This window comes from Quercus robur, chromosome 4, assembly GCF_932294415.1.
Source record: "Quercus robur chromosome 4, dhQueRobu3.1, whole genome shotgun sequence".
NCBI lineage: Eukaryota > Viridiplantae > Streptophyta > Magnoliopsida > Fagales > Fagaceae > Quercus > Quercus robur.
In genome coordinates, this window is record NC_065537.1 from 41,351,690 (window position 1) to 41,415,400 (window position 63,711).

Genomic DNA, 63,711 nt, shown 5'->3' on the forward strand with positions numbered 1-63,711 from the left:
GAGGGATATAAATATTGTTTCTTATGATTAGGGTTTGGTTGTATTGTTTTAGAGAGAAAAAGTGTATTGCTGAATCTTGTATGATTTCCCTAAAAATACTTAAATCATTGCGACTCCGTGGATGTGGGCAAATTGTCGAACTACATAATTTCTTATATTGTGTGATTGCCTTGGTGTGTGTGTGTGTGTGTGTGTGTTTGTTATTTTTCTTCTGTTTTTCGTATCTCAAAAATCTGGAAATTTGAGTGTATTCCCAATAATTCTGTGGATATAGGCGGTCCGGCCAAAAAATGTAACCCCAGTGTTCTTTCTTTTCTCTTTACTTTTGCCTTTGCATTTCTTTACATTTTCTCTACAATTATTTTTTTCTTTAAATTTTAACTTGTAGAAATCAATGTTATGAATCCCGTTTCGGGACCCATTTTGGTTTGTCTATTAGAATTGAATATTTTGGTATCGACTTGTTTCAGTGTACTATTTTAGACCATGTTAGAATTACAACAAATAAGTATATATATATATATATATATAATATAAAATAATTAATTCAATATACTTGTTTTTTTAAATCTCAAATAAAATAAGTATATTGATATTAAAAAATTCATTTGTCAAAATTTTTGTAAATAAAGTCAACGTCATGATCAATTAGAAACTAGGAACCTTCTTGAAATTAACCTTTCCCATTTTCCCAAACCCACCCATGTGAACCTCTATCTCTTTCTCACCTAGCCAATTTATTTCCTGCCTCACACACTAATCAATTCTCAATCTTCTCACTCAAAGTTTCAAAAAGTTGGAATGATCTCTCTCTCTCTCTCTCTCAGTTTCTTCTTATTCTTTCTTTCTCTACTACTTCTATTTCATTTCTTTTCTTCATTGTTTGTTTTTTCATCTTGTGATTTTTCTTCTCCGTTTTAAACAAAGACGAAGGCAGTGGATTTTTTTTCCTTCTGAAAAGGCAGTGGCTCAAAGTCTCAGACATCAAAATCAGAGGGTAAAAAAGCCAAAAATTCATACAGGCCGAATATATAATTCCGACCGATATTGACAGAAATGCCCAGAATAGCCCGAAATGGGCCGAAATTCTACCCAAGATGGAATAGGGAGGGGTCACCATTCCAGCTTGCATACCGATATGAGATATTCCAACTAGAATGGAACTGTATTAATAATAATGGTAGAAACCAATGAAGGCTCCACATGCAAGCGAAGGTGATCATAGGACCACATTAACTTACCAAAAAAATTATACTTGAAAAAAGAAATAGTGTGTATATATATATATCAATAACAACTTGTCTTCTAAGATTTGTTGTGAAAATATTGTTGACATAGTATTTCTCAGAAAAATAATTTCCTCCCAACATAATCTTTGACCTTTTAAATAAATAAATAAAAATTAGCTTAAATAAGAGCAAAAATTAGCCAAACAGCAACAAATAAACAAAATACTCAACAAAAATCTCATTCAAAGACAAAAATAAATAAATAAAGACCCTTAATAATTTAGATTTGTAACTCATACAATTCATTTCATAAAAATAATCATTGACTTCATTTTTAGGAATTTTTCCTTTACATTCGTTTGGAAGTTCATAAAGAAATGAAATGTATTTAAATAAAGCAAATGAATGAAAAAGAAATAAATGGAATGAAATTAAGTAATTTTGTTTGGATGTTTTAACATAAAGGAATGGAAATCATTGTTTGATAATAACATAGAAGGGAATGAATGAATCATTTTCTGACAATATAATTATTTGACCCCTATTTTGAAATAAAGAGCTAACTATATAAGGATATTTTGGAAGTTTTTGTAAAAAAATCATTAAATCTAATTTTATTCTCTCCAATTTCTCCTAATTTTGGGGGGAATGAAAATCTTAGGTTTTGAGGTAATAGAGAAGAATAAGTATTCTCTCCTATTAATTTCATTCCCTCCTAGTTAAACTCTCAAATAAGGGAATGAACTTTTATTTCCCTCCACAAAAACTCTCAAACAAGGGAATGAAAGAATATACTAAAATTATTTTTTTCAATTAATTCCATTATTTTCCCTTCTCCCAAACGAGCTATTAAAAAACTAGTGATTCGTTGCTCTACTCTCCTTGGCTTTGCAAAGGCAACAATTCTACTCTTCTCGACAACTCAGCTCGCAGTAGCAACAGGTGTCATCCGTTGCTCTCTCTCTCTCTTTACTTTTTTCTTTTTTATTATCATTTCAAACTCTCTCACTTTATTACTCTCATCTCAGCATTTTCAGTTCTCAATTTATCTCTTATGAATCCATTTTTGCCTTTTCATTTTGTTAGTCGAATGAAATTGTAAAACCTTATATACTTGCATGTTCTCTTTTTTTTCTTTTTCTTTTTTTTTTGGTGATAGCGATATTTTCAAGTTCTCTTTCTATTCAATTTTGTATAATTTAAGTTTCTTAATAACTCCCCTAAAAAAATTTCCTAGAGTCACCAATGGTAGAAACCCAAAAATCCTACAATGATTTTCATCTTTCTCATGGTGTAGGCTAGGAAAATTATTCAAAAGAAAAATCATAATATTATTCTGGGAGAAAGGAAATTACTTGTTGCAAGTAAAGTTGCTGCCACCTTTACAAGTGCCCTTCCATTTCTTAGGTGGTGGACCATAACCTTTATCGCTGAAACTTTCAGACTCAGGCCAAATTCCAGTATCTAGAACACCAATTATTACGTCACTCTCGACAGTAGGATTTCGTTTTGCAGTTTCGGCTAAACCAATGAATTCCCATGATCTTGTTGTTTGAAGTTGGAGAGTTCTACTTGGAAAGACAGATAGCACTTCCTTCTTGCCTGCACATTATTGTCAGTATACTAAGAAATAAGTTATTCCAATAACACTACGTTAAACACTAGAATGATTGGTGTTATTATTCAAAGAAATTCAACTACACAATTGGAGGTGGGAGGGAGAGAGAGAGAGAGAGAACAAAATAAATAATAAATCATTTACTAGCAATTCTTTGTTGCTCTTCATTACTGAGTCTGGCTGCAAATGCATTGAAACTCCTAGTATAGCTTCTAACTATGGACTCAGTGGCGGCACTGCGAGGACAGAATTGAAGAAATGGTCAAAAACTTAAATCTTTCTTCCTCTTTTTTGCTATTTCTTTCTTTTCAAATAAAAAGAGATAAGACCTATATATGTAGAAGTCTTAACAGTAAGATTTGAGAGCATAGTTGATGTAAGGATGCTAGTCCCATAGCACCAAATCATTGCATTTGCATACGGAATAGAATTATGGATTGGCCATTATACAAAACTATATAGTAATTTACCATCCTAAAAGGTGCAGTATTAATGTTATAGATTAAAGGTAAAACTCTATGAACTGTTACCTTTCCCCAAGAATTTCTTCAAGAAGGCTGAGATGGTGAGATGTAGGAGAATACTGACCTTCTGGTAGGGAACCCATGTACACAATGTAAACATCTTTCTCTTTGTCTGTAGCACCACAACAAATGCTGTGGGCGGCGACCAAGAGAATCAAAAGGAAATGGTAAGGGGATATAATGCTAGACATAGCAGTCATTATGCTGGGATTTAAAAAATGAAGAGGTCTGAACTGATATTTATGATATGAATCCATGAGAATTGCCATTCATACGACCGTACTTTCCTTTTGAATAGCCAAACACATTTCTGGCAATGACAATACAGCTCACTAGCCAGGCAATTAAAGAATTTATGGGGCCTCAAATTTTCATATGTTTCCTTTTTTAAATTGGTGCAAAAGAATCTTGATATATAAGTAGCACTAATATCGTCTACATTCACGGTATCAGCAAAGCATAAGGACCATTTGTACTTTATATATAATTTCACATGTTAAGAATATAAAGTGATAGAGAGAAATACTGAATAATCTGTATGTTGATGTATATTCTATTTGTATAACACAATATAATAGAAAGCCTTATATAAGCTAAATATATGTGAAGTACAAGTAATATAAGTATATTACAAATACAGTATACTGAGTTAAGCTTAATAAACTAAGTTATATACTAACACCATATAATCTGTTGTAAAAAATGGTTTACCCATGATTAAAAAAGAAAGAAGATTCATAAAAAAATAAATAAATAAAAAGAAATGATTAAAAAAAAATGAAAGAAGAGAGATAAGAACAATTGAGACATCTAGATCAACACAAAATTATGTAACTCAGCACTTTGTCTTTGTCCATAAGGGTGAGAAGCTATTAATCCATATATAAGAAATTAAAGTTGCATCAGTGTTTATATAGCATAACCCTACCCACTCCATTTCCACTCATTGTGCTTTGCTCAGCTCCTCTATGCCCATAAAAAGGCCCTTTGGTCAATAGCCTAGAAATAAATCTGAGCAAACTCCAACAATCTCAACCTTGACAAATATTCAACTCCTTATATGAATTCTCATTGCTTTGCCTCAAGCTTCAACTAATAGGTGGGAGAATGTCATCAATCAGAATGCACATAATCAATATGCCTTGGGTCTTATGTGCGACAATTTTAAATTGCACTATACATTGCTTTTCATAATACAATATTTGCAAAAAATCCAATTTACATTACTTAAATCTAGCTAACAAATTCGAATGTGTTATAAAAGTGAATCATCATGCTCAGACTTTGTTACAATGGCAACTCTACCTACAATGTTACTGCTGAACAATTTAAATATTCCCACCTACTTTTTGACCCCTTATTACAACCATAGCACCCTTTTCTTTCTTCATTATCCCACTCTCAGACATATACATATGAAACATGTCTTACCTCTCTTAATGTTGTCACCAAATTATTAAACATCTTAATTTTAACTCTTCTTATTCTAATGATTTTTTATGAAGCATCATTACCCATTAGAATATAACCAAAATTAGGGGACACCACACGGGGTGTGGCTTGATAGTAAGAGTTCTCGTTCTGTACTCAGAGAGGAGCGGTTCGAGTGATAATCCCAGCAAGGCCCACGTAGTACATGTGGTATTTACCCATTACCGTCACATGGCATGGAATCGATAAGCCCACACTGGAGACCCCCTTTTTCATTCAGCAAAAAAAAAAAAAAAAAACCACAATTAGCTGACTTGTAAATGTCAAACTAGTCTGGGCAGTTACGTGGAATAAACAAATATATTGAATTTAGAATCCAATAATTGATCAGAACTTCATGAAACTAAAAACAAATCACTGTCAAAGTCTGAGTTAGCTTCCACTACATTGAAGGATTTTGAGGGCCCTTCCTCTTATCTTTCTTTTCCCCCTTTTCCAATATGGACAGACCTGCTTAATATGCCACTTCTTCTAGCATTTGTATTATTGCACAACCTTTTGTTGAATTAGATCTATTATGTTCCCTAGTACAACTATTTTCTTCCCAGGTCTCATTTCCCCAATGCAGTATTTAACCAAGTGTTCATAGGAAACAGAAAGGTGGGTCAAAAGCATCAATGCTTTATCTTCATCATCAAATTTGATATCAATTCATAACAGATAACTAATGAACTAGTTCAGCGTATTGATGTCAGAGCTGGGTCCGCACCCTTGGCCATCTTAAGCTCGGATATTCAATTTATTCATGATGTACTTGGACATGCATTGACTCTCCAATATTAAGCATATCCTTATGGTTGATCCCTCGTACATGACATAGTAGATAACCTTGTTACTTGTTAGTTAGACATATCCAAATTGTACTAACCGCTTTCATTTCAATTTTTTCCCACTCATTGTCCGTTATTTTCTCTGGTTTCCACGTTATCCTAACTGTACCAACAAATCTTTCTCCCTTCTTTACCATAACCCGAAGTTACCAATTCCATTGAACTTAACTACATACGGATGCCTTAACAATAGAAGCATATATCTCCATTGGAATGACCAACCTAAGCTCTAATAACAATTTATGTAAAAAATAGGTTTATGCAAGATTAAAGAAGAGGGATGAGAGAAATCAACATAGACAGCTCACATGGATTGGTAGTGTGCCTACATCCACAAGACCGGGTGGCTTTTTAGTCTATGATATCAGAAATTAGCGTTACATCATTGTCTATGTAACATAACCCTACTCGATACAAGGTTAATATCTAAATAAATACCCTTGTACTGTTACACTCCAATCCACTATGCCATAAGTTAAATTTTTTTTTTTTTTTTTTTAAGTTTGATAATATAGTGTAAATGTTTTTAGACATATGATTTTAATATATATTAGTCTCATTACACGCGCTCCGCACATGTGATGGGGCTCTTTTTTTTATTTTCAAATTAATGTAATTTTTCATTTTAAATTTATTTATTATTAGTGAGGTTACATGGGAAGAAATTTTTAAGAAACTAAAATTTAAGATTTGTAATTGAGTAAACTGCTAGGTTTAGTGTATGCTAGTTGTAAGAACCAGACTTGAGTTCCTAGCCCAGCATGTGGACGGACTTAGGCCTAAGAAGCCCAAAACAATGAATTTGTAGAGAAATGAGTTGGAAAACTAGGCTTTAGTTGATCAAACAACGATCTAGATAGGCTTGATGACAAAAAGATAAAAATGGACAATTATGAAATGAAGAAAGAACGTCCTCAGCGAAATCCGAGGACAATAGTTCTAATATAATGTTCTTAGATATCATTACAAATTTGATTGTGGAATGCTATAGTATTTCTTCTCTCAATTTCTCCCTTCTCTTTCTTGTTTCCTTCTCCTTCTTTTATACTCTCCCCCCCTTTTCACCTCCACCGTCCACTTGTAAACTAGATAGTTAGGGCTGATACTTGTCCCATCAGCCCTTCTCATAAGTCCCCAAGTAGTAGATGTAAGGTTGAAATACACTGTTCAGGTATCACTTCTACATTAATGCGGCCAGGGGATTTAGCTGCAGTGCATTTAATGCGAAGGTAGCAGCTTTCTCCTCAGATATTTTGGAGCTCATTTTTATCTTATATCTCTGCAGTGCTTATCCGCCCCAAATGAATTTCAGGGGTTGTCATCCTTGCTGTCAATCCATTTTCCAAGACCTCGGCCATGTTCAGCCGAGGAAGTTTTCATCTTCAGCACACTCTTCGGAGCCTTTAGGACCAAACCCCACCTTTTTTCATCAGCGCAATTTCCTCTAACGAAGACATCTCCTACTAGGGCAGATCTTCATTCTCAGCTTGGGCCACAAGCCCAATATATGAATAAATAATGAACTTCTGGGCCCAAGGACCCTACACTAGTTTTTAGGGGAAAAAAATGTATCAAACGTGCATGAGATATATTTAAATAGAGAGTGCTAATTTTTAGGAAAAAAGTTTCCCTAGTAGTTTTTTTTTTTAATTTTGTTGAATTATAATTTTAACCCCATTTTTTATTTTTTAATAATAAGGATTATCTAATTAAATTAGGGGTATTTTTAACATTTTTTGAAGTCATAACTAACTTTCTGAATCCTCTTTTTTTTTTTTTTTATAAAATTTCTAAATCCTCTTAATATATAAAGATGATCATTTTAGGATATATATAATCTAATTTTAACCATTAATTTATTATTATAAAATATATATTAAATAAATTATTTTTTATTAATGATTAATGAAGATTAAGTAGATATATGGGTACAGAACAATATATATATATATATATATATACCGCGTAATCCTCCATGATCTTGTTTAGGGATGGCAATTTAGATCCGACCCGCGGATACCCGGTCCGGTCCGACCCTAATGGGCCGGATTTTACCCGGTCCGATAAAGAATAGGGTCGGGTATGGGTTTTAAAAAAAAAAAACCCGAAGCGGGTCCGGGTCGAGTCCGGGTTTTATAAAAAAACCCGAAACCCGACCCGGATAAGACCCGGTTATATATATATAATTACTAAATTACCCTCACTTATATATATATAGTTGAAAACCCTAGATTTTTCTATTCTTCTCCTCATTTCAGCTCCGCCTCTCCCTCTTCATCTCTCAGCTCTCTCACACACACGCCTCCATCACTTTCCTCTCCCACTCTCACTCACTCACTCTCCTCTCCTCTGACCACCACAGCCACAACCAAGCCTCACTCACTCTCCTTTCTTCTCACCACGACAGCCCCAACCAAGCCCAAAAAACCCGTACACTAGCGATGGACATTTCGTACTCAACATTTCCTTCACCCTCTGATCGAAACCCCCACTGTTTTTCAGCGAATTCGAAGCCACCAAACCCCCAAACAACTTGTCGTTGAAGAATATGTGTCGAACTGCTGTACTGTCTCTACAATTCGACCGAGAAAAGAAGCTGAGAAAATGGGTTGGTTTGTTAGATCTTGGATCCGTTTGGGTTGCAAGAAAATAGCCGAGAAAATGTTGTAATTATTTTTATTTAAACATGTATATTCAATGATTTCTATGTTTGTGATTTTGGGATTTTTGTGTTTGTGATTTTGGGTTTGTTAATCGTGATTTTCTGGCTCTGTTTGGTTACCGATTAAGTGTGAGAAAAAAGAGGAATAGTTAGTTTTGATAGATTGCATTTTCAGGAGGAAAAAAGAAGAAAGTGTGATTAGATTTTCGTTAGACTCTGTTTAGGCTTCAATTCTCTTCTTCTTCTTTTCATTTTTTTTTTTTTTTTTGGGTTGGGCCCAAAATCCAAATCTGGTTGGCCTAAAGGGGGCCCGCGAGGCCCGTGGGGCCCGGCGACGGCGGGTCCGGGCCGCGGGCTAAGACCCGTGGGTCGGGTCCGGGTATGGAAAAACCCGGCCCGAACCCGACCCGTTGCCATCCCTAATCTTGTTTGCTACACGAATTATGGAAAACTCATCCACAAGCTCCATAATAACCCATATATTATTGAATTTTGACAATGATCGAATGTAATCATATATAACAAAAATATTTAGTATACTCCAAAAAAAAAAATATATATATATATATATATATATAACAAAGAGAGAAAAATGAGGAAGGCAACCAAACCCATATATTTATTTCATTGATATAAATGATTTAAATAAATTGTGCTTCAAGTAAATGAAAATAATATTTGATGTGAGAGAGAAAATTTTTGAGGGGCTGATATGAGAGATAAATGATCGAGTGTTATGCAAATCAATTTCTTAAAGTAAGAATATTTCATTTTTCGCATCATGTTAGACTTTGAACTATATATATATTGTTAGTAACCAAATTATATTTTTCGCATCATGCATGTTAGTAACCAAATTATATTGTGCTTGTATATTGCCACATTGCCTTAATTGCTTTTAAAAAAATATTTAGAATTTAACTTTTTTTTTCTTTATTTGTCTTAATATTTAAATTTTGAGTTTTTAGCAAAAACTTAGTGCTTGAAATTATGTGAGAGCCCATAGAATAGCTAGAAAAAAAAAAAAAAAAAATCAGTGGAGGGATAGGGGCAATATGAGTATGTGTGTGTGTGTTTTTTCAAGTTTTTTTTGGTTGTTTTTTGGAGTTATTTTAGTTAAAATATTGGTCCACTACTCCAATTCGATCTTTGGATTATAGTAAAATGAGAAAGACGATTTTTTTTTTTTCTTTTTTGTTTCAAGAAAGATGAATTTCAACAAGTTTTAATTTTTTAAATAATACATCATACTTCTCTTCTTATCTTTTCCATATATATCATTTCTTTCATTCTTTTTTTGAATAAATCTATCATATGTATGTAACTTATCTTTTATTTTTTCCATATATATCATACATAGTATCTTTCATTCTATTTTTGAATAAATCTATCATATGTATGTAACTTATCTTTTATTTTTTCCATATGTAGCATAAATATCTTTCATTCTTTTTTTCAATAAATCTATCATATGTATGTAACTTAGGAGTATCTTTTATTTTTTCCATATCTATCATACATATCTTTCATTCTGATTCTCAAAATATATATATATATATATATATATATATGTTTCATTCTTTTTTTGAATAAATCTATTATATGTATGTAACTTATCTTTTATTTTTTCCATATATATCATACATATCTTTCATTTTTTGAATAAATCTATCGTATGTATGTAACTTATCTTTTAACGCGGGGAACTTATCTCCACTTTTTAGCAAAAAAAATTTGTATTATTATCATTTTTAAAATTATTCTTTATGTTAGAATTAAAACATGACATGCTCACATTAGTCGAAGGATTGAGTCTCTTTCCCAATGGGTACAAATTACAAAATCTGACTAAATAAATTAGATTGATAATTTGTGTATTTACCTCTTCTTTTAACGAGATCATTTAAATAGTAGGCCTTTTTTTTCACTTTTTAAAATTTAAGAATCATATGAATGGTAATCTTTTTTGAGAAATATATGAATGGTAATCTAAAATGATAAGTTATTACCCAGTATGATATTTTCCCGTTATGTACCCTTATTTATTTATCTATCTATATTAAGAACAATAGCCATACTGCCATAGTGGTCTAAGATTGGACAAATGACACGTTCCTTGAGAAGGAAAGAGAATTCTCTTTATTTAGCCTTCCACCTTATCAAAACTTAGCATTTATGTCAATGTATTAATGAAAATTGCTACAAACACAACAAATTTCACAACTTATTAAGTTGGTTGAATATAATTGGTGGTGACATCATTCTCGTTTGGACAACCACTATCATTACTTTATAGCACACCATTTGCAAATTATCACATTTACAAGTGTGAAATTTGTTGTCAAAATCTTTGCATACTTAGACTTACTTTGTATCAATTGACATCATTCTTATCTAGTTACCATTATCATCATTTTATGGCACACTAATTATAGATTGTCACCTCAACAAATGTGAAATTTGTTGTCAAATTCTTTGTGTACTTGGACGTACTTACTTTTTGGATGTTCTTTCATTTAACCTTCCACCTAAGAGAAGGTTTTAAGGATTTTTTTTTTTTTTTATTATTTATTTCTATTCATCAATAATTTTATCTCCTTAATATTTAAATTATAATAAAAATTTTAGGCAACCACTTAACATTTTATATATATATATAAATATATATATATATATTAGTATTTTAACTCACACTTATTTTCCAATATGGGATGTAGGTTCTAGTTAGCTCAATTGGTAAAGTCTCAGATGGTTAAATAAGATATCTGTGATTTAATCCTTGCCTACATCAAAAACTTATTGGTGTCTTGATTTGATGATAAAGAACTATCATTAGGAGCGGACGCCATAAGTTGAAACTCTCTAAAAAAAATTCCAATGTGGGATTAATCCACTGTTTTTTCTTTTGAGAATAATAAGTGTTTTAATACACACACACGGGGAGAGAGAAGAAGATCTTAAAGAAACTGACATATCCAAAAGGGCCTAACTCTTGAATACACAACACAGACTTTAAACTTCTTTAACTCACACTCATTTTCCAATGTAGAATTAACCTACTATTTTTTCTTTTGAGAATACTAAGTATCTTAACACACACACACACACGGAAAGAGATGAGAAGATTTTAAAAAAAACTGACAGTAATATATATCCAAAAGGGTCTAACTCTTGGATACACTGCATGGAAAAATAACCCTATATGATTTATTCTCCCTTTTATTTTTCTAAATATGAAATTTAATACTTACTATAGCTATTAATTGGTATTTGTTATGATTGTATTTGTATATAGAACTAGAGATTGTAGCACTATGGACTACGCATTTATTATGATCATGTTATATATGGAACTATATATTCTAGCATTTAAAGAAATATGATATGTTATAATTTTAATGGAGAGTTAATATTTAGAATAGATTTGAAATTTAATGAAAAATAGGATAAAGTACAAATTTAGTCCCTAACCTTTTCACTATATGTCAATTTGATCCCTAACATTTCAAATTGACATACAACGAAAAGGTTAGGGACTAAATTTTTGTACTTAATTCTTAAAAAAAAAAATATATATATATATATATATATTAAATTAAGGCATGTTTGGTACACTGAATGAGGATACGACTCTTTATTTCTCAGAATAAAATTTTTTGTAATAGAATAACTAAACATATTCATAAGTTTGGTTGTAAGTTGTAACATTAGAATAAAACTTAAAATTTATTTTAGGAAATATCTTACTCATACAATTATATTTCCTAAAAAATAATATTTTTTAAATTTTTGATAGAAAGGATTCTTTCTCATTTTAAAGATAACTATTCATAATGAATGATTAATCCTTGTAATAAAAACATGGACAAAATTTGATAACAAACTTCACTGTAACCTAAGACTACAATTCAATTAATATCTTTTTATTGGACGTGAATTTTAATAACTCCATCATTAGATTACATTTTTTTTCTTATATCCTCCATATTTGCAAAATTCCAAAATATTAAAGATTAATAGCGATGTCATCACTCAAATGTTAAATTTCAAATTTTTTGTAGTCTAAAATTATGCATAGAAATTAAGTTTATAGATCGAATAGTAAATAAAATCCGATTGACAAGAAATTTTACATATGTATTAAGAACATTAAGAACATGCAATTCAACGGTTAGATTTTCAAAATATGTAGTCTTGTTAATTTTTTAAGTAGGAGTTGTAACTTTAGGCTACAACCAAATTTGTAGCCAAACTTTATTCTAAAAATATAACCAAACCATAGAATAGCTAAATCATAGGAATAACTATTACATTATAATATCTATTACAATCTACCAAACATGACCTTAGTAGTGTGTATTCTGAGGTCTTAACTCTTAAGATTTATGTTGGCACTATATTACAAGATTTTCCAAAAGGATATATATATATATATATATATATATATATCCTTTCAACTCATAAGAGCACCTTGTTTGTTTGGATGATAGTTAAGGTCGTTGGCCATGTTTGTTTTTTATTTTTAGTGACTCTAAAATAGTGAATCACTCACCTTTTGCTTGACAATTGACACACCAAGTTCTTGGATACTGAACCTATCATCACTCATTTCCCGAGTGACACCTATGGGACTTCAGACATACGAATCTCACGCAGCTCTTTGAAATTTCACCCCGCCCCATGTATGCATGCTATTTGCCGTGTGCATGGGTTGGGCCCAAGCCATACGTCGAAGTAAAATGTTTTGTCTCCTTTTCTTTTGATTCCATTAGCGAAGCTCATGAATCAAAAAAGGGGTAACTGTAACACTTCATTTTATACCCCTTTAAAACTTGAGCCCCCATTTCCCATTGATGATAACACTAGGAGGTCTAGGGCTAATCTAGGGCCTAGCTATGGAAATACTTTAGTTGAAAAATTCTTTGAAAAATATGAAAATCCTTACAAAATCCTAAGGGTGCGTATGCGGCCATGAGCTTGCGTATTCATCCTTAACTCTTACGTTCGCGGCCATGAGCCTACATATGCAGTTAGGGTTCCAGAAACTTCTATAAGGCAAGTTTTTTACAAAATCTCAGCAGAGGCAGTCCCACATCGCTTGGAATCGCCTCCGCCCCTTCTCTTTGAACACTATAAAAGGTCCCCACAGCCCCTTTTCCCAAAACACACAGAATCTACTCCAAAAAAGTGATTCAAAGAGAAGCTTTTTTACTTTGAAAAGCATCCTAAACTAAAGTTTCTTGGCTAGGACTTATTTTAGTCCCAAAGCCTTCTAGTTAAACTTACTAACCCTCTAGGTATTTTGTTTTGTAGATTGACTGAGGGGAACTATCAAAATTAAGCTTTAAAAGTTTCTTGTGTAAGGTACTTGTTCTTGCTACAATCTCTCTTTTTGTTTGTTTTCACTCCTATTTGTTTGCATTATTATCTTCCTGCGTAGTTTAGGTTTGTTTTTAGTTTGTTTAGAAAGCATAATAGGTCGTTTAGATTAGGTTTTGATTGATGTATGCTTGCCATATTATTAGGCAGGTTACAGGTTCAGCCTAGAAACCCAAATTCACTTAATTTTGTTCTTATTCGGTTACATGCATGTTTTAGCTTTTTGTTATTCTCTTTTATATTTGTTTTAGGCCTCAAGTCAATAGTATAAAATGTTTTAATTCCTTTTGCTTAGATTATATGATTAGGGCTTACGATTGAATTAACACCATGAACATGCATATAAATATGAATATGCATTGACGCATAGGTGCTGTAATGCAGTGAGGTAAGTAAGATAAGTCATACATATGAATATGAACATGCATTTGATTGATTGACATGAGTTGCTTGATGAACATGATGAATGTGATTGATTGATGCCATGCTTGGGTATTTGGATTGCTTGATATTAACATTCCATGATGCTCATGCCTTGATATACTTGCTGGTCTTGGATAATGTGATTATTAAATGCCATGATAGATGAATGCTAAGATTTTGGGATAATATTCCATGTTTGTGTGATTAGATGCATGTTAGAGTGTGTGAGTTTAGAATAGTCAATTAGAAAACCCTTTGATAGGACTAGGATTTGAAACAAAATAAGTGGAGGCCAACCCACGGGTCGGGTGGAGTTGGGTGCCTAACACCTTCCCATCCCTATACCTAAACTCTAGACACGTGCTCTGGTAAAGATCATCCTTCACAAGGGCACTATATATATGATTCCTAAACCTAATCTAAGTGGTGGCTCCATTTAAACTCTCCGTCTGGTCCACCCTAGGCTGGAGCGTACTTCCCACAAGGAGAAACAACTCGTCATGGGCATTTGTGCCCACAAAGGTTGATTTTCAACCAAAAGAACCCACACTCTTTACCATACATATAGTTACTAAGGTTAAGATCAAGTGGTACAAGGTTTGATCAAAACTTGGTAAATATTTCAAGTTTTTGGTAAGTTCTTGTTTTCAAAATAGATGAATCAAATGTACGATTCTCCTCTTCAAAATTTCAGATTCTTTGTTTGTGTGAATTATTCCAAATTTGAAGTAGATCCTTAGACTTATTTCTACAGCATATTTAATACCCTATATGATGATGCATGTTGATTTCCCAAAATTTTCCCCTTCTGCATCCATAATAGTTTCTCAACAATTTCACAACAAATCTCAGATGGTAGGTTGTTATTAGTAGACAAAAAAGTAATTTAAGTGATGAGCCCAATTTATAACCAGTAAAAGTTTGCCACCTAGAATTTATTGCGAAATTATTGTAAAAATGTTATGAACATAGCATTTCTCTTAACTATAAAATCATATGCAATCCCCTCCTCAATTGGAGGAAGGGTATTTTGGTCAATTTGGTATGGAATATAAAATGATTTCATTAGGTCTTAACAGAAAAGTGGACGATAGAAGGCTATTTAGTTTAGGGACATTGATCGATTATACAGTTTTAGCAATACTTTGAATGGCCCTATAGTTGTTATTTAAGTAAATGAAAGGGCAATGACATAAGACTTTCTAAGTTTCATTTGTATACACAACAATAGGAATTCTTACATTATGAGCACCTTCTGACCACACAAGTTATGTAGATAACCTGTTACTACTTACTAGTGTGTAATCCTTTTCCAGTAGCCTAAACATATACCACAATTTGTAGTCAAGCCATGGGATCCCATATAGTCAGTGCAAAGGCCAAAGAAGTAAGGGTGAATCATCATCTTCTACAACTCTTCCTCTTCTAATGCTTCTGAAGTAGAAACTTCTATTTATTGGCCCTTAACTTTTTTCTTGTGCTTTTGAGCTTCAATCTTGTTAAGGGAGCAAGACCCTATGGGCATTTGTAGCTTGACTGCAAGAAGGAGAGGAGGAATGGAAAAACCAAAATGCAAATGAATTTTGGTGATGAACATAGGGTAAAATAAATCAATTATCTTGTCATTAGTGAAATAGACAAATAAAATAGACTTGCAAAAAATAGAATGCAAATCAAAGGAAACATCAATCAACAGAGCATACAAAAAATATGCCTTGTGCAATGGTGATGGTGTTTGCATGGAAAAGAAGTAATAGGATTAGGATATGACTCATAATTCTATTTACCAAATAGACTTTTCAATCTAAGGAGGCGACACTAGGGCCAATGAACCAAGTCTTCTCTCTATCACAAAATGTAGTCAAAAGAGTATTTAAAGATGGTTCGGTATAGAAGAGATAACCTAATTCTTAATTCTGGGAATCCCAAGAGTAGTAGATACCATATCAGCGCCTTTTTTGCTAATTGTGCTGATTTTGCAAAAATACTAGTTATGTAGCCGAAAATGAAATATATTAGTTATGTAGCATTGTTTGGAACTTGAGTTCCAGATGTGAAACTCTAGTCTCAAAAACTCAAGTTCCATGGAGAAAAACATCAATTGATATATTTTTGTTATGTTCTCAGTGGAACTCGAGTTTACAGTCTCAAGTTCTTCACATTGGAACTCGAGTTCCAAATGATGTTACTTAACAAATATATTTCATTTTGAGCCACATAACTAACATGTTTGCAAAATCAACACAACTAGCAAAAACAAAACCACAGTAAAGATTGTTCCCTAAATAAACACTTTGAAAGTGTGCAAAGGAGTCCCAATAGAACAAATTTTAGTAGAACTCAAATATGGATGACATGAGGGATACACATCTCACTCAACCCATCTAAATGGATCAGACACACTCACTAAAGATCTTGCTATGGATTCTGAGATTTTCATGGTTCTCTTTGCAATCGAAGTTGAGGAAACAAGTAATGTCATAGGTGTTGATGGGAAGATAAGGTCTACAAAAGGCTAAGGAAGAGTTGTGAGGAAGTGATTTCCTGGGTGCCAAGATAATCACTGAAACACAACACACAAAATTGATGCATGTCCTAATTCTATATGAATGGAATGACAAGAGACATGCAAGATGTTTAAGAACCAATATAAATAATTTGGAGCACTTTATCAAACATTGGAAGTGAAATTTAACCCTAACTCCTCAATTGCAAATATGAACTATGATTTCCCAACATTTACATAAATTACTCAAATTGAAGATGAATTCTGTGAAATTTATGATCCTAATTGAACAAGTTGGCAACCCGCTGGAATCAAGGGGTTGTAAGGGCTACTTCCAAAGAGAATTATGGCAAGGAGAGCTTTTAGACAAAAAATGAGAATTTCGGTGGCTTTTGCCACTTATGATTAGTGTTTACAAGAGCAAGACAATTAACTTCAAAACTAGGGTTCCAAAAAGCTTAACTTTTATTAAAAAGAAGTATAAGTTTTAGAAAGGGGCACCCTAACTGTACCCCCTAAACTACAAGGTAGCACGCAACGGCTTTTCAGACTACCTATCAATCAGAAAATGGGATTTGAGAGGACCACCAGCTAGCGAATCAAAAAGATTTTTATCCTACTCCTACCCAAGCTTTCCGATCAATTAATCCCCTATTTTAGGGTCATCCCACCAATCCTTGCATCAGGTCTGCCTTTTTTCTTTGCTATTAAGGCCCGAATTTTATTTCATGGACAATTTTTATGAAACCCCTAATTTCTATATGACTTGTGCATGAACAATGAAAAATAAGGGTTTAGAGTGACTTACCAAGAGATGTGGGAAAAACAAAATAAAAACAAAAAAATAAAAACCTTGAGCAGCTTTGAAAAATACACATACTTTTAGGAAACTAGGCTAAAAAGCTTTGATCAATCAGAAATGAATCAAGGAAATTCCAAAATTGTTCAATCAATCTAATCAAGTGTTAAGCCTATGTTAAGAAAGCAAAACATTCAAAATAAAAGGAGACACACTCAAAAGTCTCAAAGAGATTGAAATATGTAAAAATATGGAACAATTATGCATATGATTCATCTCAACTCTCAATTTATACAACTTTGAGACACAACACTCAACAAATGCTACTCTCAAATCTCTTAAACAAACAATCAACTCGATTTTTTTAAGAATTTCCACTAAATATTTCAATTTAGCTTAAAACACACTAGTATGTATGAATCTTCTTAAGGCCACCAACAAGACATCAAACCATGTACCAAAGGTAGCAAAAACTAAGCGTGTAATGTGTGAGACTAACAAGTCAAGTTACTGAAACATGAGAGGTGACTTAGACAATTTAAACATGATCACTCACATCCAATATCATTTGATTGGGACAATGACCTATTAGGTCATTTAAAATCCCCTCAACGGGAGGGAGGGTATATTAGTCAATTTTGGTATGAAATATAAAATGATTTCATTAGGTTTTAACACTTTGTTTGTTTCAGCGATGATGTTTTCTATAAAATTATCTCATTTTCCTATGTTTGGTAGCAACCTTAAATGAGTTGAAATATAATTTCCTAACTTCCCTTATTCAGCTTGCTATGAGATAGAGTTGTTTTCCAAAAAAGATTAGTGGAAAACAATCTCTAAAATAAGTCATACTTTTTATATTTGTAAATACCATATTCTGTCCGCTCTCGATTGGCATGCGGGACCTCGAAAATTCCAAAAATATTAAATTTTCTCCATGGGGTCACGAAAACATTTAGATTGACATGGCATAACCCATTCGAGCATCAGAGCACTCAAAGTGCCATTTTAGGTCAAAATGACCAAAACGCCCCTGGTGATCGAAAGTCAAAGTTGGTCAAAATCATCTCAAAAAAACATTTTTCATGCTTTTACATCAAACCCAAGCTGCTTGGAGATTTTTGTCAACTTTTACCAAGCTTGACTCGAGGTTGACTTTAGAAGGCATCGAAAACCCTAATTGTGATCTGTCCATTAGAACGGGTTGGGACCAGTGTCATTGCGAAGATTATTGAATTTCCTTTCCAATGACTATTCATGGGTCAAAATCAGAGTTAAAACAGTTAAGATATCTCGAAAGCTAGTTGGAGCGCGTCAGCATGCTTCCCGAGGCCATAACTTTTTATTTGACCATCAGAATTTCAACTTCTTTAGTGTTCTAGAAATTAGACATCCAGATATTCCTAGGGACATCAAGATCATCTTTATCGTAATTTGGGAAGACCTTCAAATATGCATCTGAAGTTGAATCGGGGAAGAAGTGAGATTACTGATGTCAGCATTAGACTCGGCGGCCACTAAAGGGCCGCCGGACCTAACCAAAAGCCACTAAGTGGCTACTGGAAGCTAAAGAGTCACTTTTTCATCTATTTAACCCCTACACCCCCTCAGATAAATAAAATAAAATAAAAACAATTTTGGGCATTTTTGGAGTACTTTTCTAGGCAGATTCTCTCTCTTTTCCTCTCTAAATTCTCTCCCAAACACATCCAAAAACTTTTGATTTCTCTCTTTTCTCAACAATCAAAAGGTAGTGGTCTTACACTCTTTTTCCTCTCCTTGACCTTAGGACCTTGGATTTAAGGTTTTAAGGGTGTAGATGTAGCTTTTTAACTACTATCTACACCCTTTGCTTTATCTTGCTGTACAACATGTTTTATTTCTTTCCATAGTATATCTTTTTTTTTTTGGTTCAACTTTCCATTGTATATCTCTTGCTTTATCTTGCTTCCTAGCATGTTTTGTAGCTTTCCTAGCATATCTACTTGCTTTTTGCCATGTTTTATTGCTTTGATGATGTTGGCCCAGCCTTCTTGGGCTAGAATATGCCTAAATACTATGTTTATGCTTAAATCTATATATTTATGTGCTCCTTGCCATGTCTATGCTTAGATCTGTACGTGGATATGCTCCTTGCCATGATCATTTATCTAGATCTACATGTTGGATGCTATGTCTAGTGTTTGGCTTTGCCTTTTTCTCTCTTGTTATGCCTTTTTCTTGTGTCTTGGCCCTTAGGTAGGGTGTAGATCTAGATCTTGTGGTCAAGGCCTACATCTATACACCTTGGTCTACATTAAAGGGTTTAGATCATTTCCTTTATGCATGTGTATGCTTGCTTGCTTGCTTTTATGATTTATATCCATGTTTGCTTGCCTAGATCTAGGTTTTGCAATGCTTGGCCCTCTGTGGGCTTGAGTTTGTTAGTCTTTAGGGCCACTTGCTTGTGTTTGGCTACATCTGTCTCTCTTGTGGCGTGTTTGGATGTAACCGCTTCTGAGACACATCTCAGTGATGTTGGTGTGCTTGATGCATACCTCCCTCCACTCCATGCAATGATATTATGCTTGCCTTGTTTGCTTTGTGCCACCCATTTGGCTCTCTTTGTTTCTTTGCATCTTTGCACACTTGCCTACATGTTCATGCATGAGTCCTTATGTGTGCTTGTTTGTGTCATCAAGTTTAGTTCCTACAATCTCGTGCAAGTTCACACCCATCTTTGATACACGAGACCTCAAGTCCATTTTAGGAATTTCACTTGATGGTACATGTGTCGTCCATACTCCAATCTTATGGAACTATGGACACTAAATCCAAACCTACATTTGTCCTCCTAAAACACCCCATTTTGCTTGATAACATGCTTGTTTGCCCCCATTTGGCTCCCTTTGATAGTTTGTCCTTTTGCATGCTTTCTTTCCTGTTGTTTCTTTGCTTGTCTGTTAGCTTGTTTCCTTTGTCATTACATGTACATGCTCGGAGCTAGGGTGCAAGCAAAAAGGGCAAGGATGCAAGCAAGAAGACACAAGCCCAAAAAGGGCAATGTTTAGTAAATTAGGAGGCCTAGCCTCCCTAAGTGGTTTTCTCTCTTTCTCTTACCCTTTTCTCTAGAACAATGTACTAAGGTTTCTCTTTTCCTTGTACCTTTTATCTTTCCTGCATTTTGCTTCGGCCGCGTTCCCTGGTTATGGCAATGTCTAATTTACATTTCCTGTACCTTGCTAAGCCATATGCTTGGAACGTTAGCAATATCTGCTTTACTTTCCCGCTCTGTATGATAGCATTGTACATAATGTATGTATATCTATATATGTCTATATATGGGTGATCATGCACTTTGTATGATGGTCTCTTATGGCTACGTGAGCGACCCTCTCTAGTCACAAGTGCTCTTGACCTTGTAGTGTGGGTATGTGCTCAAGGCAATTGTTGTAGGTGCATATTCATGCTATATTGTATGCATGATCATCGCAACGTGATTGTCTCAATCCATGTCACCTGAGTGATATTGGTTTCCACGTGTATGCGACACGCATCAATGTGCTTGATGCTTTGAGGGGCTCCAGCTCGTCTTAGCACAAGCATGTTGGCATGCGCCATAAACACAAGCATGAAACCCTGCCGATGCACCATAGCTCACCAAACGCAAAACTCTGTCAAATTTTCACCATGAAAATTGGGCACCTCCGTTGCCGTATTCTCACAGCAAAAGATTGGCGAGAATAATGTTTTGTTTTCTAGATGCACCTAAGGCGAAGTGCTACTGGATTTCCGCCATGAAAACAAGGCGAAAATGCTGCCAGATTTTTGTCGTAGAAATTTGGCAACAATTCCAAACAAATTAAGGAAGCATCGATCAAGATCGCACCTTTTTTGAGACCACACCTCAAAGCCCAATTCGTTTAAAGCCCGAAAGCTAATGCCAATAGCTCGTTTTTAATTGTCAATGTCCAAAAATAAAGATTTTATCAAAACAAAGGACTGTCATTGGATAGGCAATGTAGGGTGCCTAACACCTTCCCCACACATAACCAGACTTCCAAACTCAAGAATCAAGATTTTTTATCCATCCACATTAGATTAGGAAAAACTACATTTTTCTTAACCTAGGATTGGTAATAAAATCAAATAGAGTCAGGTGACCAATCACACCTTAGAAAAAACTCAATGATTGGTGACAACTTCACTTACCTTAGGTAACTCAATTAAAATTAACTCATATTTCAGTCACACACTTGAGGTATACCCTTCTTCACAGCACCTGAACTCCCCGGGCCCGCATAACACACCTCGTGTATGCACTTCAAGGGCATGCGAGCATCTCCGCAATGGTTGGTCGAACCACCGCAAGGCATCAACAATATTGACTAAAGATAGTTTTCCTTTGACTCATTTTTTCTAATGTTACTAAACACTATAAAATATGGAAAACTATCTTTGCATAATGTTTTCCATTGAAATTGAAAGCTCGGATTTGTGTAAAAACACAAGAGCTTGTTCAGACCCCCAATCAAAAATTACAACTAGATAACTTTTACTCTAACTCAAACTAAGTGCGGAACAAGAGTAAATGATCGTAAATAACCGATAACACTACCCTAAGTCATATTCATCCATTATCAACAATAAAAGAAAAGCTTAAAGAGTAGGGAAGATAGATGCAAACACAAGATAACACCAAGACATGTTATCGAAGAGGAAACCGAAGAACTCGGCGAAAAACCTCTCCGCGACCCTCCAAGTCGAAATCAATCTACTAGAGAATAAAGTTGGAGTACACAAATAACAAAAGACCCTCCAAGCCTAGTCTACCCCATGTACTTGAGCCCTCCGAGCTCCTGCTACCAACTGGCTTCTCGGAACCTTGTCTTCTCTAGCTTTCCAGATCTCGCAATTCAACCCGATTGCATCCGCCAATAAATGGCTCCTTCCAATGCTTCCCAACAGCACCAAATTCTTACTTTACACTCAGGATGAGTGTAATAAGTGTTTGGACTATCAACCTCTCAAAGATATGGAGATGAAGAGGTAGGAATTGAGAAAAACCATAAGGAAATATGTCGATGATTGTGGGTATAACAATCTCTAACTCTCAAGTATATTTTCTAGGGTTTTCTCTCTGAAAATCACTTCTTACACTTTGTGGATAATGAGGGTATATATAGTGTGAGTAAAGACTTAGTAAAGCAAAACATAACTTTTTGCCAAACAAAAAATTTCGCGAGTACTTCACGGGATGGCATTTCCCGCGAGACACTCGGGAAAACCTCCAAGCTGACATGACTCTTCATCTTCCAGTCATGTGCTCTACACATGGCTCTTTCGCGGGTAGGCTTCTTGCGAGACATTCGCAAAATCCACTTGTTCATCCTTTTAAGCTTGAGTATTCACACTCTTTCACACTCATCCCTTACAATAAAACCCACATACATACAGGGAAAAATAATTGAAGAAATTACAATCAAATTTGACACGGAATTAAAACTAACACAAAATAGTTATAAATTACAATTTTACAGAAACAAACAAAGCATAATAAAAAAAAATAGACGATAGAAGGTTATTTGCTTATTTCTAATAGTTGAGGGGGAGATTGATTGATTTTATAGTTAAGGGGGATACTATGAATGGCCCCCTTAACTACGCAATGTAAATGAAAGGGCAATGACAAAACATTTTATGATTCATTTGTATACGCAACAATTGGACTTCTTACATTATGGGTGCCATCCGACCACACAAGTGATGCAGATAATCTGTGACTAGTGTGTAATCCTTTCCCAAACACTGTCACAATAAAAGACTTCTTCTCATCTGAAGACTTGAAAGAGAGAGTGCTAGGTTTCACGCTAACATTGATCTCAGAATTTGCAACTACTTTTGCCTCATACTTTGAATCAGCAGGGCCTACATTTGTAACAGATTTGTAACAGTTTTCGGAAAACCAACCGTGAAACTTTTGACTGCCTCCACTTAAGCTTGCATTGACGGGTAATTCAAATCCTTTGGAGATCCTCTAACGTCCTTTGGACAAGTACCAAAAGAACTAATATTCATGCTACAAAGCATTTTGAGGTAGTCATCTTTAGAGGCTTCATACACCAAACCAGGCTCTATTGCTTTCACAGGATTGATACGGCCAACCCCAAAAGCAAATTCACCATCTGCATATTCATCTTGCTTTGTGGGATTCATTGGCCAAGCTGTAAGAACAAGAACATATAGCAAGTTAACTTATCTTAGCAAAAAATGATATAGCAGAAAATGTGGCAAAGTGAATATATCAGTGGTCATCAAGGCAGATTTGATTGCTGAAGGAGACCAATCTGGGTGAAATGTTTTAAGATAAGCAGCTGCACCCGCTACATGTGGACAAGCCATGGAGGTTCCAGACAATATACTATATTTCACAGACCTTTTATCCTCATCAACACCAGAAGGTGAAGCATCGGGGGAATATGCTGCCAAAATATCTACTCCTAGAGCATAGTTGTCAGTATCGTACGATACGCGATACGTATCGTACGATACGTATCGTATCGTGTGTAAAAAGTTCTGTATCGTATCGGCGTATCGTAAGTGCACATGAATCGTACGATACAGTGTGTGTGTATCGTATGAATCGTATCGTACCGTAAAATCGTATGTATCATACGATACATAGACAAATGCTTTAAAATGAGATTTTTTATTAAGACTTGTACTTTTATTTGAATCTTACAAGTTGTTAGATTTGTTTTAAATACAAAATTATTAGGTTACTTAATTTAACTTAATATAATAACATATTCATAAGTTTTTTTTTCCTCTCTTTTTTCTACAAAATTTGGACTACATAGTACACACTTACACTTCACTTTAATATTTACAAATTTATTTTCTATATCATGAATAAGATATTAATTGAAAATATAATTATTTTTATTTTTTTTCACTATTGTTATAAGTCCAAGAAACTAGAATGCCGATGAAGAACAGACAAGAAGAGATAGTAAATGTTAATGACGATGAAGAAAATTTTAATGAAGAAATAAATTTGCAAAATGATAACACATGATGATAGTATTGACTTAGATGAGGTTGATTAGCCAATATGATGAAAATAAATTAATTTTTGGGTCATTTGTTATATATTATCACTTTTGAATTTAAGCAATTTGAATGTGTATGTTATAAACACGTGCTAGTTTGATTTATTTAGTTAGCTTGTTAAATATTATTACATAAGTGATGAATAAATTAGTCATTAGCTAAATATATTCAAAATTTATAATAAATATACCCTTTATATATGTATATCTATAATTTTTTATAAATTTTATTAAATGTTTGTGTATCTTACGATACACGATACGATACGATACACGATACGGAAAAATAAAAAATCGATTCACGATACGATTCACGATTTGACAACTATGTCATGGAGCACTTATGTCTGGCTGCAGTTTTTATCAAATATAGTGTTAGAGAATCCAAAAGTCACAACAAACGAGAGCTAGAGAAAGTGTTAATGTATATTATATTATATTATGGGCTTTAGGCCCAATTACCTTTCTTGTATACCACACTTGTACTTGTACTACACTTTACTTGTACCGCACACTTACGCCTCCTATATAAGGCTCTGATGTATATTCTCTCATTAAGAAATACAATACAATCTTCCAGTATTTCTAACATGGTATCAGAGCCACTGCTCTGACCTTTTCTTAGCAGTCTTGTCTTCATTAGTGTGGCTTTCTTTTTAACAACGCTTCCGCCATCACACTGCCGCTGCAGCCTCTCGCCGTTGAACTTCCGACGTCATCCAGCCGTCGTCCTTGGGTTCCGGACCTGCAGCCGCCGTCGTTAAGGAGTTTCACACTGCACAGACCACTGCTCCGCTGCAATTATTGCTCCGATTACGATTTTGAAGGTACCACTGAGATCGTCCAGCGCCGATCTACACAATCGTGGAAGCCTCGTCGCCATCGGAGACTGCACGCGCCCCCACGCGCCGCTCAAAGTTGCTGCCCCGCCGATCACGCGCCACACGCGCCACCACGCGCCAGCAGCTTCTGGACACGCGCCTTCACGCGCCGTCACGCGCCTCCACGCGCCTCAACAGCCTCGCTGACGTCATCGCTGACGTCAGCCCTAACAGCTTGCTGACGTCACTGCTTGCGTCATCCGCTGACGTCACCTTCTGAATCTGGATTTGACCGTTGACTTCAGTTGACCGTTGACTTTGACTGGCCGTTGACCTTTGACCGTTGACTTTTCCAGGGTTGACTTTTTCTGTCCAGGTTCTCCTTACCCAGTTTTTCGCGTAGATTTCATTTCTGCTGTTTGTTTTTGCATATTGTGTCTCTAAATGGATAAAAAGGATAATTTTGTTCCTCGCCCCATCAATACTGTATTGGAGGGGAATAAAAATTACTTATCTTGGTCTCAAGCTATGCGCAGTTTTCTTAAGGGTCGCATGCTCTGGCATTATTGTACTGGTGCAATGATTATTCCTGTCAAGGGAGCAAGTGAAGAAGATGCTGTTTTTCTTGGTCGCATGATTGAATGGGATAGTCATAACCACATGATCCTCACATGGATTCGGAACACTTCCATTCCCTCTATTTCCAATCTGTTGGGCAGCTTTGATGATGCAAAATCTGCATGGGATATGTTGGCCAAAAGGTACTCCACTACTCATGGATCCATGAAATATCAGTTAGTGGTTGAATTGCATCAACTCAGGCAAGAACCAGGGCAATCCATCAATGACTATTATGATCAGCTTCGCTACATTTGGGACCAAATTGACCTTTCTGATCCAACTTGGGCATGCTCAAAGGATGCTCAGCAATATGCTTCCATCAGAGATGAATTTCGCCTCTATGAATTCCTGATGTCACTTCACAAGGACTTTGAGCCCATTCGAGGTCAGCTTCTAAATCGCAGTCCTGCTCCCTCTCTTGATACTGCTGTGAATGAGCTAGTTAGAGAAGAAGCTCGTCTTGCAACCCTTCAAGCCCAGAATAAGCTCAATGTTTTGGCTATTACTCCATCTACTCCACTCATAGAGCAACCTCAGCAATCAAGTGATTCCTCTGGCTCTCACAATCGTCGCAAGCAGTCCAACAAAAAAGTCTGCAACTATTGCAAGCGTTCTGGCCACACCATTGAGACTTGTTTCCGTCGCAACAAATCTACTGCTGCTGTTGCTAATACTGAGCCTACTCTGCCAATGGCTTCCACCTCAGCTGAGTCCCAGTCTTCTGGATCCACTATCAACCTCTCCCCCACTGAACTACAGGAGATCATAGCTCAGGCTGTTCGTATGGCTGGTAATGCATCTCTTTCCACTGCCCTATCTGTTCTACCCGGTAAGTCTCAAACTTGGCTTTTTGATTCTGCCTGCTGCAATCACATGACACCTCACTCATCCTTATTCTCCAAACTTGACCCTGCACCACATCCTCTAAATATTCATATAGCTGATGGTTCCACCATGCATGGAAATAGTTTAGGTTTTGTTTCAACCTCTAACCTTTCTGTTCCTGGAGTCTTCCATGTACCTGACCTATCCTATAATTTGTGCTCTGTGGGACAATTAGCTGAATTAGGTTATCGCCTTATTTTTGACTATTCTGGGTGTATTGTGCAGGATCCGAGGACGGGACAAGAGCTTGGGACCGGCCCTAGAGTTGGGCGTATGTTTCCCGTGGACAATCTTCATCTTCCACCTGTTGCTCCTGTTTCTGTTGCTGCTGCAGCTGCTGCAGTTTCTTCCTTACCATCTCTTGCACTTTGGCATTCTCGTCTTGGTCATGCATCATCTTCTCGGGTACAACAGTTAGCTTCTAGGGGTCTGTTGGGTTCTGTGTCCAAAGACAATTTTGATTGTACTTCATGTCAGTTAGGAAAACAACCAGCTTTGCCTTTTAATAACAGTGAATCCTTTTCTAATAGTATTTTTGAGTTAATTCATTCTGATGTTTGGGGGCCTTCTTCTGTTGCTAGTATTGGTGGATCCCGATATTTTGTTGTCTTTATTGATGATTATTCTCGTTATAGTTGGATATTTCCTATGAAATCTCGTTCTGAAATTTTACCAATATACAGCAACTTTGCCAAAATGGTTGAAACCCAATTCTCCAAACGTATCAAAACTTTTCGTTCTGATAATGCTCTTGAATATACTCAATATGCTTTTCAAGCTTTGTTACATTCCTATGGCACTGTGCATCATCTAACTTGTCCAGGTACCTCTCAGCAAAATGGTCGAGCCGAAAGAAAACTTCGTCATATTCTTGACACTGTTCGTGCTCTTCTTCTTTCTGCCAAAGTTCCTGCCCCTTTTTGGGGTGAAGCTGCTCTTAATGCTGTTCATGCGATTAATCGCATTCCAAGTGCTGTCATTCATAATCAGACTCCGTATGAGCGTCTCTTTGGGTCACCTCCTGATTATCATCACCTTCGATCCTTTGGATCTGCTTGTTTCGTTCTTCTTCAGCCTCATGAGCACAACAAACTTGAGCCTCGATCTAGACTTTGTTGTTTCCTTGGTTATGGCGAAACTCAAAAGGGGTATAGCTAGGTGTTATGATCCTGTCTCTCATCGTCTTCGTGTTTCTCGTAATGTTGTCTTTTGGGAACACCGATTGTTTGTTGAGCTCTCTCACTTTCGTTCTTCCTTAACTAACTCCTCTGTTTTAGAAATCTTTCCAGACGAGTCTCTTGTTCCTTCTACAAATACTTTTGATCCTTCTTTGGACTTCTCTCCAGATATTTTTGATGCTTCTCCTAGACAGGTTGAAGATGAACAGGTTGATGACGAGCTACCCCACCTTGAGCCTGGGTCCCCTGCTCCTGCTCCGCCTGAAGATCCTCCACAAGACATTCCACATCGCCACTCAACCCGGGTAAGATCCGTTCCTACACATTTACTTGACTATCATTGTTACACTGCCCTTTCTACACTTCACGAGCCTCAAACCTATCGTGAGGCCTCCACTGACCCTTTATGGCAGATTGCAATGAAAGAGGAACTTGATGCATTAACCAAAAACCATACCTGGGATCTGGTCACTCTTCCTCCTGGACAGTCTGTGGTTGGTTGTAAGTGGATCTATAAGATCAAGACTCGCTCTGATGGGTCCATTGAGCGCTACAAGGCTCGGCTTGTTGCAAAAGGTTTTACACAGGAGTATGGGATTGATTATGAAGAGACTTTTGCTCCAGTTGCTCGTATCTCATCTGTTCGTGCCCTCTTAGCTGTTGCTGCTGCTAGTAAATGGGATCTTTTTCAGATGGATGTTAAAAATGCTTTCCTTAATGGGGATTTGAGTGAAGCAGTCTATATGCAACCTCCTCCTGGTCTCTCTGTTGACTCAAACAAGGTTTGTCATCTTCGACGTGCACTTTATGGTCTTAAACAAGCTCCACGAGCTTGGTTTGCCAAGTTCAGCTCCACTATCTTTCGCTTGGGTTACACTGCCAGTCCGTATGATTCTGCCTTATTTCTTCGTCGTACTGATAAAGGCACCATTTTGCTTCTTCTATATGTGGATGATATGATCATAACCGGTGATGACCTCAGTGGCATTCAAGAACTCAAGGATTTTCTCAGTCAGCAATTTGAGATGAAAGATCTTGGACATCTCAGTTATTTCTTGGGTCTTGAAATTACTCATTCCACAGATGGTCTTTATATTACTCAAGCCAAGTATGCTTCTGACCTTTTATCTCGAGCTGGACTCACTGACAGCAAGACTGTTGACACTCCGGTTGAACTTAATGCGCATTTGACACCCTCGGGGGGGAAACCATTGTCTAATCCTTCTCTTTACAGACGATTGGTTGGCAGCCTAGTTTATCTCACAGTTACTCGTCCAGACATCTCCTATGCTGTTCATCAGGTGAGCCAGTATCTGTCTGCTCCACGATCTACTCACTATGCTGCTGTTCTGCGCATTCTTCGATATCTGAAGGGCACTCTCTTCCATGGCCTTTTCTACTCAGCTCAGTCTCCTCTTGTACTTCGTGCATTTTCTGATGCTGATTGGGCAGGGGATCCCACTGATCGCAGGTCCACTACAGGTTATTGCTTTCTCCTTGGTTCTTCTTTGATTTCTTGGCGAAGTAAGAAACAAACTTTTGTGGCCCGCTCTAGTACTGAAGCAGAATATCGTGCCCTTGCTGATACCACATCTGAGCTCCTTTGGCTACGCTGGCTTCTTAAGGATTTGGGTGTGTCCACCTCCTCTGCTACTCCCCTTTATTGTGACAACCAGAGTGCCATTCATATTGCTCACAATGATGTCTTTCATGAACGGACTAAACACATCGAGATTGATTGTCATTTTATCCGTTATCATCTTGTCCATGGTGCTCTTAAGCTCTTCTCCGTCTCCTCCAAAGATCAACTTGCAGATATCTTCACCAAGTCACTTCCTAAGAGACGCACTCGTGATTTAGTTGACAACCTCAAGTTGGTCTCACATCCACCTTGAGTTTGAGGGGGGCTGTTAATGTATATTATATTATATTATGGGCTTTAGGCCCAATTACCTTTCTTGTATACCACACTTGTACTTGTACTACACTTTACTTGTACCGCACACTTACGCCTCCTATATAAGGCTCTGATGTATATTCTCTCATTAAGAAATACAATACAATCTTCCAGTATTTCTAACAGAAAGAAATGGATATATGTTTACTACAAACTTATGATGCCTAACCTTCAAAATGTATCCTACGACGCTGTTTGGTCCGCGTGCAGAGAAGGAAGCAACTACAGGAGCATGTGTATTTTTAGTAGCTTCACTTTTTAGTATACTTCCTTTTGGGTTTCTAAAAAACATGACCTTGAGAGGTTAATTCAGGATCATGTAGCATTTTTTTTTTACCAAAGAAAATTGTATGCCATTAAACAACATATAAAAATTTTAATGAATTCAAACAAAATTTCAAATTTGAAATCTAATTATTCTGCAAAAGTAAAACATCGCAAAATTACAGAGGAAAATAAAAAAATAGAAACCTTACTTTGTAGAACTTAAGCAAGATTGAAGTGCACCATATTGGTGGATTGCTAAAGTTGATGCAGGTAAAGGAAAAATAAGAGCAACATCTTTTCTTTCATCATTTAACATGATTACCCCAAGGGCGCCAGCTCTGTAAGCTTCTTCAAATCCTTGTATATCATCACATACGATAATTTTTCCTTCCACCAAACTGCTATCCAAACAACCTTCAGCATTGGACCTGATATTCAACACGACAAGAAAAATTGTTACCTTTCACTGGTTTAAGAAAACTTGGGGTTGACAACAATTAAAAGAATATAAGTTACCGAGCATCAGAACCATAACAATTGCTTGAGGCATCTTTCCAATATACCAAAGGAAATTTTGTTCCATTCAGTGTGAAAGAATTTACTGCACTTCCCTGAAAACAAAAAATTAAAATTAAAATGTGATACAAATTTTTTCTTAAGTAAAATTATTCTAGTTTCTATGGAATAAATTTAGTATTTAACAACAATATCACAATTTGTAGAAGATGTTCAAGGATGAGATTTTCAGGACACCACTTCATACCAGATAGTATTTAGAGATTAAATAAATCATAATGGCTTTTAGAGCTACAATCAAAACTAGCTGATCCGTAAAGATGCCAATGGGTGGGAATGTCAAATTCGCGCACAATTAGAAAGTAAAGAACATTTTAAGGCAATAATGAGGATCAAATAGATTAAATGTAAAAGATGAAGATACTTACAATGAGTGTCTTTCCATTAGCAAGAACAACCTTACTAATAATTTCACGATCTGTGCTGCTGGCTGCTATGGAGAACAACCATGGTGCAACACTTGATACAGTTGATGCAATAGGGCCATTATTTCCAGTAGATTGAAGGATGAGTATGCCTTTCTCCATTGCATGAAAAGAACTAATAGCAATAGCATTAGATTTAAAAGGTATTGGCTCTCCACTGACTGAAATGGTAATGAAGTCAACCCTATCTGCAATAGCATCATCAAAGGCAGCTAGGATGTCTTGTTCTTTAAACCCAAGTGGATCACAGGCTTTGTATGCTGCAATCCTTGCAGATGGAACCCCTCCTCGTGCAATGCCTTCTGCCAGTCCAAAAAAACTCACACCGTGTACTTTGCTACCAGCTGCTGTTGAGGCAGTATGGGTACCATGATCTTCATCATCCCTTGCGGAAGTACTTTCACCCGAGGAGTAAGCTCGAGCTCCAATAAGTTTACAGCAGAATTTACATTTCATAGTATATTTTTTATAAAAGTAATTTTAAACCCTAAATGTTTTCATTGGAAATACTAGAAAGTTTCAGTCGCATTACAAGGCTCTTAGTATATTGTTTAGATATGTTAGTATTGTTAGTACAAACAGAAATCCAAAAAATTTACAACGATTTTTATCTTTTCTAAGGTGTAAGCTTGAAAAATTTTCAAAAGAAAAATCACAATATAATTCTAGGAGAACGGAAATTACTTGTTGCAAGTAAAGTTACTGCCACCTTCACAGGTACCCTTCCATTTCTTAAGAGGTGGACCAAAACCTTCATCTCTAAAGCTCTCTGACTCAGGCCAAATTCCACTGTCAATAACACCAACTATTACATCACTCTCGACAGTGGGATTTCTTTTTGCAGTTTCAGTTAAACCTACGAAATCCCATGACCTTGTCGTTTGAAGTTGGAGAGTTCTACTTGGAAACACTGATAGGACCTCATTCATGCCTGCACATTATTTTCATTATAATTGGAAATAAGTTATTACAATAATACAACATAACAAAATGCAGTAATTAGTTCAAAGTTATTGTCATAAACATCACTCACGTCACATTTAAAACATAGGCATCAATAAATAAAAATGTGTACATCACACGTGAAATTTGTTCAAAATTAATGTTTTGTAGCTTTCTATGAATGTAGTTGTTTCCTATGTATTTTGAACTTGTGCCCTATATGGTCATTATCTAGCATGCATCTAGGCGTGTGCATGATGGACAAGTGTAAGGGCTGTCATTTATATTTAAACAAGATATCCATGTAATTGGCTGTAGTAGAGAATCAATTGAATAGAGAAGAAGAAGAAAACTACGGCCCCATTCTCTCTCCCTTGTTCCAAAAATACATGCTATCCTCTTAGAAAAAACTAGTAATTGATAGTAAATTCTTACACAAACTTATCAAAATCATTGTTCTCTTCTATTCCAAAGCTAACAAAATTATGGACATTATGTGTATGGAATGTGAAACAATTAACAGTACTATTTTACATATACAAAAATGTATGGAAATTAACTGGAATGAGAGATGCAGATGCAGTATTACTGTATTAATACTATAGAATATAGATAAAAGGTAAAAATTCAATGAAGAGTTATACCTTTCTTCAAGAACTTCTTGAAGAACACTGAGATGGTGAGACACAGGTGAATATCGATCTTCTGGTAGTGAACCCATGTACACAATGTAAACATCCTTCTCATTATCTGTTGCACCACAACAAATGCTGTGGGCAGCGACCGTGAGAATCACAAAGAAACGGTAAAGGGAAATAGTACCAGACATAGCAGGCGTTGTGTGGGATTGCAACACTGAGGAGGTTCTAACTGATATTTATAATATGATTCCAAGATAAATGCCATAGCTGTAGTGTACTTTCCTTACGAATATCAAAGCATTTCTTTGAATGATAATATAGCTCACTAACTAGGGAAAGGGGCGTTTCTCATTTGCTTCCTTTTTAACTTGGCACAAAACTTATCAACTGTCATGGTATATATGTAATGCAGCACTATCGTTTGCATTATTGTTTTGAATTTTAAGGCTGATTCATTTTTATGTGCTTCCATATAATCCCATATGTCATTTTTTTTTCTCTCTCTTTTTTATGGTTAGTACCATATGATTTGTAATTATTATTAGGGAAAATTTCCATAATTGATGTGAAAATATCGACATTTTAACACATAAAAATGGATGTAAAATAACCCATATGAAAAAAGTGATGTGAGAAAATAAAAGCCCTTCTTCACTATATGTTTTATTTATTTATCATACCTATTTTTCATAATTTCAGTTATAATGAAAAACGAGAGATTTGAACTCTAAACATCTACATTAAAAACACTATAATTGTCAATTAAGCTACAAAACTCATGTCATTTATCATACCTACTTAATCTTAATCTTTCATTTATTATTATAAATATAATTAAATTAAGGCAAAATTCTATGTTAATGGTTAAGATTTTGTAGGCATGGAACATTCTATGTTAATAAGGCAGTAGAACCAGCCAAGCAATATAGATCAAAACAATTTAAAGTATAGAACAAACTGAACACTGAAAGTAGTTAATATTGAAAATAAGTAGCAGAACTTACAGTAGTAGTTACAAGATCTCAACAGTTTATCAGTTACAAGGCTCGAATTAGTTCTAGTTACAAGGCTTTGTAGGGAAATAGTGGGAACAGTGGTAATTCTAGAGAGAAGTTCTAAAGGAGAGTAGTAGTAGTCCTAAAGAGAATTCTGGCTCTAGAACTAAACTTAAAACTTGGTTTAATATAAGGGACAACCCCCCCCCCCCCCCTCCCTTAAATAAGCAAAATTTCAAAATGAACAGTAACAGTGAATAGTGAACAGTAAAAAGTGAATAATGATTTTCACTTTTTGACTAAATCTTGAGAAATCAGCAGGAGAGATCTTCAAATGTCCAAAGCTTGCCAAAAGTGAGCTTGGAATGACTAAAAGTATGAAGGATCTCTTTTCCAAAACATCATCATAGTGGTGTGAAACAATAGTGGAAACTTCACAATGGGGTAAACATTGTAGTATTTTGGTCGTTGTGTAGACCAGACAAATAGGGAAATCAGTCTTCTACAAAATCATGACTTTCTTCTTCATCATGTCCAAACCACTCCTGATTGTAGGGGTAGTAAAGGTCTTTTGTAACAGAAGTTTCAGAGGACCGTTCATCTTCTGCATCAATAGCTTCTTTTTCTTTGGATATTATCTTAATCAGGGCATATAAAGCATCAAGGTCCTTGCGAATCTCATCCAAAAGGGAACCCTTTTTTCTAGGCTTAGCAATGGATTTAACAGTTTTAGCAGATGTAGAAGCAGGTGCATCAGCCAGTTCAGTTTTTTACACTAGGGTAGAGATTCTTAATGCTGGAGAAGCACTTGGGGATGAGAATTCTCTGGAAACATTGTTAAAAACTAATTGTGTGTGAGGAAACTTATCCCACCATTTAACATACCAACGGCGAGTGAGAACATCACCTTCCTTATCATATTGCCATTTCAGGATCCAAGGAACCCTGTATTTCTTAATGAAATGGAGCAGAGGAGGGAATTTAGCACCATAGGAATCAACTTTGAGCACATTTTTGAAATATGTAAAAGAATTTATTAATGGTTCTGGGAATATTTCAACAATTGAACCAAACTGGGTCCACCAGTGTATGAACCAGAGGGGGAGATCAAAATTGAAATCCTTATCAAAATTAACAAACCATGAATGAGACATATTTTCATTTTGATGAAGTATGAACCTGAACCAGGCAGTGAGATAATCATGATATGAATATGGAACAGTGGAAGTTGGCATCATTCTTGTGGAGGCAAGGTTAGGACCCCACATTTCTTCGGAAATAATATGATTCAAGAAAACACTATGATAAATAATCTTGGCACTATTAGCTTTGTCTCTTATGGCTTTAATAGTGATGGAATTCTCATGACTCAAAATGTCAGAATAGTATTGCACATCCTTCCGAAAATGTTTAGGGACCCAATGAAATTTTGGGGGAAAATAGCTAGTAGCAAGCCTAAAGGGGTCAGTAATGGAGGCCTTATTTGACTCAATAGAAAACAAGTTTTGAACATATTGTTTTTTAACATACTATGAAGCATTGGAAGCCCTAGGATAAATAGTTTTAACAGGTTGGGAAACACTGGTTAAAGCATAAGGATCATAGGAAGAGGCTAGGACAGAGGAATAGTTAGGCCTAGGGATAGTACCTAAGGGGGTGAATCGGTTAACAATTTCCAGGGAAGAAACAGGTTCTTTTTTAACAGGTGGTTTATCAGTGGTTGGGCTTTTGTCTTTGGATCGCCTACTTGCCATGGTGACACTGCAGAAATTTACGGGTAAGAAAATCAGGGATAACATTTTGAGATCCTTTGATATATTCAATATCAAGATCAAAAACACTTAAAATAGCTTGCCATCTAGCAAAAATATGTTTTGAACCAATATTTTCAACATTTTTTCAATAACATATTTAGCACTTTTGCAATCAATACGTAACAAAAACTTTTGATTTAATAAATCACTTTGAAATTTTGAAATACATAGTACCATAGATAAAATTTCCTTTTTAATAGTACTATAGTTTAATTGTGCATTATTCCAAATTCCAGAATAGAAACAAACAATTTGTTCAAATGACTCTGGAGAAACTCTTTGTTTTAGAATACCCCCATAACCAATGTCAGAAGCATCGGTTTCAACAATTTTGAAAGCATCAACAGTAGGAATACCAAGGCAAGGCAATGTCTTAACATGAGATTTTATTTGTTTACCAAGAGAAGTATGGACATCAGACCAAAGTGGAGGATTATTTTGTAACCGATCAAAAAGGGGTTTACATTGTTTCCTCATATCCTTGTAAAAATCAGCAACGTAATTCAGGGAACCAAGAAATCTCTGGAGCTGAGTTTTATCAGTGATAACATCAGGAAACTTATCAGCAAATTGAATGGCTCTATCTATAGGATGAATTTGTCCTTCAGAGATGTCATAGCCAAGGAAACGGACTTTTGTTTGAAACAATTTGATTTTCTTGGCAGAGACAACTAGACCATTTCTTTTGATGGTATCTAGAAACGAATACAAATGTTTCCAGTGTTCATCAATAAAGCTGGAATAAACAGGAACGTGATCAATATAAACAATGGTGAAATGGCTTGAAGAATTGAAAATATCATTCATAATATTTTGGAACTCACTAGGGGCATTCTTAAGACCAAAAAGCATCACATTCCACTCATAATGACCAAAAGGAGTGGTAAAAGCGATTTTATACCTATCATTTTCACTAATCTGGATCTACCAGAAGAATCCAGATTTCATGTCAAACTTGGAAAATATCACAACCTTACTCAATCCGTGAACCAAATCATTTTTGTTGGGTATGGGATACCTAATCCATTCTAAGACTTTATTCAAAGGCTTGTAATTGATGACTAAGCGAGGGGTTCCTCTCTCAATCTCAACATTTTTTTGAACATAGAAAGCAGCACAAAACCAGGGGGACTTGCTATTCCTAATGAGGTTTTCTGAAGTAAATCATTGATTTCCTTTTTGCAAAACTCAACAATTTCAGCATTCAATTGAACAGGTCGAGCCTTAGTAGGAATGTTTTTTTCATCAAAATCTTTAACATAAGGCAAGTCAACAATATGTTTCCTTCTATGCCAAAAGGCATTAGGAACATCAAAACAAACATCATCAATCAGAATTTTCTGAAAATTATCAATTTTTGATTGCAACAATTTATCAGAAAGTTGTTCAACAATTTTCTTGTATCTAACTTCTTGCTTAAGGAAGTTAAGATATTTAACTTTAGCATGAATCAGATTTAAAGCATCATCATTATCAATTTCAAACTTCAAAGCAAATTTGAATTTTACTTTCTGTCCAAAAGGATCAGTAGTAATTCCATCATGTTCAACAAGAAAAGGATACAAAGCATTTATAAATGGAAATCCAAGAATCTCTTTATCAATCATGTTTTTAACAAGAACAGAAGGATTCTTGAAGCAGACATTACCATGGCAGACATGAGCATTATTCAATTCATATTTAAACTTCATTTGAGTACCATTAGCAGAAACCAATTTTTCAATTGGCTTTTCAAAATATTTTGAAGGGATTAATCCTTCTTGGATACAGTTCATATCCGCACCAGAATCAATCATAGCAATAACAGTGAAATGATAATCATGAGAAACAACAATTTTAACTTTTGTAAACCATTTTGGAGGAAGCACTTTATTAACAAGGTTAAGTAGAGAATTATCAACAAGGTTAAGTAGAGAATTATCAACAATACCTTTATCAGAAAGAAGAGTCTGTTGATTGGATTCATCTCCATCCTTGTGCTCATCTTGTTCATTATCAAATTGTTGTTTATCAAGGTTTTTATCAATTTTTAACAGTAATAATTCTTGTCTAAGATCATTGTTAACACTTTTCATATTTTTAAATTCATTTTTTAACTCAATTATTTCTTGTTTAACAATAGTGATTTCATGTTGAAGATCATTAACAGTTAATTCTTCGAATTTCTTTTTATTAAATCTTTCCAAAGTTTCTTCAAAGCTTATCGTTGATTTTAGTTTTTTACCAGTTTCATCTTTTATCAAATTTCACTTGAACTTGTCCAAATATTCTTTTTGTAATCCAAGGTTTTGAATTTGACTTATCAATTGAATCATCAAACTTTCATTTTCTTCACTTTTGGTGAGAACATTAACAAATTTAATAACATTGTAATAGGAATCTCTACAACCAATTTTAATATTAGGTGAATCAGAAGAATCAATAGCAAATTGATAGCAAGAATCAGATGAGGAAGAAAAATCCTCTTCCAAAGAATCAGACAAATTGTTTGATTCAAGGATTCAGAATAATTCTTCTTGTTATTTATCATCAATATTTAACATGCTAAACTTATTTTTTAACTTACCAGGTTTTTGTTTGCAATCTTTACTATAGTGTCCAAGTTTACCACAGTTAAAGCATTTACCTTTACCTGATCTCTGTTTATCATATTTTTTAGAAACATTTATCTTTTTAGCATAAAAATCATTGGGTTTAACAAAGTTGGTTTTGTATTTTTTATATTTTTTATGGATATAATTTTTGTGACTTTTATCATGTTTTTTACCCTTTTGCCTCGAAGGAGCAATAGGGGGCAGACCATATTATTCACAAAAATTACTCATTTCATATTTAGCTTTTCTTTTATTCTTTAATTGGTGTTTTAACAGTTTTTCATCATTGCACATATTAATTCCAAGTTTTTTAATAGTGTTTAAAATATCACCATAGTTAGATTATCATAATCAATAGAATCATTTTTACCCATTAATTCTTGTTTTACCTTATGAGCAAAGATAGGAGGCAGACCGTCAATAAACTTTTCTTTCCAATAAGGCTTGTAGCAATCTTTCCGGAGCATCACTCTGGAAATGAAAACATCTTGGTACCATCTGTAATCAGACATAGTAGGACATCTCAAATTGTTCAAATAATCAGAAATTTGAGACGAAATATTAGATGGAGTACAAACAAAATGTTTGAGAATAGTATAGATCAAGGTATTGACACCATCAGGAATACCTTTACCAATACTTTCATCAAAAATTGGCAAACCTTCATCATTCTTTTTAACAGCATATTTAATAGATTCTCTGGAATCCTCTGTGAGATATGAATCCCACCATCCACGAAGTGTACAAGAAAAACGAGTAATAAGAAGGTCAACAATTTCAAGGTGATCAAGATTATGGTTATTCACATAAGCAATTCCAACCATAGACATATGACCCATTTTATTAATGATTTCTTGTTCAGACAAACCATCAATATTTCATTCATAAATTTTATCAGTAGAAACAGAAAATTGGGTTTGAAAAGATCTTTCTTCAAATTGCGTATCAGGAGGAGTAGGTTTTGAATACCAATTTTTTGTAAAAGACATGGGTTTGGAATTTCCAACAAATCTTTTAATTTCTGGTAAATCATCATCAAAAACCTTTTAAGCAAAAACAGAAGATAAGGAACCAGAATCTGTATTTTCATTAGAAAAAATTTCTTTTCCCTTTCTTGAAATGGTGCAAGCAGCACTCTTAGAAGTACCTTCAATTTTAACTTTTAAATCAAAAAGCATTTTCTCAACAATGTCAAGAGTTTTGGCCTGAGAGGTTTTGAATACCACTTTTTCTCTTTGACTAGGCAAATCAATCAAAGGTTTCTCAAGTTTTGAAACGGCATTTTTTCATCAATTTTTTCTTCAATACGGTCAAGCTGTTGACCGATAACATGCAAAGATTCATTAGTAAAATTGTTTTGTTCAATAAGACTAATGATGGGGGTTTGATTATCAGCAATTTTGAAAGGGGAGGCCTTCACCTCAGTCTTTTTACAGGTTACCAAGACTGTCTCAAGAGGTGGATGGGTAGACCTAACAATGGTTTTATCTTCTTTAACAAAATTTGATTTCTTTATCACATTCAAATGATTTTTTGAAACTTCATCTTTTGAAACATAATGATTTTCAAGAAAATCAAAAAAAAAAAAAAGTGTTTTTTCAACTGGTTCATCTTTTCTTTCCATTTTCTTGTAACTCAATCTTTTTCAGATTGGGCAAAAGTACTTTGGTAATATTTTCTTTTTTCTCTATTTTTTGCAAGCATGAACTCATTCTATAGGGAAACCATATCAATTTCAAAGCTTTCATTCAAAACATTTAAAACTCTTAATTGACTTTCAAAAACAGGGGTTTCAACAGTTGTTTGAAAATCAAAAAAAGATGGTGACACAGGTTTAACTTCTTCTTCTTCTTCATTAGCAGTTCTGCCATATGGAGAGAAAGATTCTGCTTTAGTAGAGTAAAAAGGAGTGCTAACTTGGGAGTTACCACTTGAAACACCTTTTAGCTTCAAATTAGGTTTTTCAAAACTCTTTTGCAAAAATTCATTAAGATCTTGATCTCTTTTTGAAATACTTTCAGATCCAACAAAGGAATGTCTTCCTTCGTTGATCCTCAAGGGTTGATTGTTCTGAAAACTTATTTTAACAGTACCATCAAGATATTGTTGAATATGAGTGAGATCTAATTCATCAAAAACAAGTTTAGCAAGAGGAGATTCTTGTTCCAACAACCATTCATTGGGAAGTTTAACATCTTGCCATTGAATCATTTTTGGAACTTGAACTTTAGCATCAGGAGTTGAACATTGAATTAACATGGTTTTACCAGCAGGTTCTCTATTGCTCCAAGCACCAGGATTCAATTGAGTACCTAACAATCTGTAATAAATACGGTAAATCAAAGCAAAAGGCTTACTACCTTCTTCCATGTGATAACTAGATGAAGCAATATTCAAAGTTAAAACTTTAACAATATTAGAATCATCCAAAGCAAGAGTAAGATCAGGATAATAGTTAAAATACACAGGACCATCATATAAAGAAGCAGTTATCATACCAAGAATGCTATCTTTAAAGTTCTTAAATCTAGCATCTCTTAAACACATGAGAACAGAAGCATTAATACCCTTCTGGGTGAGTGGTTTAATAGCAACTTGAACAAGACCAATATGCAAATAACTGAATTTTTTAGCAATAAATTCACCAATATTCTTCTTTGAAAACCAACAACATTTTTCATGAGTTCTTGAAATAGAAAATGTTTGTTCAACAATTCTAACTTTATAAGCAGAATGAAAAGCAGTTTCAACAAAACTAGTTTTATAAACAAATATCAATTTTGGGGATATTCCATTTCTGGAAATCAGGAATCTCACTTTCTTCAATAGTGTGATCTTCTTCATTTACAATATCAGGAGGACAACCAATCCTGGAGCTGACAGAAGAGTTGGATCTCCATAATCTATCCATACTATCCTAGTTTTAACACTCAATTATCATGTTTTTCTTAACACCGTTGCATTTCGTTACACATACCCTAACCAACCCTATACCTCTCATGCCCTACACGCTCTCCTAGCTCAAACGAGCCTTACAGTTCAATTCTGGGAATTCACTTTACGACTAGGGTGGCGCCAATGATGGTAAAAAGGGAACACAACAAAGGAGTATCAATAGACACAGATGGACAACAGAGAACACAATAACACTATCACCAGCCAGAAAAGAATTGGCTCTGATACCACAAAGGGGGAAGGGACACGACGCTGAAGGCGGAAGCACAGTAATAATATACTGAAAATAAACAAAGTAGAACCAACCAAGAAGGCAGTATTGCAGATATAATCAAAGTAATTTAAAACAATAATAAGGCGGTAGAACTAGCCAAGCAGTGTAGATCAAAACAATTTAAAGTATTGAACAAATTGAACACTGAAAGTAGTTAATATTGAAAATAAGTAGCAGAACTTACAGTAATAGTTACAAGATCTCAACAGTTTATCAGTTACAAGACTTGAACTAGTTCTAGTTACAAGGCTTTGTAGGGAAATATTAGGAACAGTGGTAATTCTAAAGAGAAGTTCTAAAGGAGAGTAGTAGTAGTCCTAAAGAGAATTCTGGCTCTAGAACTGAACTTAAAACTTGGTTTAACATAAGGGAAAACCCCCCTTAAATAGGCAAAAATTCGGAGTGAACAGTACCATGAACAATAAAAGTGAATAGTAAACAGTAATCTGTGAACAGTGCTTTTTCACTTTTTGACTTAAAATCTTCAACAACAGGAGCCTTGTCTGATTCTCCAAACCAAATAACCAAAGAAAGCTTGAAAAGACTTAAAGTCAAAAGAATCTCTTTGAACCAAAACATCATTTACGCATGGAGTAGCAATAGTAGACTTTGAAATGACTAAAAGCCAAAAGACCAAAAGAATCTCTTTGAACATATATATATATACATATATATATATATATATTGTGTAATAAAGAGAGAAAAATGAGGAAAGGTGGCCAATATTTCCCATATCATTTTATACTTTTTAAGGCCATTTATTTTAAAGATATCAATGATTTCAGATAGGTGCATGCTTCACTAAAATGAAAACAATATTCTGTGAGAGATAAATGATATTTTATGATCCAAATCAAATTCAAATTGAGAACACCAACTCATATTTAGAAACAGTCAAAAAGACTACACTTTTTTTTACCATGAAAGTTCACTTGAATCCTATTGCATGGTTTGGACTTGAAGTCCTCCCATATATGTAAGTACGTGAGTTTCCATCTATACCAGCAACATGCACATCAATTCCGGATATTCCATTCCCATGTACATGCTTGCGCGGCTGCATCTATGATGCGGGTCATAAGTTCGATTGAGTTGACGTTATCACTTGAGAAATCTAGTTATCGCATGTTATAACTTTAGTTCTTACCATAAAAGAGAATTTTTGAATGAAATCTTATATTTCATTTTCGTATTATCTTAGACTTTGAGCTATATCAAATATGATGGTAGGTTGCGCCATGCTGTCTGGTAAACCTCGTTTTTTTTTTTTTTTAACATAACCCAAGTAAACATAATGTAATAATGTTCACACACCTATACAATATTTGCATGATCCAAATTCATATATTAGAATTCATCATGAAGTAAACACCATAGATTGAAATTATATTGTATTTAATCGAAAAAAATACCTAACATCCTTGTTAGAAAACTGGCAATACCACCTCAAATCACCTTGCGTTGCAAGCTTGCTTCGTATGATGTCACAATCTAGAAATGTACTAGTTGCATGTTAGGCCCCTTTTTTTTCCCCTTTCTTACGGGCATTATATGAAACATTCACAAATCCATTGAACTGCATGTAGTTGTTGCTATTAGGGCTTTTGATGATGGCCCAACGCCAACGGAGTTGACCGCCACCACACTGAACCAACCGCCGTTGCAGGACACAACCGTAGGTGTCCAATGCGGTTGTCAACAAACCAATAAACAAAATAAAATGACTTCAAAAATTCTTTTGATAAGAGATGCAGGAACATGATTGTTTTGTCTCATGTGCCACCATGGCACCATCTGTATGGTCCGATCTAATAAATTCTCAACGACCATACTTTGTTCCAATAACCATTTTGACATTTCAATTGAAGCAATCAAGTTGATATCTAATACAGAATTTGACACTACCATAGTGCCACACATCTGGAATGAAATTGCAGATTCGTGTATAGTCATTGACATCAAGCAAATAATATTCAGGTAAGTTAGTTACAAAAGGGTAAAAATACCTGGAAGCTGCACCAGAGGGCTGATCCTTCAGGGAAGTTATTTTTCTTTGCTCTTTTAGTAAGAAAATATTTTTATTTATCTACATTTCACTGAATGTCGCAAAATTGCATCCATACTGAATTTTTTTTTCTCCACTCAACAAATATCAACATCACCCAGTTGTTCTACACAAATAACAAATTCACAACCTGGAAGCTCTGTATTTGTGCAATTATTTTCCTGCACAGAACCCATCCTAAGATGCTAGGATCATTTTCATGAAAAGATTACAAAACCCACAAATAAAAACACATTTTAAACTTGGAAGTTCATATTCTGCAAGATATGTACATCAATTTGACATCGCATCAGTGTCATCATGTTTATCTTCAGGAAGCACCACTTCTTCAGAGAAGATAAAATTGTTCACTGCATTAAAGATGCTTGCAATCTGCATTACTACCATTTGAGAATTGGTGGTTGTTGGCAGGACAGACACCGGAAGAGGGGGCATACACACAGGATGGAATTCCTTCTTATTGAAGGTTGGGGCATATAGCGTAAGGACTGCCTGACAAAAGAGGAATCTGCAAGAAACCCCGAGGCTTGTGTTTATAACTTAAGTATAAGCATTAAAAAGAAAACAAAATAAAAATAAATATATAAATAAATTTTCTTTTAAGACATTTGTCTCCAAAAAAAAAATCTACATATTTAATGCATAGAGAGATGTATGAATGTGAAACTTGCAAATGCATGCTCACAAGAAGAAATCTATCATTCTAAATTTCTAATTCTTCTACAACCACACATTTTACCACAACTTGCACATGTGTCAACCCGTGATTGGATTATATCACTTACACATGGATCCACCACTAGTACTTGATGAAATGTAATCCAATTACCACATGAGACATGCAAGTTGTGGTAAAGTGTGTATCACTATACTTTTCATTATCATATTCAAGTCATCAAATATATTGCTGAATGATGAATCTAGACATAAAACACTACTTCTGAGTTAATACAAAAACAGGCCACCATTTTACACTTTTAGACTAAATGAAAAAAGCCGCAGCCAATTTAAATATCACAAGGAAAATTTTGAGTCACCAACTTACAACAATAATTACGTGATAGAAATAAAATACATGCAGGCATCTAGTATCAACATACAGAAAATAAAATTAAACAATACACAATCTACAAATAAACGAAAGTTATATTTATAATATCATATTCACATAGACATTTTTATTGATCAGGATTGGAAATTATACCAATAAGCAAGCAATTTTTGGCAAGTCCTGTACCACGAATTAATTTCTGCTTTCAGCATTACATAAATAGACATCAATTTTGCAAGTACAATGTCTTTCTAATGCAAATTCTTTCAACTCTGTTCTCGCCAATAATTTTAATAATCCACAAGCAAATCGCATCTAAGAAGTGTTAAAAATACCTACCTAAGCCAGAAATCAGTCATAAACTGTGTATTATTTATTGCTCAATAAGACCATAATTACCACCATAAAAAATAATAAATAAATAAAACACACACTAAAACCGAACTGCAATATTAAGAAAGTCCATATATGGTCTATTAATTGGTCAAAATTCCACTTGGTTCAAAAAATAGTTGTATTTAGTGCACAAGGCTCTCGCTTCTGTGGGGTCTAGGATTAATAAGCAGTGGGTTGCAGTATAGCTAGGTCTTAGGTAATCTAATAGGCACAAAAAAGGAGGAAGAAAAAAGCAGGAAAAATCGTACTTAGTGCACAAAATTCTCGCTTCTGCAAGATTTAAGAGAGGTGATTAATAGGCAACCTTACCCCTAATTTTGGAGAGGCTAAAGAAAATTTATAAATAAATAAATATATATATATAGAGAGAGAGAGAGAGAGAGGTCATGAAGCTTTCCACTTTGTGCAGCCCCAAAATTTCAAGCTTTGGAAAAGAACATTATGAACAAATGAACAATACCTTAAGAGAAGTCGTCTTAGGAATGGATCACTCAGGGTCTGTTGCCAAACAGGATTTAGAGTGTTTGATGTTACCAAAGCTGATCCCCAAGCATTTAATGATGAGGAAAGCAGCTTCTCAGCCTTGTTAAACAAATCCTGAAACATTTTGTTTCTATAAATTTATTTTGAAAAAAAAAGAAGAAAAAAACTATAAAGCATCAAGTGAGGGGACAGTTGTCCATTACACACCATATCAATATCAGAACCTGAATGACCAAGTAGCAGACAGAAAGCCTGCAACGGAGCAGTGAGAAAAATGGTGAATAGCCTGCCACTTGTATGACGTGAGGAATCAGCAGCAGCAATGGGAGATGAAGAGCTTGGAGATAGGAGCATAGCAACTGGCTCTCCTTTTTCTGCTCCAACTATAGCCTGCACATAATTATGACCATGACGATTACTTCTCATGAGTTTAGCAATAAATTGAAGTTGTTTGGCAGTGACTCTAAATAAACGTGGCTTTAGGGGGGAAAATTGTGCATTTTCAAAAAAAAAAAAATGTAAATATTGTGCTGATTTAAAAAATAACTGAAAATCTGGTGCTATTTTTACATCATGTATTTCTGAGCTTAAACTTGTGTCTTCAAGACAATTTCTGCATTATTCTATTGATGTGGCCAAGCTGACAAAAGTTAAAATAAAAATTAATTAATTAATTATCCATTTTGAAATTGTATCGTAACACGATTTTACTATCATCAGAATTTCACTGCTATGGATTTCTTTTTTTTTTATTATATATAATTCAATAATTGGGAGAGTGGGGATTTAAACCCTGGCCATCTCCTTTGGACACACCAGGGGATGTCAACCACTACTACAGATTTCTTTGGAAGCAGAAAATCTCTCTTTAAGTTTAAATGGAAGAAGTGTTCCATTAGAGAAAAGCTCATGAGCTGAACAAGATTCATGCTCAAAGGTGCTGCACATGCTGAACTCAAAATTAAAATTTGAGCTGGTTTAAGACACATTGAGATCAATTGGTACATCTGCTTCACCAAGATCATGTTAGAAAGATATTCTTTGAGGACTTGATTCTGAACACATATCAATCTGATTCTCACTAAATAAGGACAAGTAAAAATGGTATAAACCAGGAAAACATGGTAATTCGTACACAGCATGCCCTTCTCATTTTCAAAAACCCACTCTAAATTCCCATGAAACTCCATCAAACACACCATGCCTGAAATCTCCAACTAGCCAGCACCCAGCACCATCAAAAACCCATCACCAGCCAAAATTTTAGCCTCAACCAACCACCCATATAAGGCAAACCCAAAAACAAAAAGCACCCAAAAACCCAGTGCATACTCAAGGCTACTCAATCCAACCCCAATCACATAAACACCCAATCATAGCGTCCAAACTTCCATAAAGCCATCATGAATATGTCACTGCCCCCACCACTAAAACTGAGACCCACATCACCACCACCAAACCCACCCATAAATCATCCCAAAACAGCCACACACAAAACCAACATGCAAACTATACCCCAAGCCGCCATCCAAGCTATATCACCCATCAAACCAGTCACCGCCACCATGAGACCAACCTAGGCCAACATTTGGGCATTTAAAAAATAATAATAAAAAACTTTTCTTAACATATGGCTTTTGGAGACAACGCATCCCCCCTCCCCCCACCCAAAAAAAAAAAAACCTCAACTTCTATTAACCATCAATCTGTCCAACACCATCTCTTTTTTCAGAATCCTCTTTATATCAACAATTTTAAACTTCGGAAATAAATACTTTTTTAAATATATAATTTGATAGTTGGGGGAGAGGGAAATACTTATTACTTTGCATATGGTATATAAATGTAAAACTCATGATATCAAAAATGCAGAGCATGAGACTTGCCTTGAATGCTGCACTGTTGTCACTGTCAATAATTAAAAAAAGTGGCCTTCTTGTAAACGGAACAAAGTCACTAGGGTAAATGCAGTTTAATCCTGGAAAAAGGTTATTTCATGTTAGAAAAATAGTGTTATAGTCCCAGAAAAATCATGGGCGAAATAATTCAAAAGCAAACTCATTGTTTGAAATTTCATGTACTAATGGCATGGTAAAGCAGGTATCATAACATTAATCTAATAGGACTGAATTATCAAACACAAGACACAGAATACCTTGCTCTACTAGTTCAGCCTTTCCAAAAAAAAAAAATTTAATTCAAGCATACATCACTTTTCATCATCTCATTCATGTAATCTTCAACTTATAGGAACAACGAGCAAAGCTCCAAACGTATCAAATGGGTATTGGCTGAATACTTTAATCACCCTTTTCACTTGGTTTAACCCATGTGAGTTTGCCATGGGAATTATTTTGGATTCTTTTAATGGTCAAATAGAAATAGTGTTGTTAAAAGCATGCTTAGGCACACTTAAAACTCAAAACATCAAAGGTCAAAGCCCAAGATCTAAACTCATTTAATGAAACACGCTTAAGCACGCTTTTTTCTGATTTTTTTGAAGAAAAACAAAGCACACAGGTGCGCTTTTTTACCTTTATGTTGAAAAATGTGAATCATCAAAACTAACACCACAATCATGAGGGAAATGGCATGGACTATTAATTTGTTATACAAACATTATTCTTAAGTGTAGTAGTATCCAAATTTTTGAATTCTGTTCAGGAGTCCATTTCGGATTTGGCTATTGGAATTGAATATCTCGGTTCCAGTACATACTAAAGTACTATTTCGGGGATTACTGCTATATATAACAATAACAATATAATAAGTTCATTCTATATAATTCATGCCATGTTATTAACCAACATAAATTCATAAAAGATATAGCATTTATAAATATTATAAAAACAAAAAAAACAAAAACAAAAAAACAAAACAAAATACAAAGATTCATAAAATCTCAGACATAATTAAACAAACTAAAAGTTCACAAAATCTCACACAATTTTTTTTTTAAAACATCTCATACATAATTAACAAACAAAAAAGTTCATAAAATCTCATAAAAAGTTGGTTTCTTTCTTATTAAAAAAATTATAAGAAAGCCATAAAAGCAATTTCAATCCAGAATGCATATTCTGCCCAAAATGAATGACTAATGCAATAGTTCATGTACCACAACAATATATTCCATCCAGAATGGAATAGAACCCAAAACATTGGTACTATCATATAATTTTTTGTCTACAAATAAAAAGACACAAACAAGGATAATTTACTATTCTTGTGCTTTTCGGTCTTTTGCTATATAAAGCATAACCAAATTATCTAAAATGTTTACATTTAAACTTTATTTTGATAAGTAATGGAAAAAATTTATTAAAAAACAAAGCCAACCCAAGTACAGTGGGAATGTAATATGGGGGCAGTATAATCAAAACCCCAAATTACAAAGATCAAACAGAAATTGAAAAACATGAGTAACTCTGTAAAACTGAACTCCACTCAAGCTTAGTATGAAGGAAAAAAGATTTAATCTCGAGAATAGACCGTTCATGTCTAAACTTTATAAGACAAAATTGTTATCATATTATCCATTGATAATCGTTTTCAAATTTTCTATATAAAAAATTTTTGGAAGTGTTCAGTTGATAGGAATTTAAAAGGAGAACTCATAATTCTTGGGAGTTTCGTAAATTATAGATGTTCTTTTGAACCTTATGGTGAGAGTTAGAAAATCACGGGATATTTCAATTTTTCCTAGAATTTATGGATTCTAAACTCTAACCGAAAACATAGGAATTTTGATCTTTCATGCATTATGCTTAAGTGGGAATCATTAAAATTGCTTCTTGCACTTAGGATTTTTTTTCTCCAAATTGATAGTTTTTATTTTTGAGTGAATCATATTGATTTTTTTTCATAATGACAGATTTCTTTACTTAACGTATATTTTTTCTTCAAAGATAAAAAACCTTAACATTAAAATTTTTTTTCCAGATTTATTTATTTATTTATTTTTACATCAAAGTGGCTGATACTTATGTAGTGTTTAAAAAAAAAAAAAAACTCATATACGCAATAGATAGAGCTTTGTTTTGACTCATATACTTAGTAGTTATCACTAAGATTTTATTTCATAACAAACTAACTTATTTCAGCTATGTTACAAAATGTACAGATTTTAACTCTGTTAATAAAAATTTATGGGTGTTCTACACATGTTTTGATCTTATATATAAACATAACATTTTTTATTCTTTTGGTGTAGTATGTAAGGAGATGACTTAAATGAGACTCATAATATTCACTTGACATCCTTTTTTTTTTTCCATTTTAGATGAAATTGTATATAGGTGTGAATATTTTGTATGTGAAATAGGCTAAAATCATTTCCCTTCAATAGAATATAAGTTTACCGAACAACTTATATTAAATTATTAGTATTTTTGAAATCAATTCTCAGGATTTACCAAACACTAAAATTTAGGGCCCGTTTGATAATAGATTTCTAGTAAATTTGTTTAAGTGTTGTGAAAATACGTGTGGGTGAAAAAGTGTTGTGGAAATAAGTGTTGTGTTGTTTAAACAACAAAAATTGTTGTTCAAACAACATTACCAAACAAGCCCTTAATTTCTTAAGAATTTTTTTTTTTGATAAGTAATTTCTTAAGAATTCAAACTCATGAGAATTTTAAATTCTTAGGAATCAAAATCATGTCAAACGAAAAGAATCTCAAGGAATTGAAACAATCTTTGTAAAAAATTAAACTTATAGACTTGTTCAACTGCATTGACCATTTGAGTAAATAGGCAATATATATTAATATTTTGAGTTTATTAAATTTTTTTAATTATTATGAATATTTATGATAAAGATTACTATAATTATATTTGAAAAATATACTCTTTACTTCAATCACACACATGTTTGTGCTTGTGTTTTACACCTAAGCTCTAGGAGGGACAAGTGTTGATGTGCACTTGATGCTTTTACAAACACAAGTGAAAAGGTATAGACTAATTAGTCTTATTGGCTCCATCTACAAATTTTGACAAGGGTGTTCAGTGTTGGCTAATAGGTTGAAATCAATATTTGGGAAGCTCCACTCTCATTCTTAATTATTTTACCAAACGGAAGACAGATTCTTGATTTAGTCCTAATTGCAAATAAATGTCTCAATGGTAGATTGAAATCAAGCACGTCAGGAGTTTTATGCAAGTTGGATTTGGAGAAAGCCTACAACCACAATATTGGACTTTTCTGCTCTACTTTCTGGAAAGATGAAGATTTGGGGAGAAATGGAAAACTTGGATACATTGTTTTTGTATCACTACAGTTAGATTTTCAATTCTTATTAATGGAATCCCACGTGGTTTCTTTTAGCTCGAGGGGACCATGTCAAGATGATCCTTTGTCACCATTGCTATTTGTCATCATGATGGAGCAATTGAGTAAGTTGTCGGACAGAGCAGTGGAGGGGCAGCACCTTGCTGGTTTGAAGGTGAGTAGTAAAAATAATGGTTTGTTGATGGTTCCCTCCTTTTATTTGCAGATGATACCTTGATTTTTGTGGAGATGATCCAGAACGACTTCAGAATTTAAGATGAGTGCTACTGTGTTTCAAGGATATTTATAAAGCCCATGCTATCAAGTCTGCCTCCGTATTTTCTTTCACTTTTTCCAATTCCTTCAAGTGTTGCTATACATATTGAGAAGCTGCAAAGGGATCTTATATGGGGTGGGTTAGGACTTGGGAGAGGAGGTTAAATTCCTTCTTTTCAATTAAAGGAAGATTTTTGAACCGATTCAACATGAAGGATTGGGCCTAAGGAGTTTGGTATCTTTCAACCAATCTTTATTAGGTAAACGGCTTTGGTGTTTGTTTTTTTTTTTTTTTGATAAGTAATAAGATATATTGATAAAAAGGAACACCCAAGTGCACCAAAAGTGAACAAGGGGAAGGAAATCAAACACAAAAATTGCAAGAGTCTAGGAAAACAATAAAAAGAAGGGAAAGATTTATTTTGCAAAGCAAACAACCAATCCCTTAAAGTTCTAAAAAAGAGAAGCTTGAGGTCCGGAATAGATCTCTCAGAATCTTCAAAACATCTACTATTCCTCTCCCTCCAAAGGCACCACAATAAGCAATGAGGAATGATAGACCAAATAAAACCATTTCGATGACGACCAAAGCTGCCTTGCCAACATTGCAGCAGCCCCAAAACAGAGTGTGGCATAACCCAAGAAACTCCAAAAAGACCCAAAACCATAGACCATATATCCGAAGCAAAAGGACAATGAAGGAATAGATGGTCAATCGATTCACCATTTCTCTTACACATGTAGCACCAATCCAAAATCCACACCTTCCTTTTACGTAAATTATTAATCGTCAAGCATTTCCCTAAGGCAGCAATCCAAACAAAGAAAGCAACTCTAGAGGGAATCTTCTGCTTCCAAATACTTTTCCAAGGGAACCCAAAGAAGGCGGAGCCAGCTAAAATTCTATAATAATCACTAACCAAGAAACCCTTAACTTTGCTAGGAATCCAACACATTTTATCCTCACCTAGCCCCCTTATAGAAGAACCATAAATGGTTTCCAAGAAATCAGACATAGCCTCTAGATCCCGAGCATGCACACCCCTAACGAATCTCACATCCCAAAAGCGGACACCATTGGTGGACATCATAAGCTCAGCCACACTGGCATCCTTATTCCTGCCCTTTGAAGGAATTTAGTGCATAAAAGATGGCAGTGAATGGGCTAGTTGGTGCTTGAGGATTGGTAGGGGTTCTTACTTCTTATGGAGTATGTGTTTGGAAGTATATTAGAAGGGACTGGTGTACATTTTCCAAAATCATTAAATTTGAGGTTGATGACGGCACTAATGTTTGTTTTTGGCATGACCATTGGTGTGGGGAAGGGGCTTTCTAAAGGAGGAATTTTCTGATTTGTATGGAATTGCTCAGAGGGAGGCTACCTTGGATGATGTTACAAGATGGAATGCAGGCAACCTTCAGTCGGATGTTACTTTGGTTTTAGAGCTATTCAGAATTGATAGATGGATATGCTAACAGACTTTCTTAATCTCATCTACTCCACAAAGATTAGAAGAGATGCTGAAGACCAAATATGTTGGATGCCAACCAGAAGCAAGTTATTTGAGGTAAATTCCTATAGCAAGCTTTTTTTTCCTTTTTCTTTTTTTGATAGTTAAGAATGCAATATTATTTATAAAGAAAGAAAAACTGTGCTAACAATGAAGAACACAAAGTATCATAAGAATACAAATGAATCAAATGCTAGATCTAAGAGAATCTAGAAACTCAAAAATATCAGAACAATGTGAGAAACCGCAAGCCCTAGACCAATCCAAAAGAGTATGACCAAACAAAGATTTTAATTGATCCAAAGAGCATTCAATATCCTCAAACAAACGGCGATTCCAGCCCTTCCAAACAGTCCACATCAAACAACCCAGCACCAAGTTCCACACATCCGAGCCATGCTTCCTGAACCAATTCCTCCAACTAAACAATAAGCTCCCAATAGATCCTGGCATTATCCAGTAAGTCCTATAGCATGCTTTATGCTAAAGGTATGAATTCTTTTCCTTGGAAAAACATTTGGAGGGTTAAAGTTCCTGCTAAGTAGCTTTTTTTCACTTGGACAGCTGCTTTATGAAAAATTATTATGAAAGATAACACACAAAAGAAACTTAACTGTTGTGGTTTGGTGATGTACGTGCAAAAAGATGGACTCTGTTGATCATTTACTTATAGATTGGGATATCAGCAGAGGGTTATCAGTTATGGTCTCTAGTGTAATGTTTATTTCAGGTGCAGTGGATTAGGCGTAATAGGGTAGTTCATTTGTTGGCTTGTTGAAAGGGTTGGTTTGCTATCCATCGCAATGGTGATCTTTGGAGATACATAATGTGAACTATTTGGAAAACATGCAATTGCAAGACATTTGAAAGACTTGAACGTGCTACAACATATCTTAAGCTAATCATCTTAAGTTCCTCGTATGATTTGTGGTGCGTATCAGGTACCCATGTACTTCAGGTGTGCTCTTTCTTCTCTTTTAATAAATTTTCTTTTAGGAATGGTAGTGCAAGGGGAAAGTGCAGTACTGCAGTTGATAGAGGATGACATGTATTAAAGCTTAGGGGTGGAGATAATGGAATCATCAAAGGCTGGAGGTGGCAGTGCCAGCAGAGGAATAAATTAGGAAGACGAGGGGGAGAGACAGAATTTATTTTGAATTTTTCCATATTTATTTTCATTTATTATGTCTATTTTTTATGATAAAACGACATACTTTGCATCACTTAACAGTTCAGTCCAAGTTCTAACAATTGATGATTCATGACAGAAGAGTGACATTGACAATAACTTGAAAGTTCAACGTCTTAGTTCTAAGTTTTGAAACTTGTGAAATCAATTTGGCAACAACATCAAATTCAGAGGGAGAATAATGCATTTTAGCCACACACACACACACAAAAAAAAAAAAAAAAAAAAAAAAAAAAAAAAGAGAGAAGAAGAAGATAATTAAAGGATTACATAGAACTAATGTTTGTTCATACACTAATTAAAGAAGATATTCTTCAAATGAATGACAATTTTATTAAAACAGGGAAAGGTCAAACGTCTAATTGAAGCAGTCTAGATTTGGCCTACTGAACAATTTCCTAAAATACTAAAAAAATTTAAAAAAAAAAAAACAAGGGTCTATTTATAGACAAGTGTAATCCTAAAAAAGAAAAAATAAAAGGAACAAATTTTGATTATGAACAATTGTAATCCTTAAAGATTTTTCCAATTTCTCTCTATACACTAAAATAACAAAGCAGACTACCTTTGAAATTAGTTTATTTTCCTTTGCTTGCTGCTAGCTTTAATCCATCTCAAATATTAGAGGACAAAATGTCACGTGCAAAGGTATGCATGAAGCTTCAAGGCATACAAACACACCACTTATAAGAGAGTAAGAGGGAATGAATAAAAGTTGAAAAATAAAATACTACATATATGGAAACTAACAGAATCACCTAGACATCCCTCAAAAGGGGGTTCTATGAAATAATTGGAAATTGGAGAATGCATCTCAGTCAATGGTAAAAGATTGAGAGTTTATCAAAGAAATTCTTAGAAAATACCTCCACTTCCACGAGTTCCAAATTGCAAGCAACCAGATTGGTGTTGCAAACAATCTCCTTGATTTTTCTGAGAAGGGTCCAAGACATCACATTGGGGGCCAAATGGTGAAGCAGAGGTTGCATCAGAGTAGGTAGCATGCAACTGAAGATTCCTGGCAGAATTCCCTGTTGTGTCAGTAAAAGTTCCAGTACCTGATGTAGATGAAAATAGTAAGTCCAGCTCTTCTGAAGCAATTTAAATGACATAAGAGGCATGAACACCTCACGGGCTTACACTCCAAATAAACCGAAAAGTGGAAACGATGAGTTGAAAAATAAAAAGAATTTATGTACCTGAAGCTGACAGATATATTAAGAGAACTCCATCAGGGGGAAGCTCCTCACAAATTGTGGCCAGAACCTGCCCATAGAAAGCTAAATCACATTTAACATTGTGAATGCTAAAAAATCACAAAACATAATCCTCCAAAGCTCCTAATCTAACATTCTTTATCATTGTGCTAGAATGGTAACTGAATTCTGCATACTTACTGCAATGAAATGTGTAACAGATGGACGATATAAGACGGCTTTCCGAGGGTTAGGTGGCAAAGTAGGATCAGCAATATCCTGGGAGTAGTTCATACGACTAGACCCTGAGGCTCCATTCTGGATAATTCTTGCACTGCTTGACTGATAAAATGAGCCACTAGGCTCCCACTCCAGACATTGAAGCATCCTGAAAGTGTCAAGAGTAAGCTCTGAAAACTTGACCTGATCAGGAAAGAACAACAAAGACAACAAAAAGGAAAATTTAAAACATAATTTAGCATGCTCTATAGAACAATATCTTTTGATTGGTTAGAATATATATATATATATATATATATTAGTTCCAATTAAACACTTATGATGGTGGAAAGCAGAAAAGAAATATAGTAATACCTCATTATGATGGTAGCTGCTCAATATTGCATCTCGTAATCTTAAATTTCTCAATGGAACAGATGGGAGAACATGTGATAGTGAATCAGGGTGAGGGTCCAAAACAAGACTATATCTCAAGGGCCTGATATTCATAAAAGCCGTGTCAGCTTTCAATAATCTAACTATTTCCTGAACCACCAGCTTCCATTCTTTAAAGTCAGTTTCCTGGAAACAAAAATTATTCAAAGATACTGTCAATTCTGCAAACAAATGTGAAAACAATTTATGCTGAGATTCATGGAAATTTAAATTCTAAGGAACGTATTGCCATATTACTTTGAAATTGAGTGGCTCCATGCTTCCCTTGTATTCACATAGCATTTGTTTTTTTTGATAGGTGATAAGAGTATTATTAAACAAACTGTAAAACAGAAGAAAGCAAATACAAGGTGTTCATGATGGTGAACACAAGGAAATGCAACAAACAACAAAAAAAAACTTAAAGTGCAATACTAAGAGAAGAAATAAACTCCAAGATAGTGGAACAATCCGAGAAGCCCCAACACCTAGACCAATCAAATAAAGTCTTCTGACATAGAGCTTGTAATTGAGCCAAGGATTTCTCGATATCCTCAAAAAAGCGCCGATTTCTTTCCGCCCAAACAATCCACATCAAACAACTAGGAACCATATTCCAAATGTCTGAATTAAATTTACCCAGCCAATAGCTCCAACAATACACCAAGCTTTCCACAGAACCTGGCATGACCCATTGGGTCCCAAAGATCTAAAACATATAAACCCATAGAGAGTGAGCTACAGGACAATGGAGGAGGAGATGATCCACAGTTTCCTCATACCGTTGGCACATACAACACCGATTCACCAAAATGCGCCCCCTAAGCATAAGATTATCCAATGTAAGGATCTGTCCATGAACAGCTGTCCACACAAAAAATGCCACCATTTTAGGGATCTTAGCTTTCCAAACACCCTTCCATGGAAAATTGGAGGAATCTACACCCCTCATGTTATGGTAATGGACCGGGTATCAAACTTTCCATTCCCGTTGAGACACCAATGAGAAGTGTCACTCCCACCACCCCTAGGGATCCGAGATTGAATGAACTCAAAGAAAGAGAAGGCAGCCTCTAATTCCCTTTCATGAAAATTCCTATGAAATCTCAAATTCCAAATTCTATCGTTACCACCCTCCTGGAAGCATAAAACATCAGAAATGCAAGCTTCCTTGTCGTTAGAACACACAAACGAACTGAGGATAGAGCCTTTTAAGTGAGTTATCTCCCACCCACTTATCATGCCAAAAAAGAATACGAGTGCCATCACCCACCACTAGGGCCACATGTTTGGAGAAATTCTCCCAACCATCATGAATACCACGCCACAGACCACAACCATGGGCCCTTCTACATATTTTAGTAGTCCACCCCCCTTGCCCCTCTCCATATTTAGATGCAATAATTCTCCTCCAAAGATGAGTGTCTTCTCGACCAAACCTCCATAACCATTTCCCTAATAAGGCTCTATTAAAACGCACTAACTTCCTGATCCCCCCCCCCCCCCCATATCTATCGGTGAACACACCTTCTCCCAAGCCACCAAAGGATATTTAAAACACTCCTTTGAAGAACCCCATAAAAAATTTCTCTAAATACGCTCCAATCTATCAGCCACAGCTACAGGAATGACAAATAAAGATAGATAGTACGTAGGAAGGCTAGAAAGAGTACTCTTCAACAAGGTAAGTCTACCCCCCTTTGATAAATAAAGACGCTTCCAACCTGAGAGCTTCTTCTCCATCCTTTCCAATATAGGATTCCACACAAAAGCTGTTTTGTATGGGGTGCCCAATGGCATTCCCAAGTATTTCATAGGCAGACTACCCACCCAACCTCGAAGTGTGGTAGCCAAAGCATCTATATTTCCAACCTCCCCAACCGGAACAATATCACTCTTCCCCACATTAACTTTCAAACCAGTAAATGCTTGGAAGCAAGACAAAGCCAGCCTAATGGACAACACCTAATCTCTAGAATCTTCACAAAACAATATAGTATCATCTGCAAACAGAAAGTGTGAAATGCGTACCCCTATAGAGTTAGTTGGCCCCACATGAAAGCCACGAAGCAGACCACAATCCTCAGTTTTCTTCAAAATCCTACTTAGTACTTCCATAATTAAAAGGAAAAGAAGAGGGGACAGCGGATCACCTTGCCTCAACCCACAAGAGCTTCCAAAAAAACTAATCGGAGAACCATTCACAATTATAGAGAAGCGAACAGTGGTTATACAAGCCTTAACCCACCCCCTCCATTTCACCCCAAAACCCATCCTATCCAACAGATAGAACAAAGCATCCCAATTCACATGGTCATAGGCTTTCTCAATGTCCAATTTGCAAACCACCCCAGGGACCTGACTCTTCAATCTGCTATCTAGGCACTCATCATCTATAGTGAGACCACTTAAAAATTTTAATATCAACACCAACTCTAATGGTATAGGATCTAACGCCAGAGATAAGTCTTAAAGGGCTCTATTACCATTTTTTTTTTTTTCAATTTTTTTTATAGACACAATAAAATTTCAACCTATGACATCTACTCCATGATGATTTTTCTTTATTATCAATCCAAGACATCTATCGGCTTTTGATATAGGCAGGGTACAAATCTCAAATTTCTTATTTGACGACAAGAGATTTTACTAGTTGAGCTAATTGGAACCCACATGCTCTAATACCAACTTTTATGTCTGATCTTCACGAATTCAACACTAAATTAGAGTTCTTGAATAGGGTTTGATGTTTAAGGGTTCAGGTAGTGTGAGGTAATAAAAAGAAATGAATCTTGAATGAGTTTGATGGTTGTTTGGTGTTAAATAGTGAATATAACAAGAAACAAAGTAAGATAGACCTAGCAAATTGCCACTACTACTACTAAAAGGACTAGGACTCGTAAATAACGTTTTAGGTTTCCTAATAATAACGGAAGGTAATTAAGAACTTCTAAACCAAATAAACAACCCATAATTTAGTAAGCCTTTATTAAAACTAAACCAGCAACTTTTTTTTCCTAAAGAAACTTAATACTAAGACTCGATAAACTAAAGTAGCCTGTGAAAGATGCCAAGAATTCCACACATCAAAACTAAACCACTATTCTTAAACCTTTTGGTATTTGCTATTGTTTTTCCTCAAAACTCTTTACTATTTGCATCATGATCTGTTATAGAATCATAAATGAGACCATTTTTTTTGTTTTCAAATTTTATTGAGATGGCCCTCATTTCCTAGAATGATCCCAATCTCCAAAGATGAATTTGCACAATAAATAGTACATTTGAGGAGGGAAAAAAAAGGGGGGGGGGGGGGGGGGGGGAACCCAGAAAACCCAAAAACAAAACAAAGAGCTTTTGAAAATTCCAATTCCCATGGGAAGACAAAATTGTCAAATTAACAATGACACCATTTCCGTGGTATATCATCATTCACAAAGCCAATTTCTTCATTTTTATTCATACTTTCTAAACTATGAATTCACAATCAAAACTATATATAAAACACAACAAGTAATTTCAATTCTCATTAGCTATCAACACAAACCTCAAGAGAGAGAGTATCAACAAAGCCATAAAGCTCAACACCGAAACATGCATGCAAAAGAAAGTTAAAAAGTTAAACGACCTGGAATGTCCTCTTGCACTCATCAACCAACATTTTCAGCTGGTTAACCAACTGGTGAACCATTTCCCGCCGGTTCAAAACTAAACACACCATGAGAAACCTAGCAAGAAACCTCAACTGTTTGTTCGCGAGATTGACATCCTGAAACAATCCCTCCTTGAAATATTCACGAGTCAATATTGCTTCGTAGAATACATAGGACTCCGACAAATAACTCGCCTCACTCGTCCGCATGTACTGCCCAAAATAAAGCTGCGCAATCCGAGAAGCAATCTCACCAATCTCCCACCTCTTAAGCCCTGCGTCCACCAATTTCTGCCGATTCTCCTGTTGAAACTTCCACAACTGCGTGTACACTTTGAATACCTTATAGAAGTATGTATCATACCTAAAACGAAGCCACAAAAACATAACAAGTACTTTATCAATAACAAATAGCTTGTTTCTTCAAAATGATGAAATTTTATCCCATCCTCTTGTAGATCACATTATTATTCACTATATGTGGACTCCTTGCACTAATTTTAATACAATGTCTCTCTTCAAAAATTATTAACTTCTACTTGGTCAATTCCGTATTCTTAAAACTACAGAAAAATATCTTCTCCGTTTCATTCTTAAATTTTTAAATAAAGTGACAATATGTACTCCTTTATACTTGTAATATTTAATCCAAACCATGAAATATATCCACATTTCAAATGGAGATGATCCTTTTGCACCAAACCAATAAAAACCTGACAACTCAGCCGTTGCGAAAAATGTCATGAAAATTGTTATGTCCATTTGAGACTCAAAGCCAAATTCAACGATTAGCATTTAAGTCTGGTACAAGATACAAATACTAATCTAAACTTAATTGATAGTTAAGTAACCATATGTTATAACAATTGCAATCAATTTTCAAAAAGAAAGAAAGCCCTAAGTCAAATGCAATAAAGAAAAAACAGTGGAAAAGGGAAAAATGAAAAACCTGTTGCGTTGATAATAGGGCAAGTCTCTGATCTTAGAGAATTTCTTGTCAGCTTTGTCCACCAATGACCAATACAATTCGCTCACCGGAATCACGTTGCTGTTACTACTGTTACTGTTTGTGTTTGCGTTTGCGTTTGCGTTTGTGTTTGGATTCTGAGACATTTTTTGAGTTGTGAAATTCTTCTCTTTCGGTTTTTTTTCTGATTATAAAGTTGGCATTGTGTGTGCGACTGAGTTTGATCAGATGGAAAGAGAGAAGTGGAGGAAGAGACGGAGGAGGTTGACCGGTTAGTTCCGGGGGAAAATGTGAGGGTAACTGGAGATTTACCGGTTAAAGTTAAAAAAAAGGAGTTTTTGGAGTAAATGATTAATTGCTTTTCAATTTCAAAGGAAGATCCCTTAACGACGAGGTCGTCTTCAATGCTCCACTCACAGGTCACACTCACACTCACAGTCTATTATGGCAATCGGGTAGGGTCGGGTTTTTTTTTTTTTTTTTTTACATTAAAAAATTTATAACATTATAAATATATATTTTTATATAAAAACAAAAAAAGAAAAAAGAAATAGAACAGTAAATGGCCATTATTTTGGTGGCAATTCAAGCGACAACGGTCCATTCCTTCAACTCTTATCCTCTCATATACAAATTTTGTTTCATTTTGAGACAGTGAAAAAAATATTAGTTCACTTATGACAGATGAAATTGACAATAGCAAAGATCTTATGAGTCTTATTGCAAAATCTTAGAGTTTAGACCAAAGCACTTAACATTTATCACACCAAAGATTGTAGAGATGTTGTTTCAATCTTTCTTTTTCTTTTTCTTTTTTACATCGATAGTTGGAGGAGAAGGTATTTGATATTGTTTCAATCTAAGATATTTCATACTTTCAAAATTTGTATTGTAAGAGTGTGTTTGGATACCGTTTATTTTGCTGAAAACTGAAAACACTGTAGCAAAATAATTTTTAAATATGTGAATAGTACTGTGGGATCCAATTTTAAATTTTTTTCCTGAATAAAAAAACTTGTGGGTCCTGTGAACAGTGCACGGGACCCAATAATAATGCATAATCACGTGAAACGCTCTTCCCCAGTAAAAAAAAAGAAAGAGAAGGAAAACGCCAAAACGCAGACACTGGCAGCTGTATCCAAACGAGTACTAAAACAAGAAAGATAACTAGTTGGTGGCTGCTATTTAATTCAATGTAATCAGTATATTTCAATAATTGACATTATGTTGTAATTATTTCTCCAAAAAAAAAATAATAATAATTGACATTATGTTACATTTACATGGTAGCATATGGTATTATTTTTACCACCAAAAAAAAAAATTTGTTTAAAAAACAAGTTGCGCCATGAAACAACCCGTTTTTACTATATAGGTCAAAATTTTCATATTTGGATTAGGTATTTTCCTTTAAATTTTGGTCAGATTATCAAATCTAAGTCCAATTTTGCTAGATATAGTAGTATAGATCTCAAAATGGGCCAAATCAAATAAGTTCACACTATAATTGGGTATACATGATTACATCAATATTATCTTGATTACATTTCCCCTTTTTTTTTCTTTTTTCTTTGACTTGTATTTAATAATTTAATAGTTAGGGAAAAGGGGTTTGAACATTGGATATTTCAGTTGGAGACACCAAGAAATTATAATTTACCTACAAGGTTCTTGTTAAAGGGATTAAAATAAACTTTAACCCTTTTTGTACTCTTTTTTATAATATAGGATAGAGCTTTATTTATTCCAAATTGACTTTCTTTTTGTACAGGCGTGCATTGTACTCCTTGAGAGGTTTTTTCCTTAAGTAATAAGTTTGGGAAATTATTGTTGTACACACAAAGGCACAAAACTGACAAAAGGCAATATATGTCTTAAAAACATAATTTCAAATTTTAACTTAAAAAAAAAAAAAAAAAAAAAAATCGCGTGGCACACACGCACACGGTGTAATAATTATAGCTTTCCTAAACCCAGTAGGAGTAGGAAATATATTGGGGTGGGCCCCTTAATTGATTTCCGAATTCTAATAGGAATAGGAAACAACATAGATATCTTTTCAAAAAAAAAAAAAAAGGAAACAACATAGATATACACGCTTCGTCCAAGGCGGTTTCCAACACGGCTATATATATATATATATATATATATACATATGCACACATTGACAATGACATCGGCATAAGTCTTAATTTAAACGTACGGCTCATTTATATTATTTCTCAGCGGGCAAGTAGTAATGGCGAAATCAGCAGCAGCATCATCATCATGCAAAAGGAAAAGAACCCAGAACAAGAAGAAGAAGGAGTGCATGGATTTCTCAGTCACAGAGATGGGCGTGGCTGAGCAGCTAATACAACTGATGAGCGCAGACTCTATAGCTATGGGTCACCACCAAGACCACACCAACAATAACAGCGTGGAAGAAGAAGAACAATGCAACCAAGTCTATGCGGCTGATCATTTATCTATAACCAACGTAATCTTTCCCAACAATCATATCGAAGAAGAAGAAGAAGAATATCAAGTTTTTAGTTCTAGGAAAAAGAGGTTTCGATCCATTTATGATTTGTACTACTCCACCAAGCCTATATAAGTTGTTGTAAAGTAATTAATATCTGACTCCTTCTAGCTAGTCCTCACTAGATCTCCTGGAATGTAAACTAACTTGGAATTGTGTTATTTTAAGCATCAAAGTAAAATTATTATACGTTTTGAACTCATCCCTATTTTTATAGTATGTTCCTTCTTCTTTTTTTTCTTTTTTGTGTTGCGAGAGAGCAATGCCCAAATTTTTTTTTTTTTTTTTGGTTGAATGCATTAGTTTGTATTGTTCTGCTTTCCAAATGTTGAAAAACCCACTTCTATTTACACCAAAAATAAAGGTATTCGGCTTGTTAATTGCAGTTATGCTTGTAGTAGAATATATGCATGCAGAGAATATATTCGGCTTGGTGCATGCAGAGAATATATGCATGCTTACCAAATTTTAGCCTAAACAGTGCTCAAACTAGTAGAAGCTCTAATTAACTACTAAAGAAGTAATCTTATTGCTAAAAGCTCTCATGGCGAATCATATTATAGTGAATCTAGTGATGAAAATTTTATCACAACTTTAATTACCAACTTCTTACCTATGGCTATGGATATAAGATTGATTTTTCAAGAAATTAAATAACTTGGGAGTTGCAAACAACTCTAGTTTGAACTGTTAAGATTATAATCAAACTCATTCATACCCTAAAATAAGTAAATAACCAAGCTTGAGTTCAACTCAAGTTAACAAACGAAGCTCAACAAAGGGACAAAATTGGTCTTTACCCTTTTCGGACAAAATAAATAGCATTCTACTCCCTTTCCCAAACTAATTAGGAAAATGTTCATTTTTTGAAAATCGACTTTCTCAAAATCGAGTTAAAAAAAAAATTTCTAAAACCCTATAGTAGTGTTTTAAGAAGCCTATAGTGACGTTTTAATGACCTATAGTAGCGTTTTGTAACTC

The 63,711-nt window shown here is 34.8% G+C and overlaps 4 protein-coding genes and 1 pseudogene across 4 annotated transcripts in view; 1 reads left to right on the forward strand and 4 right to left on the reverse strand.

Moving 5' to 3' along the window:
* Positions 1–3,469, reverse strand: part of LOC126724450 (subtilisin-like protease SBT4.3) — a 6,545-nt gene extending 3,076 nt beyond the window's left edge. Inside the window, exons 1-3 of the mRNA XM_050428979.1 lie at positions 3,378–3,469; positions 2,992–3,083; positions 2,585–2,831 (exon numbers count right to left, since the gene is read on the reverse strand). Of these exons, the coding sequence (XP_050284936.1) occupies positions 2,585–2,831; positions 2,992–3,083; positions 3,378–3,454 (416 nt within the window). The 5' untranslated portion in view covers positions 3,455–3,469. The remainder of the gene's footprint in view (positions 1–2,584; positions 2,832–2,991; positions 3,084–3,377) is intronic.
* A 19,669-nt stretch (positions 3,470–23,138) lies between these two features.
* LOC126721890 (subtilisin-like protease SBT4.2) lies at positions 23,139–23,942 on the reverse strand (annotated as a pseudogene).
* A 1,621-nt stretch (positions 23,943–25,563) lies between these two features.
* Positions 25,564–27,314, forward strand: LOC126721797 (uncharacterized). The gene is made up of 2 exons (XM_050424856.1): positions 25,564–26,823; positions 27,105–27,314. The coding sequence occupies exons 1-2, from the start codon at positions 25,818–25,820 to the stop codon at positions 27,140–27,142; spliced, it is 1,044 nt and encodes a 347-aa protein (XP_050280813.1). The 5' UTR covers positions 25,564–25,817; the 3' UTR covers positions 27,143–27,314.
* Positions 27,315–34,354: 7,040 nt separating this feature from the next.
* LOC126721891 (uncharacterized) lies at positions 34,355–39,107 on the reverse strand. The gene is made up of 4 exons (XM_050424970.1): positions 38,930–39,107; positions 36,793–37,112; positions 35,924–36,598; positions 34,355–34,567 (listed from the first exon to the last, which is right to left on the reverse strand). Exons 1-4 carry the CDS (start codon positions 39,105–39,107, stop codon positions 34,355–34,357), a joined length of 1,386 nt encoding a protein of 461 aa, XP_050280927.1.
* Positions 39,108–43,530: 4,423 nt separating this feature from the next.
* On the reverse strand, positions 43,531–60,608 carry LOC126721799 (uncharacterized). The gene is made up of 10 exons (XM_050424858.1): positions 60,192–60,608; positions 59,219–59,606; positions 55,531–55,737; positions 55,138–55,359; positions 54,940–55,006; positions 54,607–54,798; positions 47,379–47,470; positions 45,700–45,882; positions 45,470–45,606; positions 43,531–44,070 (listed from the first exon to the last, which is right to left on the reverse strand). Exons 1-10 carry the CDS (start codon positions 60,353–60,355, stop codon positions 43,836–43,838), a joined length of 1,887 nt encoding a protein of 628 aa, XP_050280815.1. The 5' UTR covers positions 60,356–60,608; the 3' UTR covers positions 43,531–43,835.
* Between the last annotated feature and the right edge of the window lie 3,103 nt (positions 60,609–63,711).

Bases quoted from the DNA above. Each gene is read 5' to 3' on its own strand.
- LOC126721797 (XM_050424856.1), top strand. From the start codon at position 25,818: ATGGATAAAAAGGATAATTTTGTTCCTCGCCCCATCAATACTGTATTG. The intron at 26,824-27,104 runs GTAAGTCTCAAA...TGTATTGTGCAG, and splicing joins TGCCCTATCTGTTCTACCCG to GATCCGAGGACGGGACAAGA.
- LOC126721891 (XM_050424970.1), bottom strand. From the start codon at position 39,107: ATGGGTCATATGTCTATGGTTGGAATTGCTTATGTGAATAACCATAAT. The intron at 36,599-36,792 runs GTGCTGCTTTCT...TTCTTCTGGTAG, and splicing joins TAGCAAGTCCCCCTGGTTTT to ATCCAGATTAGTGAAAATGA. The intron at 34,568-35,923 runs GTTTGTTTCTAT...TCCATTGCTAAG, and splicing joins CAGAGTCATTTGAACAAATT to CCTAGAAAAAAGGGTTCCCT.
- LOC126721799 (XM_050424858.1), bottom strand. From the start codon at position 60,355: ATGTCTCAGAATCCAAACACAAACGCAAACGCAAACGCAAACACAAAC. The intron at 55,360-55,530 runs GTATTACTATAT...TTTCCTGATCAG, and splicing joins GCAGCTACCATCATAATGAG to GTCAAGTTTTCAGAGCTTAC. The intron at 44,071-45,469 runs GTATTGTTCATT...GGTTTCTTGCAG, and splicing joins CTAAGACGACTTCTCTTAAG to ATTCCTCTTTTGTCAGGCAG.